At 31.2% G+C, this 55,311-nt stretch overlaps 2 protein-coding genes and 1 long non-coding RNA gene across 3 annotated transcripts; 2 read left to right on the top strand and 1 right to left on the bottom strand.

Annotated features, from left to right (window-relative positions):
- The first annotated feature begins 17,278 nt into the window (after window positions 1-17,278).
- On the top strand, window positions 17,279-29,028 carry LOC134237339 (cartilage intermediate layer protein 2-like). The gene is made up of 3 exons (XM_062719443.1): window positions 17,279-17,400; window positions 28,020-28,334; window positions 28,889-29,028. The coding sequence occupies exons 1-3, from the start codon at window positions 17,331-17,333 to the stop codon at window positions 29,026-29,028; spliced, it is 525 nt and encodes a 174-aa protein (XP_062575427.1). The 5' UTR covers window positions 17,279-17,330.
- LOC134237340 (uncharacterized) lies at window positions 18,832-20,546 on the bottom strand. The gene is made up of 3 exons (XR_009985813.1): window positions 20,460-20,546; window positions 19,826-19,892; window positions 18,832-19,295 (listed from the first exon to the last, which is right to left on the bottom strand). It is a non-coding gene; the product is annotated as an uncharacterized LOC134237340 (long non-coding RNA).
- A 1,509-nt stretch (window positions 29,029-30,537) lies between the features above and the next one.
- LOC134237338 (cartilage intermediate layer protein 2-like) lies at window positions 30,538-32,685 on the top strand. Its single transcript, XM_062719442.1, has 3 exons — window positions 30,538-31,908; window positions 32,076-32,323; window positions 32,414-32,685. The coding sequence occupies exons 1-3, from the start codon at window positions 30,538-30,540 to the stop codon at window positions 32,643-32,645; spliced, it is 1,851 nt and encodes a 616-aa protein (XP_062575426.1). The 3' UTR covers window positions 32,646-32,685.
- The last annotated feature ends 22,626 nt before the right edge of the window (window positions 32,686-55,311 follow it).

Here is a 55,311-nt window from a genome sequence, read left to right as displayed (position 1 = left end):
TGGACCAAATAATAATTATTTGCCGTTAGAAGTTATTTCTAGCCTTCTTTTTAAAAATCAGGACCAGACTATATTTTTTAAATATATTTTTTCATAATTTAAGCAAAAATTTCAGATAAAAAACTTTTATAGTCCTTTTATTGATAAATATTTTCTTTGAAATATTTTAAACAGCAATAACTCTTGTAGATGAACGGATCTGTATTTACCTGCACAAAGAATTCATATTTTGTTTTAAAAGCAACGTTTCGTTATATTTACAAATGTTAATTAGATATGTATGATAATAATTATTTTTTTCAAACCCCGTATTGCAAATTTTATGGTGAGAAACATGTAGCCAAAAATAATTCATCTTTAAATTCAACTATTCTATTTTTTTCAAACCCTGATTAGACGTAATATCATTTCTAAAAAAAGTAAAAAGGCTTTATATTTCAAATAATCTTCCATTTAAATTCAATGATATTGTTGTAGATAACAAGTTAATGTTTGAAATTTGAAGAAAAAAAAATAGTGAAATTTTAAGAATGTATATTTCTCTTTTAAAGTTTGTTCCATAACATTATTTTTAGAATTAATAGATTCTATTTCTGTAAACCTTGAAAAAATATTTTATTATTCTTATTCCGTTCCAAACTTATTCATGAAAAAAAAAAATAGTAAGATAATCACATTTCAAATCTTTTTTCTATATTGGTAAACCATGTTTTCCACCCACCAAATATGCTAGCGCTTTCCCAGTATAAAAATAAAACATTACCGTTTGGCCCAAAATTTAAAAAAAAAAAAGAGGAAAGCTAATACACCAACATAACTTTTTAAATCTAATATTACAGAATGCATATATTCAGATAAAAAATAAACTAATTTAGAGGTTTTTTTAACATATAAACAAAAATTCTAGATCTTATATACAAAGAATGAACAATTCATGTAATTGAATAGGTAAAATCAGCCAAAAAGTGAAATATTAATCATTTTTGAGTTTACGCCTGAACAATTTTTTAAATAAGAACAAATGAAAAGGAAATTAAAAGGAAATTACCCCCCTCACCCCCTAAAAAAGAAATACAGATCGAACAGGTAAATTTCATTTATTTTTAGAGAACATATAAAATAAATATATAAATATTAATGAGGTTGGTTTTTGGAAACAAACTGAATAGGATATGGAAATCATTTTCTGACCTAAATACGTAAAGTAACACAGAAATTCCATCACAATTTTACATATTGTTATATAACTTAAACCAAAAAAAATCAGGACAAGGAGTGGTAGTTTAAAGAATAGAAAAAAAGTGGTCTTTATTAAAATTTTTTTTTTTTTTTGTTTCTTTTCAACAAATGTAAGAATAACATAAATTTTATACCCAGAAGTTCAATTATTTCTGGTCTCTGATATTATTTCGAAATGTTCATGAAAACAGCTTTTAATTTCAATCACTTAACAGCCACTAAAGCATTTACAAGCACTTAACAAACAAGTTCAAACAATCTCGTTGATGTTCACTGTAGCGACATATGGAACAATAGCAGTCGCCGTTGATTTTTAAACTTCCTTTTTTTCTTGTCAATAAGAATAAACAGAAAATGTAGGGTACTTTCACATGTTTCATTTTTAATATTACACAGAGAAATGATTTACATTGTACCTTGAAAATCCTACATGTAATATTGAATTAAATTTTTGGATAATTGTTACAATATATCAAGTACTATGACTATGGCGCTTGTGATTATCTAAAAATTCTTCAAACAGAAACGATCAGTTATATGCATTACTTTTTCTTGCATTGATTTTTTTATTTGTAGTTTGAAAATCAAACTTTTGGAAATCCAACTGTATGATTTAAAACCATACTCAAATTTATTGATTTATTATTTTGTTGTGACGCTTAAAGTGGAAGTCAGGAAAGGCAGTTTTACAGAGAAGAGTCACTTGAAAAAAGTTCAATTGAATATCAACAGCATAAAAACAGCTTTTAATGACACGATATTGCACAATATTTATTACAATTACAAACATTGTATTTAACTTCTCAATTTATGTAAATATTAAAATTTGGTTCACTGACCACCTGGTGTACCAAGATTTTATTTAGATCATTTTCGATGAAATAATTGAGCGTACATGTAGGCCTATTATTCATATTACATCATTTTATTCAGCAGCTTGCAAAAATGATGAATTCACATTTTGCAACTTGAATAAATTGTAAAATTTATCGTAAGAATATTATAAATGAAATTGGAATGAAAAACAATCGTTATAAACAAATTTACAAAGAGTAACTTATCTTTTTTAATGTATCTTATTATAGCTATATATTAATTCAAATCTTTTGAAAATGTGTGTATGACAATTGATTTCATAAGAGAATTTTGAAATAGTTCAATTTGAACAGTTTGAAAGATTCTTGGTGATAATATTTTGAAGAGTTGTATTTTCTATGATTAAATAATCATTTTTATATTAACTAAAAATAATAATAATTCCAAATTCCAAAACATTTAAATTAAAAATAGATATATCTTTAATTTTGTAGACGCACTGTCTGGGTTTCTTTGACAGCTGAAACCCCGGGGGACAGCTCCGTAACATACAGTCAGCTAAATTTTGTCCAGGAGAGGGGGGGGTTGGGTTTATTATTTAACCATATATCGGCAGCTAATAAAAATAATTATATATTATAACCATGATGTTATATAAAAAATCTCAAATTTGAAGCCTCGTTAATTATTTAATTATTCACCATTTATTCTTCAAATTGAATAATTTCGTATTGTTATCAATTGTCTTTCAAGCATCCTTGTCAAGATGTATTTATGAAACATTTATATGTTTTAACCCAACTTACGAAAAACATCTTTTCAGGGCATGATGATTTACCTATTTCCAGACTCAGGAGAATGGTGTGATGTTCCATCTATGAACTGAGTGGTTTTGTAGAATTAAAAGAGATTATCACAATTTGAGTAGAAAATATAATTTACACAAGAAGTTAATCCTTACTAGATTCGCTGAAAAATCTGGATGATTTATTTCAACACCGTTATAACAATTCCAATAATTATTCCTCTTCCGGTAAAACCGCGACCATGATGTTAAGACACCTTGATCAGGAATTACATTAGCAGTGTTCATATTCTGTATTGTAGAAGAAATATAAAAGTGTTTAGCCAAAGGTTATTAATGTACATGTATCATCAATGATCCACGTATAATTTCATAAAATATCTACAATATATGTACCACATGTCTTTCCGATTCGGATATTAAAAGTAATGGTTGAGTTTCTTACAACTCGAATGTTGTACTGTTGTTGTGCAAAATGCATGATCTGGAGATATTAGAAATAAATAATAAAGTGATTAGGTAATTGTCTTCATAAATATACTCAGAGACTTTAAAAGCGCCTATATGAAAATGTCTTGTGATACAAATTCACAATTTTGATATTGTAATATTTTGCCTATGTATTTTGTTTTAATCATTTTGGCATGTATCCATATCATCATAAATACATTTTAAACGCTAATAGAGTTAACCAGCTTGATCTACCAATCTAATCCCATCGAAAACATGTGGGATGACTTAGAATACGGTGAACAAGACGTCAATGCCAACCCATAAGCGTGCCAGATTAAGCACAGGCTTACAGGACGAGTGGAATAACATTCCTTTTAGAAGAAATCGAGATGTATGCCAATCCATGGGGTTCTTTGAGAGTATGTAAAGTTGCAAAGGGGGGTCATAAACGACACAAATTTAAAAACGGCAAAAAAGGTTGACAGTGTAATTTAAACTGTTTGCCTTGAAAAAAGGTTTAAACAAATTCGTTGAATGTATTGAAAATGAAGACACTCAATGAGAAAAATATGATTTTTAATAAATTTCCTACAACATGTAGCATAATGTACCAATGACAATAAAACAATTTCAAAAGGCGTTTTTAAAGCCCCTGAGTATGATCATTTGAGCATAATATAACTTATCAGTGTCTTATTTACCCTGGATTCTCTCAGCATAAGAGAAATAGCGTGCGTACATGGTACATGTACGTTGGTTTTTCCATTCTTTCTTAAATACATAATATTTGGAAAGACCAAATGAAAAAAACCCGATAAAAATGTAAAGATGACGAAGGATTTTTCGTTAATTCCTGATCATGACAAGGAGCACACGGTGGGCATGACCGGTCGTCAGGGGATGCCTCCCTCCATTGCACCTGTTTCCACCTCTGATGTTTTGGAGGTCCGTGTTGGCTTTTGTTTTTTTTTATGGACTATGGATATTGAATGATTTACTTATCGCCATATCCTTCTATAAAGTTTTTGCAGAAGGGCCTTTTTTAAAATTTTTTTTATGGCCAATTCACACAGAGGTGCATGCTGTTTTAGCATAAGGTACATGTAAAATATGAAGAAGATTGATTGATTGTAATTTTTTTAACGCCCCTTTTGATATATTTCATTCATGAGGAGCCGTCGAAGGGCTTAAAATTAAGCCCTTTAACTCCCACTTAGGGCCATTGAACAGTGGGGTTTCGTTCCAGCCCCTACCGTGACACGGTGATTTACCCCTAATGCTAAGGGCTTGGCGAAGGATCAGTCGCAACCTATTTTACATCTTAAGTTTAGGCCCCCCAAACGAAATCAAACCCCGGGGCCTCCCGATCACGAAAAAGTTCTACCACTAGGCTACCGTGACCGGTAAATTAATGAAGAATGCATTATTACATTTCATTCAATCCTCACAAAAAAAAAAAAATGACAAAAAAAAACAGTGTGTTTGCATTTTGTTTGTATATTAAAAAATAGAATTAATTGGGAAATTTAAAAAATTAAAATTCAGAATTAGATGTATATTAAATTAAACAAAAAAGATATAATATTCTACAAGTCTTTCATGTTTATGAGGAAAAAAATATGTTTATTATTTTAATGTGAAAGTATATTTATAAGAAACTGTAAACAAAAATATATATATATATATATATATATATATATATATATATATATATATATATATATATATATATATATATATATATATATATATATATATATATATATATATATATATAAAATATATATATATATATATATATATATATATATATATATATATATATATATATATATATATATATATATATATATATATATATAAACATGTAAAAGAAACTATTGATGCATTTTGTTGACGATTTCTTAAAGTTAAAACATGCTCTTTTCATTTCATAAAAGAAGTACAAAAGAATAAAAAACCCTCAACAGGTGTAAGCCATGTTTATTTGCCAGTCTAACTGCATCATACCGTTCTCCCTTTTCAAAACCAATAAAGTGGTCTGTAGATTTCTGTTGTGAGAAAGAAACCTTTTTTTTTAAAAAATTAGCGTCATCAAAGAGAACCATACTGACACATTCATCATTTTTACATCTTTTTAATCAGGTACCCTTCAATGGTTTTGCTATTGTGCAATACAAGAAAACATGGCTGACGGAAGATTTATTGTTGAATAATAAAACTGTCAGTTTTTTTTTTAAAAAGTCCCTATGAACATATTGATTTGACACGTCTTATCAAATTGTCTGAACTTTAAGAAAAGAGTATTCTTTGAACTTGATTCGAAATATAAAATTTCATCCAATTTTCAGAAAAATATTATACATTTATTGCATGATAGTGGGGGAAATTAAGACTTTTTAGGAAAAAAATCATAATGATATTTCTTGGCTAAAAAGTTTTCATTTTCCCAACTTATCAATGAATTGTTTATTATACAGAAACAAGCAAAGCCTTTGAAATAAACATAAACTTTCAAATTCGGCACCGCTCTAAAATTACTTTCGGTTATATAAAACCCTTTGTTCAACACATTGTCATCAGTTTTGTGACGTCAACCAGGCTATTGTGAGCTACTCTCTGGGGAGTTTTAAGAACGAAAACATTTTCGGGAAAATTCTCTAGGTGTTCCGAAGAGGTGGAATATGATGAAAAGCGTGCCGACGTCCGGGAAATATGAGGTTTTACGGCCCACTCACGTGATAACCTAGAACCAATCAGATAGCGCGTTGTTTAGAATATTTATAATAAGGTTAAAAAAATTTTCGTTATCCAGGTTCAATCAAGGGTGTACGGGGATTTACCCCGGGTTGTATTACATACACCCGGGGGCTTAGGGCTCAGGGTGTTTGGAATACAACCCGGGGGAAATCCCCGTACACCCTTATTGGGCCCGGATAACGAATTTATTTCCTTTGTACCCATCGAAATGCTTTGTTATCATCAGAATTTTCCCAATTATCGATTAGATAACTACGTACTACAATGCATCGTGACGTCATGTTATTTGGTTTTTATCATAGAGAAGTATGCATTGTGACGTACGTTTTATTTACACCCGGCTCGTGGGTGCACGGATATTAACACCCACTTTGTAATCAAAGCTCGTGTTACAAGCTAGATAGGAAATAAATTTATTTATTCTAAAGTTGTTATGAAAACAGTTAATATATGATTTGTTGCTTGTGAAAAATTGTTTTGAACTGTAATATTCTTATATAATATAATTCTGTTTGAATTCTAGTCTCTCATTGGTTGATTTCCAAAAAAGGGAACGCAATTTATTTCTTCATAACTTGGTTTGGTATGGACCAACCACTTGACAACCAGCTGAATCATCTGTATCCATGCAAGCCCCTCTTTTGCCTTGGGATTCATAGAAAATTCCAGATTAAATATATTATTTAGTACCTCGATTAAACTCCTGTAAACAAACATCATGGCTGCTTGATGTGTGTATCAGTCATTACCTTCCCTTATTAACCATCACTTCCCAAAACCCATTATTAACCATCAGTTACTGGGGTTTTTATTAAGGGAAATTTAAAATCATAAAAAGCAGCTTTATTTTACTCCCACAGTTGTTTAATTATTTTAAAATTAAATTATAAGGAATGGCTCTTACTCTTGGCCAATAAACCAGTAACCCGGTTTGGGTCAGTTTTCGCTTTTTTTTAATAAAGCGTAAAATGTCCCAAACCAGGATATCGAATAATTTCAAAATAGAGTATTCCTTAAATATATTTATTAAAATCACTTAAAAAATTGGAGAAAAACAGAGTTAGAAGAAAGTGGTTTTAATTACAACCTTTATTTGAATATTGGAATTGTTCGAGATATCATATTGTATGTGTTTAAGAAAAATAATTAAAAATTTTAAAACCCGAGAGATTTCAATTTCAATTTTTTTTTCCCGAAATAGAAAAAAAAATTACAGCATATAAAAGTAATATTAGATAACTAATCATCTAACTTTGGTTTTTAATAAATTACTTAATTTATCTCTCTAAAGAACAATATATGAGCAATAAAAGTTGATACATTTAAAGGAACCAAAAAACTTCCCGTTTGAAGAGAGGTAACTCGATGATTAATGATATTTGACTTAAGATGACGTTTATCCGTTTACTGACGCAGTTAGATATTCTTTTTTAAACCCGCTAATTAAGGTCCTAATGCACAAGTTTCCAATACAGGTCCTAATTTTTCAGCTTTTCACCATGTTCACCAGCAGTAGTGGCTCAAAATGCAACAGAAAAAATTTTGAAGGGCAATACACAAGCAAACAAGCAAAACAAATGTTGATTTTATACGACCTTGTTTACATTTCTGTAGCATTACTTATCATTCAGTTGCTACTTGCTAACTGATAATACCCTGAACACACGCTCCATATCCAAAAATATGTTGAAATGTTTCACACTTTATGAAGGTGTAAGTCGGTTCTTTGTCATTCAATTAAATTGAGAGTTGGCTTTGATTTGTTTATAGTAAGAAAAACATTCTAATATAAAAAGATGAAATATACGGAGAAAATTACGTTATTCTAAAGAAATTCCTTTGCCGTAGCATATAATAATTTGTACACAGATTATTAAGACAAATGACTTTCTATAAATTTTAATGATTGAATGATGAAGGAAGGCAGATGGTTAAAATGACACTTTATGTTGCCCAATGAGAGCAAGTTTGAAAAGATACGTGTTATAAAATTAGCAATTGCTATCAGAGACATCAAATTTTCACTTTGAAAAATAGTTGAATATTTGAACAAATAATATGATTATTAAATACCTAAGACATCGATTACTTTAGATTCTAAACATTTTGATATATAAAAAAGGAACACCAATTCAAAATCCACCAAAACTTTCCCCCAGACAGAAGTTTTGTGTTTTAATGGTCGCCATGCTTATTTTTTGAAAGGATGTTCTTATCCCCCCATTATGTTGCCGAGATTTGACCATTTCTGACAAATGAACTGTTCTTGTTATAAAATTTAACTTACAGGGAAATAAATATAAAACTCAGAAAAATCTTAAATCTTTTGTGACAAAACGCTACCGGGGGGGGTCAGTGACCGCCAATATCACGTGATTCTGCAGCGCAAAGGTGGCTGATATGCATTAAAATCGGAGGGGACAATTTAAAATATAATCAACACTGAAACCAAATATTGTTTTTTTATGGATGTTGTTCAATTAGTTTGCGAACTTTTTGATCACCCCTGTTTGTAGGCAGAAAAAATGAATTTAATCAATCACTGCACTTTGCATTATACACTGCAACTAACTGCTTAATTTAAGTTTATATTGAAAAATCTTTTGCATTTTATGAATTTAATTTTTTAATTATACGGTGTATATTATTAATTGAAAAATTTGGAATACTTTTTGTAAAAATTTTGAATTGCTGCTTTTTAATGTTTGTCAAAATTTAATTTAGTTGTAAATCAAGACATTTTAAAATTTTTTTTTAATGAAACAAGACCCATGTCATGTTTAATTTACATTGGTTAAATATCTTAATATATGTTCGTCAATAACTCTTAGATGAAATAAGATTTTTAATATATTTTTTCGTGAAATGTTATTACAATATATACGTTGTGATATTATACCCAAACAAATTTACTTCAAATCTGTGTTTGCGCACCTTTAAAAGTTAAAAAAAATGTTACCACAAAAAAGTGATGACCTTTATTTGACAAGTATTTCATTATACTAAGATGCTTGAACATTATAAAACCTTTTCATAAGTTAAATGAATGCAAAATCAAAAAATATCCCCCTTCAAGGTAACAAAATATTTATTGAAATTACATAAATTAGATTTAAGGATTTAAATGTATAACAGGGCACTTCCGGTAAAAATGACGGCATTTGCCGATGAATGCCGATGTCGTAGCACTGTTTAAAGCCTTAACGAGGCCGATTTAATTTTTTCTGCCCTAGGGATTTTGATAATTTTTTGATAATTAATTTTTACTGTTATATTTATTGTTTTCAGATTAAAAAATCGAACGTTTACCACCCCGATTTCTTAAGGGGCCATCTCAAAAGTTGTCAAACTTTACATTGGACCCTATGGGAATTTGTTGGAAAAAGCAAAATAATGAAATTTTTTCCAATTTTTTGTACTTCTGCCCTAGGGATTTTTTTTTATTCAAGTAAATGAAAGTTAATGTAAAAAATTTCTGAATTGTGAAATTTCAAAAAGTTCACCATCTCGATTGGTCTAGTTAGTATTTACTAAGTTTATTTTTTCGAAACTAAATACCACTAAAACTACATATTACGGTGCAAATTCATATCTTTGCAGATGTTATTGGCACAAACAATTTATTCGGGAAAAATAACAATTTTTAGGAGCTATATGTTTTTTGGTAGTTATGTCATATTTTTAGATAATATTCATGAACGTCTTGAACATACAAGCGAGTCATGCGTCATTCTTTAGCGTCATGCATTGCTTACAAAATCCGATAATGGCGACGTTGTGACCATTTCAACGTTCTTTTTCCAATTACTGTCGTAAAATCACATTTCCAGATCAGCAGGAGTTACGAATAATGTTAATTTTGTATTAAAATTAAAATAATTTTCAAAGGTGTACTGTCACACAAATGACTGCATGGAATTAAAAGCTGCGCAATATGATGCGCACTCGAATTAATGGTGTTAAGAGTTATCGACCAATGTAAACAAGCATGGCTTTTTTTCAAACGGCTTGAAAAACGTGGATTATACATGTGAAAAGGAAAAAACTTAACAGAGGAAAGAACAAATGTTAAATTGATAGAAAACTTGATATAGTAGTTTTATTAGACAAATTGCTCAAAAACATTCTTTTCAAATAAAATACATATTTAGGGTTTTCCAAGTTCTAAAAAAGCACACAGCTTTCGATGTGTGAAGAATAATTTTTTGTCCCCAGCTTAAAAGGGGGGGATATTAATTTGGGTCTCCCGTCCGTCCGTCATTTGTCTGTCTGTAACGCTTTCGTTTCCACTCGAGAACCCTTTGAGCTTTCGCAATTAAATTTTATATCAACTTCCTATGGACTAGAGAACAACCCTATTGATTTTGAGATAAAAATAAAGGTCAAGGTCATAAATTCGCAAATTCTGTCTGATATAACACTGTCGTTTCCGCGCATATCGCGAAAACCCTTTTTAGTTTTTGCAATGAAATTTTACATAACAACTCCATGTCCCCAAGGAAACCCAATTTTTTTTTAGGTAAAATGGTCAAATTCAAGGTCGCAAATTTAGCTTCTCGGCGGACTTTATATTCTTACTACATTAGAACTGTTTAATAAAGGTTAAATTAGACACCATGCATTGTGTAAAATTTTGACAATAAAGTGAATATATAAATACATGTGTGTGACTTTATGTTTGCATATAAATTTCGCAAGTGTAAAGCAGTTCCGTGGTCTAGTGGATGTCTTGCTTTTCATGTGAGAGGTTCAACCCCAAACGATCCATTTTTTTCCCGTTTCCCTTTTTTTTTACTAAATGATATTATTCAGCATGTGAAATGAAAAAAATTATGAGGTCTGGCTTGTACGAACTATAAAATCACCATTACAGCGTGATAAATATTCCATTCTTCAACAATGCTTGTTATACATGTAATACCTTAAAACCTGATAAGTATTTTTGTGATTAATCCCTTTTTATCCTAAATAGGATGGGGTAATATTTCAATGAATGTAAATAATTAAGGAAATTTTTGAAAGTTTTGTGAATAGCTGTGGTATGAAAATTAAAGGACCTGCCAAATAATGCGGTTTTATGGAAGGTGCTGGCGCTTTTGAAAACAGTTCTTCATATACTTGCAAAGAATAAGTGTGAATTATGTATTGAACACTCATAAAACTAGGCCTTAATACCATAATATAACAAAATAAACTCAGGTTTGCATATATCGTTCGCCTTTATCTTCATATTTTATTACAATTTTCAAAGCCTCATTTAGTCGTTTAGAGTTTCCCTGATTATATTCTTATCTGTATGCATATACCTAAGGAATACCTGTCTATTGTTTGGTTTCATTATATGATCAATCAAGTGGCTTGCGTGATAATTTGTATAAATTTCAGGGCGTTTATGAATAAAATTATTACTCAAGCCAATTAATTTATCCATGTCACAAACCCAAAAATATCTGACAGTTATTTCTTATATTTTCATGCTCTTGATTCGGCAAATTCACGTGCACAGCCCTGCTTCTGTATCAATTTGTTTGTATTTTCTCCCCCTGTGATAACAAGTACCGGTAGATTTATTTTAATGGCGTGTTCGTTTCTTTAAAGTTCTAATGAAAGGACTAAAAATTGGGCACCTAGCTGAGACATGTAGCCCCGGCCTGAGAAAATTCGGACAGAAAAAGCTGCAGAGAGCTACAGTATAACCCAATCATTGTAAAAACCTTCGATTTACGAAAACGATTGTTTGTGTCATTTGGGTACTTTTTTTTTTTCTTAAAATTTCACCAGCTCTAAAAATGGTATTTAATAATTAATCGTACATTTAACTTCAACTCCTGATGATTTACTTACCTTTAACACTAAAATATTGCTTTTTGTGGTTACGGACGTCGAAAGGGAACTCTTTTAAACCGACATTACAAAACTATATACAGGGCTGTTTCCGACCGTTAAAAGGTACCGTAAATAAACTTTAATAAAGTATCACAAATAAGAGTTAAATATATGATTAATTATAGGATACAATTCTAAAAGCACGAGAAAGTTTCAACTACACGAAATAAATACCTAAAGTAGCAACAAAAAATCGTCGGCATAAATTGAAGGTTTTTACAACGCTTGGATCTGTAGTAGCTCTCTGCTTTATCTGTTTGAATTTTTCAAGACGAGAGCTACAGTTCTGCAGCATGTGCCCTTTTGTTAGCCACTAGCCAATTCTTGAAGCTCACTCATGTTTTTTTTGTTTTGTTGTTTAATATCCCTCTAGATAATAATTCACTCAATGGAGAAGCCACCATTTCCTGTGGAGGGCTGCAAAAATAAAAACCTATACTCAACACTCAGGGACATTGAGCAGTGAGGATTCTTTTGTGCCATTATCTACTGCGACATAGGACCTCCGATCAGTTTAAAATGTGTCATCCCAAAAGGATCCGTCTCCGTGTCCCGCAGTGGATTCTAATCGGCGAAGTAAGGATCAGCCCCTTACTCCGCGACTATAGAGCAGAGGCTCTAAAACCACTGCGCCTCGCGGGCACTCTTATCTTCAACCTCAGACTTCTCTCAGATCTCCATCAACCATCTTGAATGTTGTAAAAGGATTTTTGTGTGTATATTGAGGCTCTGCTTCATAACCGCTTTCCAATCAGAGGCACTAGGGTCTCTTGAACCCTCGATGAGAACAGCCGATGGAACACATTGAAATGTAATTTATAATTAAGTATCAATCTTGGAATAAAATTTATCAATAATTATCGGATACCATTCTAAGAGCGTAAAAAGCATTAACTACAAGAAATAATATCTGAAGTGAGCGACAAAAAATCGACGGGGTAAATCGAAGCTTTTTACAATGCTTGGTTATGTAGCTCTCTGCTTTATTTGTCCGAATGTTCTCAATCAGAGAGCTACAGTTCTGCAGCTATGCTCGTGTGTGTATGGTATTTCATAGGTAAATAATTTCAGTCTTTGTGAGATTTTTGTAAATTGTAGAGACTTTACGTTAAATATAATTTAATGTTAAAAGAAATATCAAAGAAAATTTTGACATAATTGAAAATCAATTTTTTTCTCTGCTCCCTTTCCTTTCAAAACGATACTACGTCACTTAGGTAACTTACTCAGCATATTAAATTAACTCCGTCAGTTTTGTATATGAAAATATCATTAATCAGAGTTATTGCTCCTCGAATACCTACTGAAGTTTTTTAATCCTGAATTCCTTTGAACAGTCCCGCCTTGAAGCATGCTCACATTTCCTTTGGCTCTTATATTTTAGCATTATTAAGTATCCATTTGCATTAAAAAAATTCTTTTAAAACCCGAATGATTATTTCTTGCTCAAAAGATACTTGTAAATTAATTAAACGCATAATTTCAAACTAAGGAAGATTTTAATGCAGTAAAGAAATTATATGCAACACATAACGTACATTTATTAGCAGAAATAACGAGTTGCAATTCTGGCATTTTTAAAAAAAAATCTAGGGTACATGTATTCATAGGAGTCCGCATTTATAGCTCTCTCCTACCAGAATGGAAGAGAATCGTACATTTTGGCTGTGGTTTATGACGATGCATCAGAGGTTACTGGACTTCTTTCTCTCTCACATTCTTTTTAAATTAAGTACTGAATCTTTTATGAATAGTTGCTAAATTTGCCTCTTCCTAAAATGTCATTAATTTAATTCATTAAAACACTTGGCTATTAACAAACCATCTTATATTTTACAATTTCACAAAAAAATATTAGAAGTATTTATAAGATGAAAGTTTTCCCATTTCTCAACAAGTATCTAAGATGTAGTAAGACCAAAAAAAATCTGATATTTCTATTTCTCTAACTTATTTTTTAGTTCTCTGCTGGCAGTATGTAAAATAATTCTGAGTTGGATAGGTAAATGGAGAAAGGAAAGGTTTCTGTCATTTAAAAGATGAAGAAAGAAAAAAAGTAGCATTTCCTGAATTTAACGACAACCTTTTATTACATGCTATTAATTTTTATGACTTACCCCCAAATAGATTGTCATATTGTGATTGCTTCTAATAAAATATTGAATGCTCATTACACAAGGCGTTATGTGAGAGTTACTCCTGCAAGTTAATAATTATTTAACATGAAATAACGATTTTACGAGGACAACACCTTGTAATGATCTTCTGAATAAAGAATTAAATTTTATGACATGTTTCATAAAAATTCCAATTTCCAATTTTTTAAAAAAATTTTCTAAAAAATAAAAAGATTACCTTCTCATGAACTACCATGGGATGAGCAAGAAAATTTGCATTTTTATAAGATTGAGGTAAAAATAAAATATTGAATCTTTTTTTTATAAAAAAAGATCGCATAATGAAAAAAAAATATGTGCCAAGTCATGATCTGCAGCAGAAAAATAATGTTCAAATAAGATACGAACTAAAACGCCATGTTACAAGGCACTTTGAAAAATTATGCAATTTGAATTTTCTCAAAATGCCTTAAATGGACAACGTTAATAACACTTTGATAAAAAATATATTTCTTTTCAAAGCGCAAAATGTACTGCATTTAATCGCAAAATTATTGCATTTAAACATAACAGATTGCGTTTAAATGCAAGGTCAACATTGATTATTATTGTGATTAAGAGCAGTGGATTGTGTTTAAACGCAATATATTGTAATTATTGCGATTAAACACAATAAGAATATTTCTTTCTCTAAACTGGCCTTAATTCCGTATTTAACGCCCTTGAAAATTTTCAAAGTGTGTTAATTTTGTCCCAATTTTAACGCACGTTGTATTTTTTTCCAAAGCGCATAATATTTAATGTACAACACTTCACACCTGTATATATATATATATATACGGATGGAAATTTATATAAAGCACTAAAAATGACCAACGACACGAACAATAAAAATTGACAATTTTTATTGTTCGTGTCGTTGGTCATTTTTAGTGCTTTATATATATATATATATATATATATATATATATATATATATATATATATATATATATATATTTTATATATATATAAATTTTTCATGGAGCCCTTACGCGCTTCATATAAAATATATCTGCGTAAAGCGTGTCATTTCATGTCGTCAAGAATTCTCAGAAATCATATTCATCTCTTAAAAATCCAGGATTTGTTTTGATCACGAGAGAATGTACATCGTTCCAGGAAATATAACTAATATGATTTATTTATCCTCTTTAAAAGAGCACTGGGTGTATGAGAACATAGGACAACATATTCATTTATCTCTTATATAAAGCAAATGCTTTACTGAAGCCTTGTATAAGTATATATATATACATAATTTACAACAGGATTATAGATCTAAAGCTGTCAATGCCACATCTAGCTATAAATTCAAACACCGTAAATTACAATGAATCAGCAATGAAATATTTAAACAATTCACAGTGATATATAAACCTTTGGAAATGAAAAATACTGGATAGAGAAATAAAATGAGTTCTAGCGTAAAATTCAATTCTTTTGACGATAGATATGTCCACACAACTGATGAGCAACCAACGATTATTGCTGTCTCATCTGGAATAGCAACCAAAAAGATTGCATTAATCTTTGGTGCTATTGTCGTTGTTGGAATCATTGCTACAGTTGGGGTTGTTCTTGGTGTCGTTATTCTGAAGAAAGGTAATAATATGAAATATGTAATACATACTTTTCATCATATACAACGTAAATATTTATCAACGCTCATTTCAATTTGGATGATTTTATGGAAATGTTACATCTAAAATAAATCAAAGTTTTCATGTATATACAAAAAATATTTAATATTTTAAATAAATAAATAGAAAAACAAATCATTCATAGTTGATAATACTCGAAAAATCATTTGCAAATTATGTGTTTATATTAATATAAAAATATGTATATATAATAATATCAACTTGTGCAGAGGACCGCTTAGCTAGGGTTTTATACTAAGGGTAATATGTTCCCAGATTTTCCTGGATTAACTATATATTTATCAAGGTCTCCTGGCGGATTTGATCGATTGACAGGGATCGATGCTTACTCCTCCTAAGGAACTCATTCCTCCTGTCATGTTTCCACTGGTCTGGGTGCTTGTCTTGTCTAAGATCCATATGATCTACAGGATTTCTGTGATTGGTTTCTGTCCATCTATTCTGTCCGTCTATTCGTTCTTCCGTCTTTATCTGTGTTTCTGTATGTCTGTAATACTTTAGTTTCCTGGCAATTTCCCGAAAAGCCTTTGAGCTTTTGCAATGACATAAAAAAATAAACTAACGCGCTATGACCTGTGGAAGACCTCTTTTGATTTTAAGGTCAAAAGTCAAAGTCTTAAATAAAAAAAAATATTTTACATTTTCGTTTCCAAGCGTTTTTTCGAGAAGCCTTTATCAGTGTCGTAAATTTATATATTCGTGTGTGTAGAAACTTTTTATATTCGGGCGATATCTCAAGAAGGCTTTGAGTTTTGGCAATTTAGATTTATACCATAACTTTTGATGACCCCACCCGCCTTTCTTTAAGTGCCTTCCCTCGAACCCTCCCTAGATCCGGGCATGCTCTTCTTTTCTCCTTAATCGGGGCCACAAATTCTCTGAATAAGTATCGTCAAAATCTTGTTTGAATACGTTCAACAAAGAAGATATGGACACTTTACTAAGATTTTCTTAAAATTTGCTATACCTACAATTAATCATTCATAAATTTTTAAGGCACTCATTCTTTAAAGCTGTATATATACAAGTTGTGTTTTCGTTTATGTGCACATCTATACTTTGTTGATGCATAAGTGAAACTCGAGTTACATTTTTCAAGAAAATATTTTACTCATGAGTACTTAAAGAAATTTCTTGTGTTCATATTACGAATAATATGTAATAATTACCGGTACGTGTGTATATCTAATTGTATATTATTTTCGTTCTGAAGACAATAAAGGAAATGACCAGCCACCCGCAGTTATAAACGGTAAATATACATTTACTACTAACTCTTCAATTGAATTCCTGTGTGAATTCACACAAAACAGTGTTTATTTTTTCCGTGTATAAAAAGTTGAGATACATGTATTAGATAATTTGCATATTCTGATTAAGAATAAAAAATACATGTAGATATTTGAAATATATTTAAACATAAGACATACAATTTTCTTTTAAGGACCAGTAGATGGGAAATGGACTTACTGGGATTCGTGGTCAGATTGCACTGTTACATGCAGCGGGGGAACACAAAGGCGCACCCGTAGCTGTACTTCTCCCCCACCTATGTTTGGAGGGAAGTCCTGTGTAGGAAATTCAGAAGAAATCAGACAATGCTCAACTTGGAATTGTCCAGGTAAGTATGGAGGGCCAAAACTTTTCAAAACTTTTCTAAACAAACTACTAAAAATAAGAATCACTGTTTTGATTTTTTTATACTGAAAGTCACATTCTTTAAAAGGCCTTGCGTCCTGCTCAGAGCAGGTGAAACATTCTTTTTTATTTTCAGGATGTTGGTTTTATTTTTCAAAATAGGATAGAAATCATGACTTTTGAGGTATTCAATAGATGTTTAATTTTGCTTATTTTTCATGAATATGAAATCCTTAATTTCTTTGTTTTGCGGAGATTCTATTTGAAAAAAAGATCTTATTTTGAAAAAAAGTTAAAAAAAAGAATAGAATCACAGATTTCAGTACCTCATCTTTTCCTATAACAGGAATAGGACTATTCATAGGAGTAACTAGTTATTATGAATTATTCAATCAACAATACATCCATTTAATGGTAATTAAACAGATGTTCGATAAAAAAGTTATATTGTTATTCTAAACATTTTTTTGTCCTGTTGCACGAAAGATACAGAGCTTAAAAAAAAAATATAAATTGCCATTACTTGCATGTTCTAGACTAGTCATTCAAATAATTATTTTACTTCTTTTTCTGAAGAAATTTACAGATTTTAAATTTACCAAAAACTCATCTTTAGCTGGTATTTTCCCTACTTTTTCTAAAGTATTTCTTTCTCTGAACTGGCTTAAATTGCAACGTGCTACCGTTACAGGCAACACAATTCACAGGAGTTCTGGTTGGTAAAAGGGCAAATAAAGCAGAATTCCCTTTCACTCAAAATAATTCAATTTTAAAACTCTATTCAATTTGTGAATATATAATTTTCAGATTATTTTAAGGTTCATAATCTATACAGGCAACTAAGCCACATATGATTCTCATATGAGAATCATATGATTCTCATATGATTGTTTCATATGAGAATCATAGAAAAAGGGCATCATATGTGAATCATATGAAGCAAATCATATGATTTACATATGATCCACATATGTGAATCATATGAAAATAACTACATATGATTTTCATATGAATGATTTAAGTGTGTTTCAAGCCATTTACATATGAGAATCATATGAAAATGGCATCATATGTAAATCATATGAAACACGTATGTGTGATTCAAGCCATTTACATATGAGAATCATATCAAAAGGGCATCATATGTATTCATATGAAACACTTATGTGTGTTCTCTTTCAATATTTTTCACATTCTTGTACACATTTAAAATTCTGATATTTATGCTTTAGATGAAAATTCATGACATTACAATAATCTATCTTCATTGGTTAAATATTTTTAAATATCTTATTATGCTTACACAACTTTATTGATAAAATTATTTTCATGAAGAGAAATAACTTATTTTTCACAGTGTACATTCTAAACAAGAAAAGATACAAACAAGTCAGTAGAATTTGTCGATACATGTATTTAACATACTTTAAAATGAGTACAAATTATATGATTCAGCAAAAGGATTAAGTAGTTAAACATGTATACATTTACAAATGAATATGATAATAAGGTCATGTACTTGTATAAAAATACCATATGACATGAAAGTGTCCACAGCAAAATTGAAATATCAGCAATAACATTTGTCATGTATTCTCTATTGTAAATTTATGAAAAATCAAGTTATTTGATATTCCAGCATACAAATAAGAATGGGAAATCTTTACAGGTCAAATTCAGACGAGATTGCATACATCCTCCCAATTTCATAATTATTCCATATATTTTCTTTCTTTTCCTTCTGTATCTTTCAATTTTTTCAGTTGTCCTCCCTCTGATCTACCATGACCATTTTGAACTCTCTTTGAACTGTACCAAAAATGCAAATCCACCAGTTCTCCCCTTCCTGAACAATTTCTTTGTGGCACAGAATGGTCTCTACAAAAATTTCAAAAATAAAAATAAAATAATTCTTAAATTATTACAAAATCAATTCTACAAGTTATATTACAGTAACTTATCATTAGCAAACAAATGTATTCCCAATTCACTGACACAGATATGATACGAGATCAAACTAATGTTAAATATTTTATACTAGGTGTTTTGTGAAATCCAATGATGTAATTTGCAAGACACTGTTGGAAGATATGCTTCATAATAAAATTATAAAAAGAATTTTTTTTTTTTTTTTTTTGACAATTGAATCGAATTTTGCAAGACAACTACACTATTGGAAGATATGCTTCATATTAAAATCATCAAAAGCAAATAGTATTATTCATGTATTAATTCAAATTGCCAAAAATTAAGAAGATTCTGACACAAATATATTACTTTTGGACAAAACAAGTACAGACAAGTAGATATAGGCAAAAAACAGACTTTGTGATTCCCGGGTATCCCAAACTTTGTTGGGAAGAGTATGTATAACACAGTCTATTAAACACTAAACAGTGTGTATTTACCTCAACTTTGAAGCAAGCCTTGGATCTTTGGATTTTTTCCCTATGAAAGGCTGACTGTATATTGAACCTGTAAAACAAATATTCGCACAGTAGATATTTTCTAAGCATTTATAACTAAAACTTAAACAACAAAAAAAGAGAGAGTACAAGTTTGTAGGTTAAATATCTTACATTTTGCCTGAAACTAAGTTCTCTATAGTGTTGGAATTTTTTTTTTATAAATGTCAGTCAATGAATACATAGACGTAAATATTTAATGGATTAGCTGTCTGATGTACTTTCAACACATACACATGTATTTGTACCTTGAAAGTTGCTACTGTTATATTATTAATTTTTTGCTAAAAAAATTCAATTTACCCCCTGAAGTTATTGTACAGTTTCATAGCTTTTAAAGCCAGCAAATTTTATTCATACTTACCATATTTTATAAGTGCATTGGATTAAAAAAAATTTCATATTATGTAGAATAAAACTTCTCTATCATTGAGTTGAAATTATTTAATTTTGATGAAGCCGTGCAAACAATGTAGAATTATAAAGGAACAAAAAGAAATTATCAAGAAATATTTTGTCATAAAGGAGTCATTACAGATACACACTTTGATTTTTTATTGCAAGTCTTTTTTTTTACCTTTAATATTGTGATGATGCAATCGTCTGTCAAAATCGGCTTTGGATCAATCGCCAGTCTTATCAGCTTTGGGCTTCTTGGACTTAAAGCTATCGTGCAAAGTCTTAAACCTATTATACGCAACGAGCAAAGCGGTGTCCGCCATATTTCTCTACTCTGCGATAGTTACATGAATTCCAAATATATGTGATCAATCGCGGTCACGGGCTATTTCACACGCTTACAGAAGGCCTAGTGTGTACACTAAACCCCCCCCCCCCCCATACACGTCAAACTTGTACTGTCTGCCGCTAATTTTTAGAAAATAAATACTTTATGATGAGAGGAAATAATTACAAAAAATATTTTTCACAAAATAAGTACGTAAATAAAAAATTAGAAAAAAGTAAAATGTTAGTCATATGAAAGTAAAAGATTTCCGCTAAAATCTATGCAAAAGCTTTTTACATTGCTTACCAGATGCCGACAGTACAAGCTTGATCAGTTGAACGAAAAGTCAAACAAAAATTATAAAAGTTTAGCAATATTTATCCAAAGATTTGCCTTTCGCATACTCCATTAGTGCACACACCCTGTCCCGGTAAACAAAACTGATATTTCAAACCGGACCGTCCAGTTTTCTATAAATAGGATCTACTCATACTTCGGTGTTTTCTAGGGACCTGTTATTATTTTATCCTGCGTTTTTGAATGTCATACAATCTACAATATATATCTGTAAACTGGTGGTCTTTTTCGACACAACCCAAACAATTGTACACACTTTAGACGCAAATCCACGTTAGGGTAACAAAAATGTTTTTTTTTAAACTAAAATACTATAAATAGAATAAAAAGCAAACATACCAAATGCTCAAGGAAAAAAGAAATCTGCATGCTTATGAAATTTTATATTCATTCTATGATTTGAAAAGCAAATCAATTATTTGCCTACACTGGTTATACAGTAAATCAAATTCTTCATCAGGAAGAGGAGGTGGAAATTTACTAAGGAAACATGTAATACATACAAATAAATATTTTGATATATACTATCAGTGATTTATATTCTGTAATTACCGAGTATTTTCCTGCGAATACCTTCCATTCTACTTCGGTACGGAAGATAACATTTTAAGACCTACATCAATGGAAACAAAAATGCTTTGGTTTCTCAAATTCTTGCATTAATAAATAAAACAAATATCAAAATGTAAAGAGACCCCCCCTCTTTTTTTCTCTCTCTCTCTCTCAGTTTCGCCCCTATTTATAAGAAGTTAGGTGGTCTAAAACAGTAATAGGGGAATACCAGGCCAAAGACCAACAGTGCTAAACGTTGAAAAACAATAAGTGGATATTTATTGTGCACAAAAAATGGTTTGCTTTTGTTTTGTTTTTGTTTTTTTTATTTTTGTTTTCTTACATAATCTAAATTTTACACCATTCACAACAGAACTGCATGTGCAAGTCATGCATCAACCTAATTATGACAGTATACAGGGGCGAATCCAGCCATTTTTGAAAGGGGGGTTCCAGGGTTGTGCCCCTCAACCCCCCTCCCCCCTTAAGGAAAGATTCACACACATTTGGAAGGATTTAATGTTGTGGTAATAATAATTTTATTTTAAGTCCATTTTTTCTTTGAAAAGGTACTGTACCCCAGTTCAAATAAAAAAAAACCAAACACATTTTAAAAACTACCGATGCCTTAAAATTGAATGGATTTGCAGCATTTCCGAAGAGTACAAAGAATTTATTTTCTTTTTAGAATTTTAAAAACTTTTTTGGGGTGGGGTAGAGGTGGGTTTAGCAAGGAGTTACAAGTTAGTCCCTTCAAAAGATATATAATCAAAAACGGTACATACATGCATATAGCCAACACAGCCACAGATCGCGGGAATCTAATTTCAAATTAAACCTCGCATGTTACATATCCAATATAATATATACAGATATATAAAAATAAGTAGAATATTTTCTACCATTCTCTCATAAAAAAGTAATGGTGAAGGTGAATGGAGGAAACTAAATTGTGAGAATCTATCTATTCAATACATACATGTAAAGTTAGACTACAAACATTTATTCTCGGAAAACGCTTTACCCCTTCTCTCTTTCTTTCTCCCTCTCTCCACTTGGCAAAAAAATAATGGGGGAGGGGGTTCCAACCCCCGGACCCCCTCTCTCTGGATCAGCCAATGAGTATAATTACATGTAAATGTTACCCAATTTTCGATGGACTCAATATATCAGGCCCAGAAGGGCTATAAACAACAGTTTGGGGAATTGTTCGTTGTGGGCGTAGTAAATGTGCTAGGAGAACACGGTTAGGAAATTGTTTAGGTGGTAGCATAGTTTATATAACGGAGAAATAAATGGAAAAAGTGCGTTTTTTGTGCACAGTAAGCTTCCTGGACGGACATTCTTATTTTTTCAGCTGCATTCCAGCGAGCTACAGATCGTAGCTAATATATATACCGGTTAAGATGTTTGAGACACAACTTGACATAACATTATGTTCGGAAAAAGCAAAGATTCTTTTTTTCTTTTTTATTCTAAGAGACAACATAAATCTAGATAGGAAATAAAATATTGCATTTTTATGTAAAAGGGGGGGGGGGGGTTGGGGAAACAGTGAATTGAAAAGTTTCCGTGAAAATGTACACAATGACTTATATAATTTTTTCAAAATTCTACACCTATTTTTCTTCTGACCGGCAAGAACGTGGATCAGTTCATTTGTACGCAAAATTGTACATAAATAGCTCATTTCCATTAATATTGTAATTTCATTTTCCTGGGTTCAGAATACATTGTATATTATTTCACGCTACAAAGTTTTTAAAACTGATGACTTAAATATTTGAACACCCTCTAATTTTTGGATGACAGTTTATGCATGACAATTTAAATCGTTTACTGATAATTTTTTTTCACAAAACCCTTCTCATTTAAGACTTGAAAGAAAATAAGTTTTTATATAAAAATTCTTGAAAATGTACACAAGAACATGCACATTTTAAAATATATTTAATTATATACAAATTTCTACAGCCTAGGGTTTCCGATTTCTGACCGGCAAGTTTCAAAGTGACATAGTTCAACCCAGGTTCAAACTTTAAAACTGTATATAAGTACTTCTCATTTCTATTAATATTATAATTTCATTTTCCTGGGTTCAGAATTACATTGTATAATTATTTACGCTACATTTGTTTTTAAAACTGATGACTTGCTATATATTTGATACACCCTCTATAAACCGCTTTTGATATTGATGCAGGTTATGCATTAGAAAAGTCCATGCCCATGGACAATTAAAATCGTTTACTGATACTTTTTACCAAATAACAAATAAGCCCGAGTTGCCACGAGCAGAAAACCCCTTCTTATTTAAGACTTGGAAGAAAATTAATATCTTATTTTATATAAAAATTCTTGAATAGGTAGATTTGATATACACAAGAACATGCACATTTTAAAATCACTTTTATTATATACACATGTCATCTCCGCTAGCCTAGGGTTTCCGATCCGAAAGCTACTCTACTTGCTTTCGGATTGGAAGCCCTTGGCTTAAGATGAAAATATTCACTCAAATCCCAGGTTCAAACTTTTACGGAAAATGATTTCTACCAACTGTATTGTTCTTATGTTATATTTAGCATTTAAACCCCCCCCCCCCTTTTCAGGAATAATATTGTTGGCGAGGAATTTATAAACAAATAAACATAACTGCAGATAAAATGGGTCATTCTAAACCCGAATTCTACGTTATCGAAAAAATTAAATTCTGCATCATTGTCTAAGGTTAAAATTTCGTTTATAGTTCTGATTTCCATATCCGATGTTTTATCATTGTATTCCCTTTTATGTCAAGGGAAAGTTTATTCCATATCTGCATAAGCCTTGGAATGGACAGGGGGACAAGGGGTTTTAGCCCCCCCCCCCCCCATTTTTGCAAATACAGGCATAATATAGGGATGGGATATTACTGAAGTTTACCTTTTTTTGTTTGTTTAACCACCCCCCCCCCATTTCAATTTGCTTAGGACCCCTGTGTCCTGTATTCATGCATGAATATTGTGTACGTTTGAGAGAGAGAGAGAGAGAAAGAAAGAGAAGAAGAAGAAAAAGAAAATATTTGGTTATAAAATATATTAACTTTTATAAAGAATATACAGTTCAAAATGTTTCATTCAATATATTTAGAGTATTTTTATCTGGGTAATATTTTCCCAGATAATAACTGATCCCCGAACGGTCAACGAGGTATGAAGAGATCGTTACTATTTTTAGAAAACTGGACTGGCCGGTTTCACAGATAACTGTTGTTTTCATGTCGCAGGGCGTATACAGGATGTGTTGATGTAGGCGCTGAAAGAAAACTTGGGAAAGAATTTCAATACTTTTACTTTTATAACTCTTGTTTTTACTTATCGCATGATCCATGATCAAGCTTGTACTGTCTTGCGTCTGGTAAGCATTGTAATACGTTGTTTTAGAAATGTATTTTTCATAAGCAAAAATTCACGTGCTTGTAAAATTGTAACATTGATTTTTTATGAATTTATTATTTATTATCATTATTATTTTTAATGCATTCAAAAATTTGTATTGTATTAGTTTCTGAAACTTAGCGGAAGACAGTACAAGTTTGACATATTTTGGGGGGTTTAGTGTACACACTAGGCCTTCTGTGAGCGTGTGCAATAGCCCGTGACCGCGATTGATCACATATATTTGGAATTGTAACTATCGCAGAGTAGAGAAATATGGCGGACACCGCTTTGCTCGTTGCGTATAATAGGTTTAAGACTTTGCACGATAGCTTTAATAAAAAAGCAGCACTTTGACACTGAACTCAAGTTGTTGAACATGTTGAATGCATCTATATGAAAGTAAGAAAGAATCGACTTGATACCGATCTCAACATGCAAGAACGACAAACTGCTATATAAGGTTTTCTACTTTCACTTTCAAATCAGTACGTAACAAAAAGTCAAAACAAAAAAGAAAACAAAGTAATGCCTTTAGGCTAACATGTAGGCCTACATTGTAATGTTTACATCCATTCAGAAACAAATTTATCCAAATTTACTTACAGATTACTAACGTTATGTAGGTTTACGAAATGCATTAATTTAACAATTACAAGTAATGAGAGTGCTATAGTAATAAGTTTATACAACCTGTACCGTAATGAAAGGATATTTAAATTTTTTCCAACACCCAGCACTTCTGCTGCAGCAGTGACGTCAAACACGACGTACAATTTCATCCGATAGAAGTCAAAACCGGTCTGGGAAAAATACGGTTTACTGAAGTAATAAACCAAACCCAAAAGATTTGAAATAAAAAGAAATTAATTTTTTATTGATCAATTTTGTCCCGGATATGCATTTTTACAGAAAAAGAAAATTGTGAAAGTTTTTTTTTATAAGGGAAAAAGGGGAGGGGGTGTTAAACAGAGTAGAACTTTAAGTGATATTGCTGACAAATTCTTTTGAATTGATCTACATTTAAATTACTATTGAGATATATTATTAAAATTGTAATTTTACTTAAGTATACCAAGGGCAAATTAGTGAACACTGTTTCATATGATTCTCATATGACCACTGTTTCATGTGATTCTCATATGATCTCTGTCAAAATAATCGTATGATTTTTACCTGAGTATAACAAGGACAAAGTAGTGAATATGGTTTCATATGATTCTCATATGATCAGTTTCATATGATTCTCATATGATCACTGCCAAAATGATTCTCTTATGTAGAACCTTTCATATGAGAATCATATGTATATTACTTCATATGATTAACATATGTATGATCATATGATTCTCATATGATTAGCCACATATTATTCTTATATGATTGTATATACGAGGGTTGATCCAAAAGCAATGTCACAGTGTCCATATCTTTTATATTTGGCGCCATATTATCTAATATTATATACCAGAAGATGCACAAATAGAAATCTAATTAAAATTGAAATTTTGATTCAATAATGTTTAACTGAATTTATTTTATAGGTATTTAAAACATAGAACATAGGGGGTGCCACCGCGTCACAACCGAAGGTCACAAATTAAAGTGTACTTTTTTAGAATAAAAAAGACAAACACATTAAAAAGCATATTTTAATTAGTTTAAGTTTAGTTTAGTTTAAGAAGTATTTTATTCATAATATACAAAGAGTACAATGTGAATATGGATTGAAGCATATTTTAAAAGCGACGAATCAAAAAATATTTTTAAAGACAAAACTTTACATCATTTTCTGGTTTTAAGTTGAATATTATGACTTAATTGCTATTTTTAAAAAAAAAAAAAAAAAAAAAACATCATTGTTTTACTCCGGTGCATTGAAAAAGGGAAATGTCGAAATGGACAAAAAAGCCAAAACAAATAGTAATGCATTTTGCTTCAAAATGGAGAAATCCCCAGTAGAGACGGTTACGTTGATTCACAAGACTCATATCACAGAGGAAAGAATATAAATACTTGTTTAGATGGTTTCAGCGATTTCGGGTAGGCAATGAGTCATTGAATGCTCAACAGATGACAAAAAAAACCGAAAGATGGGAGGACGGACGGAAACGTTCTTTGGTGTGTGACGTTGTCAAAAAAGACAGGTGGTTAGAGCAATATGTGAAATTTTAAGTTTGTCTTATACTACTGTTCAAATAATTTTGACAGAAGAATTAATTATGGAAAGAGTGAGTTTACGATGGGTACCAATTAAGGTTACTTTAAGAAAGTGAAATTTGTGAACGTGTTCGTGGATCGCAAATATGCTTTTAATGAAACGAAGGGAAGTGTCTAAATGTGCATGACGGCACGTATCCGTCATATAACGTTATTTAGGTGCGGCGACTACCATAATCGCACGTTGTATAAAATCCGATATTTTGAAAAGTATGAATCATGTTGAATTGAAATTTTTAGGTCTGATTTGAAATAAATGAAGATTTCATCATTAATAATTTTACTGTTTTACGTAGACGGGTAGGGATTTTATCGATGTTGTGACATTGCTTTTGGATTAACCCTCGTACATATGATTCTCATATGATCCACATATGATCTTCATATGAAAGGCATTGCATATGTGGATCATATGTGACTAAATTGCCTATGTATGGCTGTCCATTATTCCCGAGACACGTCAAAAATAAAATTTATGAAGTACTAGTATATGAACGCCACCATAAATTCATTTAAAAAAAATCTCACATAAAGTTATTTCGAACTCCTTTCTACACATGAGAAAAAAGAGCTCATTTTTGTCTGCAGGTTACTATTACCTTTTCACATAAAGGTATGATAATAAGAATTAATTTACATATCATTACAGACTTAATAATCATCATTTTATTACCATAGTTAAAAAAAGACTTTAAAGTAAGTCACTGCACCATGCTAAAATAATGGAAGGCATGTGCCGGAAAAAGTTCACAGAACATTTTCTTCAAGAACTCTGTGAAGCTTATTGAGGAGAAAAAAAGAAATATTTTATTGAATTTTGATAAGAAAGAAAAATAAGTATAATTTTACAGAATAATTTCAGATTGTGCCAGGACGTGTCCTAATGGCGGAAGCCTCAGTCATAACTGTGAAATATGTGAATGCCCTTCATCAACGATCATTGGCAGGGTGACGGACCGCACCAACTTTACACTTGAAGGGGTTGAAATATTCTTGTCCTACCGTCCATGGAGTCCTATTGCTACAACAAATGTTCGTGGTGTATACACTGTATCAAATATATGTTTCAACTCTACTTCCATCTTTGCAAAGAAAGGTGGTTTTTCAATAGTATATGTTACTCCAAGGAGACTGAATGCGACTCACTGGGAAGCAAATTTTGAAATAAGAAAATTAGGTTTGTATTTTTATGTATTATACTTGTGCATGCAAAGGAGATAACCTTATCTAATGAGAATCAAGTTGGAAAAGTGAAGAAAAAATTAAAAGGATGCCATCTTAAAATTCTCAAAAAATGCTCGAAAATTCAGAAAAGAGGAACAAATTTTCTCCGTGTTCTCTTATTTTTAAATGTTGGAAATAATGAGAAAAAGACGTGACAAGTTTGAAAATATTCATTTCCGGAATACAACTGTGAAATCTCCATTTTCAAGTTCCTCTAATGATACTTAAAACATTTTCCCTTATTTATCTGTAGGTCAAGGCATTTTCATCAAAGTAAGATTATCCTGTGATATGCAAATTTATTGATTTTAACTTTTTACGTATGAATGTGAAAATTGGTCACATTTTAAGTAATTATATGTATTGTATTTTAAAAGAGTCGAACTTTATTTTTAAATAAACTTGGATCTCTGTAAAGATTTAATTGTGTACCGGAATGCCGTTATGAAGGCATTGCATTGAATATTTTGTTGCTCACTTTTGTAAGCATAAACATTTCATCTTCAGAAAAACCTTGGATTTCCCGAAAGCCTGTTCCCAAAATCCGATTTGTTGGACAATCAGCCACGTTTTGCTGTCAGGCAAACGGTTTCCCCTTACCCCAAGACTTTTTATGGTGCACTTTTTTGATGAGATTTTGTCTGTAAAGAAACTTTTTGAATTAATTCTAAGAATTATTGAAAGTGCAGAAATTTTGGAAAAATCTTTATCTAAATTTAGGTTCAAAGATGATAACTTATTGCCAGGAATGGGAACAAATGGAAATTTGGTTGTTAGTTCCATTCAGAAATCAGACGCTGGGGCATACTATTGTAAGGCTACCACGGAAGCAGGATCAGTAACATCTGAACGCGTAACCTTAGATGTAAGAGGTATGAACTTGTATGATTTACACGTTTTCAACAAATTTTGATTTAATAAAAATAATTTGATAATTGATTTTCTCAGCGCAGTATTTGCAGAAAAGAAGTTTTTACCAATTGCGAACTAAAATTTCTCTTCGCCTAACACGTGAATTGGAATTTGGATTAAGTATTCATAATAATTATTAAAAAGAAAAAACAATATGCTTTTATTGGTTTCTAGAAGTGAAAACAATATTGGTGACGGAAAAGACAAGAGAGAAATTGCATTTTAAACAAGGAAAAAAATGTAATTTTCCTTAAACAAATAACAAAGAACTCTTTCAATAGAATTTGTCCCTGTATTTTTTTTTTGTCTAAAATTTAGAAGTGATGTAAAAAATTAAAATTCATCCTCTCTCAATTCTTGAAATTACATGTGGTTAAACATGCAAACGTTTCTCCAATATGACTTCCTAAACTTTAATTGTGACGTCATGAACGTGTGCATATTCCAGTACATGTACTTTCTTTTAAAGTTACAGAAGACATCAATTTCAGTTGAATTTTCTTTCAAGAAACATACTGCGAATGCATCCCTACAAAGACTTTGAGATATGTGATTTTTCAGAGCATTTTAGACAATATATCCAAAAGTTTAAGTAGGCGAGGGCTGCGGACACTGTTTTCTTAAAGAAAATGACAACATGAGTCAATTTCTGCTAAAAACTTAGAAATGATCAAATTATGGATGTCATTTTTCCAGAATGACCATCTTTCATGCTAAATGTTTTAACGATTTATCATATTCATCTACTTAACTCATGTTTTAGCCAATTTCATAACTTTTTAAGAACATTGATTTTAGGGCACAAGAAAGACCAAATCACACCTTCGTCAATAAAATTTATTTTGTCCTAAGTGTAAGAACAGCATTAAAACATCTTTTTAGATACCTCTGATGATACCTGCAATCCAGTACCTACAGTGAACGAAGAAACTCTACCAACTGGTTGCTATTTTAATGATAACGGCAACAGAAAATCTGTAGTTAACGTCGGAAAATGTCCAAATAGTAAATGCATTACAAATACGCTTGCTGACAACGGTACATGCGAAGATTGGTGGCCTTCTCACTGCTGTGATGTATCCCAAACAGAGACAATTGAAATAGAATGCTCTGGAGGGTTTACCTATCCGATCACGAAAGTTATTTCTTGCAAATGTCGCGAAAACGTGATAAACACTCTTTTAAATGGAATAGCGTATGGTGTACAAAACGGTACTAGAATTCCTTTTGTCCGAGGAGAAGTCATGATAGACGGCCAAGTGAAATCTGTAACTTCAGCGACAGGATACTTTTCTGTTAATATAGTAGGAGAGGTTTCTCGTGTTGTATTGAACTTGCGTAATGATAGATCTGGCCAACTCTTAGATACAACAAGAGTGATAGATATTTCATATGGTACAACGACCTCCATTGATATTCACGTTCCACTAAAACCGGCACCAAAACCTTTCAACACACGTATCGGTTTTGATATACCCCTCGGAACGAAGAATGGAAACTCAGCAACTACGACGTTATCCATTGCAGAAGATAGTGTTGTTGATGGAAATGGCAATGCTTTTGAAGGGACAGCTAATGCACGAGTTCATTACGTTGATCCACGGAATTTGGAAGATCTTGATGAGATGTACGGAGAGCTAAGATTTACAGACGAAGAGGGAGAGTCTATTGACTTAGAAACATTTGGTATGCTTCAGTTATCCGTAGAAGACAATTCTGGAACACCTTTATATGTCAATGGAAAAATCAAAATTTCGCTTGATCCAGCACCTTTTAATTTGTCAAACGAAGGTGCAAATCTGCATTTGTATAGCTTAGACGTAAACACAGGAAAGTGGGTTGATCAAGGTCTAATGGCGTACAATTCTTCCAGTGGTTCAAATCGTAAACGAAGGTCAACTGGAGGAAATCTAGAGGGTATTGTCATAGATGCTATTCCAGTTATAAAACAAACAGAGGAAGTTGATAAAATTATTCAAGTAAGCAATACCAGATTAGTATCTTCTATCAATATAAACAAAGATAGACCTCGAATATATCGTATTATAACTGAATATGGGACTGTTGTTACTCGTGAGGATGTCACATTACAAGATGCTTGCTTTGTAAGAGTGAAGGCGTACACTGACTTTACATTTCGCAATGTAGCTAGTGGTGTTCGAATTACAGCAGCGACAAGAACTAAAAATGGTGGGCCGTTTAGGGGACAAATGTCAATGTTTACGAACATTAATGATAATAATGGGACTTTATGCATGCCAATATTTTGTAGCTCTGATATATACCTCATGGCAGAAAAAAATGGCAAATATTACGCTTCAGACAATCATATTTTACCCCCCGTAGCTGAGTCAGTCAACATTGCAAACGGAACACAAGTCAAACTAAATTCAGATCATGTCAACGAAGAAGGACCAGTTTTCCTTTATCAAAGACGACGACAATGCGAAGATGACACATTTTCTAGCTTTGTGTTTCAGTTTGCCCCTCTCTTGAAGGAAGGTGAACGTAAGTCATTGTCTAAAGATAACGTACATAATCAAATAAATTCCTGGTATACCGAACCTCCAACTAGTGCCTTCAGACGAACATGTTTCATGAAAGTGAAGGTAGTGGTAAGTATTTTTTCTTATTGTTTATTGTATGCAATAACAATTTACTCAGGAAAATAAAAATAATCCTCTTAAACCGTTTCAACTAAAAAAATAATGTGTATTTATAGTAATAATTTAAAGATTTTCTATTTCTATAAAATATTTAAACAGAATCATATCTCTTTTAGTCCAATGAACATACTCTCCAGGCAATAGGAGTCAGTAAGATGGAATATGTTAGCAATATACCCTTTTTTGGAACTTTTCAAGCACCAATTATATGGGATGAAACTACAAATAATAGGAGAGAAAAAGCTGCTTGCATAGAATTTCGATGTCCTGGAAGACTCATTGATGGCACCAACGTAATCAATAACATAGCCACACTTCTGAGGGTACAGATTCTGAGTCAAGAAGGTCACGTTTGCAATATTACGTAAGATTTTACTTTATTTCAATTATACATGTTATATCAACATTGTGATTAGAAATCTTATAATAAATCCTATAAACTTATTTTTTTCAGAAACGTGGCAAGTGGACTTAATATTACTCGTATTCCAAGCGTACTTGGTGAAGGTTTTGAGTTTCGGGCAGACCCAAACGACAATTACGGCGCAGGAATGGGTGTATTCATCCGAACGTTTCCATTTGAAACTGCAAGAGCTACATGTCGCACTGGCTTAGACTCGCCTAATATTAGCCCAATTATGAAGCCCAATTCAAATCCAGCAGTCGAATTTGAATGCTTTATCTAACAAAGATTTACAATCATTGCTTTTATGATTTTCTTTCATAATGTATTTTTAATCACTTTTCATGAATAGGGTTTCTAATTTGATCTTTTGATTTGTAATTATTTTAGCAATTTTTGTGACCAAATCAAAAGACTCAATATAACACATAGACAAAATTATATATATATATATATATATATATATATATATATATATATATATATATATATATATATATATATATATATATATATATATATATATGTCTTAAAGATCGTTCAATATGCTGCTACTTTTATGTACATGTTTTTTATGTTTGTAAACTAGTAAAATGTGTATTGAAAATAATCAAGTAAAATTTCCACCAACAATACCTTATTAATTTAATGATACTCTGAAAATAATTTAATTTAAGAAATTTTAATTGAGAAATAAATCAAAAGAAGATGTTATGCCTTCTCTTTCCCATTAAGTTTTTCAAAAAAAAAAAAAAAAAAAAAAAAAAAACTTATGAGTGTTTTAATTCCCTCCTCAGGTACATTTGTATGTTATTGCAATTCCAACTTCCGGGTTCATTACATAATTGCTTTCCAGTGCATTCTTCCCTGTGTAGCAACTGTACTGAGCATTCATTTTCTTATCCCGATACACTCCGACATTTGGTCCATAATTACTGTCAGGGATAAAAGTTCCATTGAATGAAGAGTCTGTGGCATTTATGTTAGATTTTGTCTTTAATTCACCTGAAAGCGATCTAGAAAAAAACCCACACATTGTCTATCTCAAACACACTGAATAACATAAAAAAGTAAGGTACATGTATATGACATAGAAAATTGGAAGGTATTGTCATAATAAAATACTTGCATTAAGCTGCATGTTGAACCTGGCACTTTAGATATATCTGCAGTTAAAATGGTGGATATTTTATTGTTAGATGAGTCATACACGGGACATCTAAACTCAACGCAAGCTGCTCGTCTGCCTTGCCTGTTTCCTTTTAGTGGTGCGATGAATGTTCCAAACCAAAAACCCGTTTCCTCGCTATAACTTTTACCGATAATTCCCGTGGACACAAGATTTGTCTAAAACAAAGATAAATGTTTTCAGTAAACAACTTTGATTGAAAACACAAAACATTAATAATTTCCCGTTTTGCTAGATTTATTAGAAGAATTAAAGAAAAACATCTTCATATCAATAACTGGTATATAATTAGTATTTTTGTCCATAAAAAGTATACGAGGGGTGATCAAAAAGTTTGCGAACAAACTGATTTACTTCAATAAAACAAGTAAAAATCAGGTTTCAGTGTTCATAATTTTTTAAAGTAGCCCTCTTCGACTTTAATGCATATGTGCCGCCGTTCTGCCCATGCGAATCACGTGGTCAAGGCAGTCACATGACGTGCTCTGAAGCACTCTGTCCATAGACGCTGAAATATTTTCCCTAGTCTTATATTTCTTACCATGGAAGTATTTCTTTTTTACAACAAGAACAGTCCATTTGTCAGAAGTGACCAAATCTTTGAAATAGGATGGTTGGATAAGAATATTATTTCCCAAAGAGATTCGAGTATAATGACAATCACAACCTGATTCCTCTGTCTTAGGAACGCCGTTTATCCGATATGGATAATATTTTGTAGTATAAAGGCCTTCTTTTCATCATATTTAATGTTTCAAGTCTAAAATAAACGATGTTTATGGATTTAAAATTAATGTCATTATAAAGGTATTCAACTATTTTTCTAGCTGTAACGGTGCAATCTTTCATTGTCCAATTGTCCAACAAAGGTTACATTTCTTCTCCAGCTTGCCTTCTCTGGCTTCAAAACAAACGTCATTTTTATCCATCTCCCTCCCTTCACTTTAACAGTAAATCCAAGTTATAATTAAACGTGTGGAAAGTCTATTGTCTTCATAAACACTGTACAAATTATTACAAGATACTTCAAAGGAATTCCCAAGTTATATTTTAAACTTTAGAGTCGTATGTTGTTCGAGTAAGACTGTGACAACCATTTTTCGTCACGAGTCTCCTACATATTGACGTCATTTTCACACTGTGACGTCACATTGATGGAGAAAATCATTACTTTCATATGCTATATATAGAACGTGCATGTGTATAGGTGTTCCAAACTTCATTCCGATCTGAATTATAATTTTGTAAATATAGAGATAGTTGACGAACTTTTTTATTACCCATCGTACCCTTGTGAATCGGAATAAGAGGTACTGTGAGCAATGATACATTCTTCAATATGGTTACAGTGGCAAAGTCTTTGTTTTGCTCTGGAAGACCCGAAATCAGTGTATAATCAAAAAGTAAAATTGGAGGTACACGTACCCTTTAAGTATATTGAAAGAATGGCAGTGTCCATGTTTCTTTTGGAAACTCAAACATATTTGTCCGATCAAAAAGTAAAATAGAGGTGTGCAATGTCACTTTGTGAAGAAAAGGTCTCATAAGGTCTCATAAAATTTCATTCAGTGGTATACGATTTACGGATAAAAGATTGGTACCCCAAAGCGAAACAATCGGGTGTATGGACATACAGATAAACGGATGGACGCACGTACAGAGGGACGGACATCCCGATTTCTATACCCCCTCTTGCTTTTCAATCGGGGGGAGGGGACAAAAAGAAGCTAGACCCCACTCTTAGAGCAAACCTTTAGTAAAGCTTTGCTAAGACTCCCCAAACCGTTAAAAGATTTTAAAATATAATGATTTAATATGTACGTAATTTATCTAAATCATATACAGGGGCGTCCAGACTAAATATATGAAACATTTTTTGTGATATAACATTATTTCGTTAATAACATGTCGGCCAATCATATTTTTAGATGTTGCACATAACACTTTTTGTACATTAAATGAAGAATATATACAATCATGGAATTTGTGTATATTTCAATTTGTGTTTATAAGGACCAGTGACAAGTGATACTGGTCAAAGTCGTTATCATTGCTCTCATGATTTGGCCAATATCACCTGACACTAATTCTTTTAAAAAACTATAAATAAATGTCTTAAACGTTCATAGAAGTCCGTAGTAGTATTTTACGTATATAACAATTACATTGAATACTCAGACACATGCAATCCTAAATGAACTCGACTGTCATTACATAACAATTGTAAAACATGGGTATGATATATACTAAATCTAGTACAGCCTAACGGTGATTCGTGAAACATCATTTGGCGATTCTTTCGCGTCAATATCACAAAAGGATGAATATATCGTGACTTGCTTTCAACTTATGATAACTAGGTAAACAATCTTTTTATATGATTTATAAAGTCATTGTTTCCTTTTTTATGCATGCCAACTGATCGTCAAGTTGTGAACACAAATGTTCTATGAAAAAATCAAAGCATTACGTGTATTTGAAACATTTTATTTAAAATCTTCATTTACTGTTATAACTCTATTCAGTATCGTAATCTAAACAAGTCTATAATACATTTAAATGTTTTGGATTTTTACGATTAATTTGAAGCAACGTAATAAATCAAGTGGTTTACACACCTATAATCTAGCACTAATTAATCCCAAGACATTTAACAAAATACATTTATATATATTTCTCGTAAACACTGTAATTACGTTATTATTTCAATCGAAAATAATTAAGAGAATAATTTAAGCTCAGCTGAACAGAAGGTTCTTCAGGACTTGGGGAAGGATAAAACCACTTATATTTTTTTATTTATTTATTTATTGGTTTCTCGGTTTCTCTGACGAAAGTGCTCAGATGCTTGATCTGGCCAATGGACCTCTTGCAATTATAAATTCGGACTCGTTACAGCACTCAAATAAGAAGAAAACAATTATGAAATAATGAATTTCGAAATATTTAACAATGTGTAAATTATAGGACACTCCCCTTCAGGACAGGTCGTTTGCATTAACTCGGCGTCTTATTCCAAAATGACGTCATGAATTGCTACTTGTTGTTCCGAGAAGAGGAAGCACAAAGTCATTCTTAACTAACCTACGAAGGATTTAATACATAAACCGTTCGCAAATCACATATTCGCGTTGTGAAAATAAAAAAAAACCAAATTGTGACAATTATCTGAATTAAAAGAATATCTGTTTCAATCTTAAGTTTTACCTGTATTTGAATTTTCACAAAGCAAGCTTCTTGAATGAACGTTGGATACCAAGAAGTAAGAAAATCGTATTCTTCTGCACTAGGATTTGTTGTTAGTTTTCCCGAAAGTCCTTGAAAATTAAAAGAAAAATATTGTCGTTTTACATTCTGTTCGTCACAATTTTCATCATTTCTAAACATTGGACCATTTGTGTTGAGGAGTGCGATTTTAATTTGTTCAGAATCTAGGATGATTTCCTCTCGGTATTCTGTTACAGTATATATAAATTGTGGTGAAATATTCTGTTTTTCTTTTGGGGCAGCAAGTGCTTTTTCATCTTCAGTTTCTGCTATGATCTTTATTTTTCCATCACATGGAGCTCGGATGCAAACACTGCCTTTTTCGTCGGATTTATACATACTGTATACCACGTTTTCCCCATTTTCCGACGAAATTATGTAGACAGGTACAGAAGGAGTTGTTGCTGTAAAATGGGGGTCATTGTATACCTTGACTCCAGCAAAACAAGATGCTGAAGTATTGGAAAAATATTTTATAAGGAAATAAAATCATAAGATATAGATATAATCAAATCGTTAATGTGCATTCAAAGGAATAAAACAATCAAACCTTAAATTAAATGTACCTTGTAATCCAAAATCACAACTGAAAATAATTGTTATTATAAAAAGCATCAGCATTTTTAATATCTCTGTAGGTTTCCGGCACATCAAATATATGTGCAAAGCATACTAGTAATCTATTATAAATGTACAAAAATACTTTATTCAAGCTGTTGAATAAAAGGTAAACAGAAAACCCAACTCTCAAATCAGAAAAATCTAATATACGATGGAAACAATGTATTTGTACAACAAACTGATCATTCTCTAAATTTATTTTAGAGATAAGATTTAAACCGGTTTAATTTGAAAATAAGATGAAAAAGTTTGTACAAGTGTATTCATATGTTTGTCCAAAACTGTCATACAATTCGCTCTTAATAGCGAATGCTTATGTCTAGTGTCCGCCCAGGCCTTGGTGTCGACCCCAAGCAGAAGAATGCAGTCACAAAATATAAAAAAAATACCATCGCAGTAAAATTTTCCTATTTTTAAGTTAAAAAAATTCAATAATTTTTAGCATTTTTTTTTACATATGTTCAAGTATGTTTAAGTTAAGATCTTTGTAAAAGAGAAATAGAATAATGCAGTAACCATCCATTGATTGTCGCTTTTTCATGCACTAACATTATAGTCTATGTTTTTTCTTCATTTTTGCCTTGTGCTTTTCATGGAATAAGAGGGTAGATTTTTTTAATAAAATGTGAACACTAAACAGCCGTGGAAAAAATTGACCGAAATTACCAGGGGTAGTATAAAATACATCCAAATATTATAAAAATTCATGAAGCTTTAAAAACTATCAAAATAGTAAAATTGTTAAAAGTTGGGTTAGGTGCCAAAAATAAGCCTTCAACTTTAACCGATTACAAACTACATATAAATATATTTTGTGCGAAGCAACGCCATGACTGAATAGGCAAGGAAAATATATCAAAAATATAGCAAATGTATTTTTGAAAAAATAGATAAAGGACCCCATTTACAAAAGATAAATGAACCAATTTACAATAGTATTAAATTTGATTATAATTATTCAAACTTAAAGTAAGTAAAGCCCTTTGACAAACTGTCACAGACGCAACATTTGAATGAAATTAAGTTTTACATAATAAACATTCTTTTAATGTATTATTAAAATATCTATCATGTTATTTTATTCATTTTTGTAGATATACGAGGGTTATCCCAAAAAGTCGTAGACAGGTAAAACATTTTTGTTTCCCTTTGCTTTATTAAATTTCTTTCCTTGTCATAGCAAAGAGTAACATTTTATGATCATGCACGTCAAGTTTCATGATGATATCACTTCTTATCAGAAAATTATGAAAAAGTAAAGAAAGAATATAACTGTACACCGGCGCACGAAAGCAAACGTAAATTACGTCTCTTATAACGTCATGATCTCTTTGTCCGCTTCACTATCGGGTATTAACATTCAATATTTTTTTCAAGTGAAAGACCACTCTTGATTAACGGACATATTTAAATTCACTACTGTCCGTTTGTTTTTTACTAGTTTTTTTTTTAAAGCAGATTCAAATTTAAGTCGAAATTTAGTCGAAAGACCGCCTTACAATTTAGGCAGCAGAGAATACAAATTGTTAGACGTCGTTCGCGGTCCAGATTTTTCCAATTTGTCTGTGTTTATCAAACAGTACTCTACTTCTTACATGCCGTAATAAACTATTTTCGGTACAGAAGAAAAGCTCTCATTGAATATCGTGCAATTTAAAAATAACTTCTTTATTATAATCTGGTGTGTCATGTCATTTCTGTACTCTTTTTCCCGTCTCCGATGTATATTAACCATATCCAACACAATTTATTCTATCTCCGTGTGCCGACTACGCGTTTGACGACGTCATTTTCATCAAACTCAGTTTCAGCGATACTATGAAAATCATCATTCCAATCGTCTGTGTCTAGTGATATTTATATGAAATTTTGATTTAATATTAAGATTTGTATTCTGGTTTCAGTGATTTAAATTTGAATTTAATGCACTAAAGAAATAAAAGCAAATGTAATGATTATATGCGTTAATTATTCTGAATTTTGTCCGTGCGCCGATAGGCCTTATCGGCCTTCATATAAATCGTCCTAATATTATTAACATGAAAGCTATATATTTAAAAATTCCCAATTTTAAAGCACATTGACTACATTTTGTCTTTGCAAAATTTGGTAAGTATTGGTTGCATGATTAAAAAATTATAAACATTGTCTACGACTTTTTGGGACAACCCTCGTACATGACTTTTATTGTTCTATTTGTTACTTTCTTCAGATGATATATCCCTTTTTATGAGAGATAACGTTCCAAAAAAATCTATCCAAGGAATCCAATGACTTATCTATCAAAGTATATTGATGATACGAAAAAAATTATTCAACTTATTCAAATCTGAACTTACATATATTGATGTCTATTTTCTGCATTTTCTATTGCCAATCGTTTTGTTACTTAGAAAGAATTAATTGAAAATTATTTCCCCTTTTGTGAAATGTTTCTATTTCTTAACGTATTTTTTTTTTAAATGTATGATGCAAAAGTTTCAGATAAAAAAAAATCACAATCCTTTGATTGACAAATATTTTCTTTAAAATAATTTGAAGAGCTTTAACTTCTGTAGATGGACACATATGTATATAACGAGCACAAAAAGTGTCAAGTCTTATATCTTTTTAATGTTGATTAGATATGTATGATAAAAAGTACTATTTTCATATATACCTCATATTTAAAATGTTTTGTTGAGATTCATGTAGCCAAGTATGAAACATTTTTCTATCCAACATAATAATTTTCTTTTTCAATTCCTTATAAGACATACATTCATTTCTGACAAAGTACACTACGCTTTATATCTAATATTATGAAGCGTAATTTAATGATATTGTTGTTAATAAACCAAAGTTGGGAATTTAAAGAAAATAATACTTAATTTTGAGCAGATATATATTTTTCCTTAAAATTTTGTTACATAATATTAATCTCTAAAATAAATAGATTTTATTTCTGTATACCTTGCATATTATTTTATAATTCTTAATCCCGTTTCAAATTAAGTCATGTGACGAAAATAGTAAGATAATCACATTTTTAATCTTTTTTGTACATTGGTTAGCCCTGCTTTTCAGCGGCCAAATCGACTAGCGTTTTCCTAGAAAAATTTCTATCATTTTAACAATCGATATAAAATAAACATATGGATATTAAAAAGGTTGGTGTTTTGAAATAAGCTGAGAATTACACAGAAATTCATTTTATGACTTAAAGACCTTCGATCGTGTTCTTTTGAGACAGTCAATTTTGTTCTGGACCTTTATTTCTAAATTTCAGCATCATTTTTAAGTTTTACAATTCAAATTAAATATATCCATTGCAAAAAGAGCAATTTAATTCCATTCAAGTATAATTAAGCCTGGAAATTTTATTTGTGGCGGAAGGTTTTTTAAAAGAAAATTATCAATTTTTTCCCTTTTTAACTATATACAGTACTGTTAAATTTAGATTCCTATTTTTCAATGCTGCTTGCAAACAAAGCTGTTATAAAAGTATAATATGTTATGCTTGTTCTGAAATATCTAATCAATCATTTCCCATGAATTCTTTCGACGAATTATGACAAATATAGTTAATTTTTCTGAAAGGCCAAGAAAAAATTGAGCAAATTTAACAATAAATTGACACATTCTTACAAATATCTTCAAATGTACAGTATATACCCCACTTTTGATGTTCCTTTCTAAATAATTAAGATTACTTTAACCTATCCGCTTTATATCTGCAAAAAAATTTGGATTATAAAATAAATTTCTTGTTCATGAAATTTTCAATGCCAGAAAAATCACATTTTGTAAGTGCAGTGAAATAATTCATAATGTGAAGCAATTTGAAACTCTTTGTAATTCAAAATGTTAAGGACCCTTTTTGAAATAGACTTATAGTTTATTTTGTTTCATAATTTATTTAAATAAAAATATTGGAGGGAAAACGTTGTAATTCCTTTTTTTTTATTGAGACACAGATTTCAATGCAAAACGGTCATATTTGAGTTAATGTAGCGCCAAAAGAAGCATATCGACCTTCATATATTAATTTGATTTTTAATTAAGCTAAGTTTGTCGGAAGTAAAAAAAAATATACATGACACAAAATACCATAAATATCAGGAGATAATCTTTGTAATAACATAAAGTAACCCAGACATTTCCATCATAAGTTTATACACTGTTATCATAATTTAATCCTCAAAACATCAGAACAAGGAGTGATAGTTTAAAGAATAGAACGAAATGGTCTCGATATTCCTTTATTTTACTTGTTTTTTCTTTCAACACATGTATTCAGATAAAATTTAATTTACAACCTAGTACCAGGAAGTTCAACAGTTTCTGGTATCTGGCGTTCTTTCAAAATATTCATTATTTACAGCTTTTAATTTACAATCACTTAACAGGCACTTAAACATTTACAAGCACTTAACAAACACGAAATCTAAATAATCATTTGACGTGCAATGTAGGAACATCTTAAATAGTGAGCAGTCGCTGTTGGTATTTAAACTTCCTTTTTCTAATCAATAGAAATAAATAGAAAATGTATGGTACTTTCACATTGTAACATTTTATAAAGAAAAGGGTTTTATTCTAGGTCTGAAAATCCCACATATAATCACCATTAACTTTCCAAGGAAGATATTCTTCTTTACTTTTTATACTCAGTCGATCTTTCCTACCCTTCCTGACTCTTAAACAACAAAGCTGGATCCTGGAAATGCTCTACTAATTCCTTAAATTTATTTATTAGGAAAAAAACTTACTACTGGAAAGGAAATATTTCCGAAGTTCTTTAAATTTACTACTGTTCATTCTGGAAAGCACTTTTTTAAAAACATAAAATTTATATTTTTTTTCCAAAGTCTATTATGCTAAAACTTATGACTTTTGTACTCTTTATACGACAATTTCTGAAGGTAAAGTATATACTTTTGAGATGGTGTATCATAGAAAACTGCCGAATTAGAATTTTTTTACATCTTGTAATTGGCCACTGAAAATAAAGGAAGGCTGCAGTTACTTTCATACAACATTATTATCTTTGGATTTATAGTTGTTATATAAAGACATAGTTTACTAGTATAACCTATTCGAAGTTCATATTTTGGCTGACTATTCTACCAATTGTTAGACCTTTCTTTATACTGAAATGATCATGGATAGGCTCGTCAATAAAGATCGAAAGAGCTCACGATGCGCGTGACTTGTCAACTGAGGTTGCTAGCACCTACTACTACTACTATAGGGACATGACTAAAATATGCAAATTATGATTGAAAACTCTAGTAGACAATTTGATTTTGTAAGATGGATTATTAATTAAATTTGGGACATAAAACAATAATTTCGGAAAGACTAGATGTGGGATTAACCACCTTGATCATGTTTTAAAGGAATAAGCATCCCATGTCAGCAGTTAACATCTGCCCATAGCCCTACGTGTACCGATTGTTAAGCATAATAAAAAAGGAAATGACTGGTGTATTAACCATTGACTGTTCTTGTAGTATTATTTACTTTTATAGTTCGGAAATCCAACTGTTCGATTTAAAACTATACTTATTATAAATTTATTGATTTTTAACTATTTGTAGTAACGTTTAAAGTGGAAGCCAGAAGTGGCAGCTTTACTGCAGAGAAGAGTCACTTGAAAAAACTTTAAGTGGATATCAACAACATGAAAAACAGCTTTTTGCGACATGAAATTGGACAATATTTATTACAGTTGCAAGTGTTGTATTTAACTTCACATTCGCATGTAAACAGTAAAAGATGTTTCAATAACTCTGTGGTGTACCAAAACCCATATTCAGATCACATCGGATGAAATTATTGGGCTTATAATCTCTACAAAGTGCATTGTATTTATCACAAAATATGTCTATCTGCATAGTATGAGTAAGTTGTATGCAGTATAGCAAGCATGCAGTAAGAAAAATGATGAATCTGCTCTGTGCGTTTTTTATTTATTGCAAAAATGCTGTTAAACCTTTGAAAAAAATTAATGAAATTGTGATGTCAAACAGTAGTTGTTGATTATATTATAATTACAATGACCAAAATCTACTTTTATTCGTGTTTGATATTATACAATTATTGCAGTTTTCGAGTTGAAAACGATGATATTTTAGCATTTGTTGAAGTCCACACTAACTGTAAAGCGTCGCAAAACGTCGGCGCAAGGGCATATCATATCTAATTTAAAATAAACAATGTATAATATTTAGGAAAATAGTCCTAAAAATATCAAAATTGCTGCGCAAATTCTATGTACTTGCTCAATCGATAAAATTTTTGAAAAACCTACACTGGACTGTGATATTTTTACCCTGTTAAAACTTAAAACTGCACGAACAGTAACTAAGCAATTGCATTGCCGACATTTGTGCAGCAATATCTTAAATCCTTGGAATATCCTGCGTCTTTTTATACCTTCTTTCTGCAAAACAAAATAAGGTATGCTCTTGCGCCGAAGCGATTTGATTGATGTTTATTATAAACTTGTGTAGTAGAGGTCGATGACGTCATAATTTGACGTCATAATCTGTACTGGCTATTGCATGTCGTGGGTACCAAGAATGTGTTAGAAAACAAGTCTTAACCTTTTTCTGTGTGGTAGGTAGATCAATTATGGAAATTAATTAATATTTTGCATAGAAACCTCCATATGTAGCCTTAACCCACTTGCGAATTAGATAATTTAATACAAGAGAAAAAAAATCCTTAAATGCAACAAAGGTACTACAAATCAACACAAGTGTCAGTTTATATAGTGAAAACATTCTGCCATGAAACAGGACGGGGTATTTTGGAATTATACTCAACATACATGTGTACATATTGTTCAGTAAATATGTTCAATGATTGATTAGGGTTCAATGATTAAAAATATTACACACCATATATAACTTGGCCTAACTCTCGGGCAGCAATACCAAAATATTTATCCCTTGGTGACAGGAAAGCCATGGAGTGTTATGTCACCTTGTCATTTACACACAGAATTGTGGCCGGTCGGCAGGGATACTCACCCTTCTATGGCACCTGATCCCAACTTTGATATTATATTTTCATTTCATGCGGAAACAATTCTTATCTATATGAAAAATATACTTGAAGGAATAAAAAATATATCTAAATATCTAAATATATCTAAAATTCATAAACAAATACTTTGATTACTAAAGTGAAAACTAAACGTAAGATTTTGTGTACATTCTTCTTCATATGAATGTAAAAGATTTTGTACAGATGCTGATCTATTCAAAGAGTACTTACTGTCTTTATTACTTATTTAGTTCGAAGTACTTAAAAAGTTTGAATATTTGTATCATCACCAATAATAAGTGCTCTAAAAACTACCCCATCTTTCTTCTGGTGACCGAACCTATCATAATTTCCCATGTGTTCAACTAAAATTATCCGCATGCTTTTTTCTAAACAACATTCTGATGACTATTAAATCAACGCAAATGAAAGCATCCAATTCATATTTATTGTAAAAACATGCTTCACTTAATTATTGACAGGTAAAACCCAAAGCTACTCCAACTTCTGGCTCCATTTCATACACGCTTTCAAAGGCGTTTCGTCCGGTATAACAACTGAAACGCGCAATATCTTGAGGCTCTTTGACGTTTTTATATATTCCAACATTGGGACCATAGTTGCTGTTGGACGTCAGATTTCCCCAAAAGGAAGTGCCCGTCGTATCCAAGATCCCTTTCTGAGCAAGATCGTTTGATGTGAATCTTTAACCAAAATAATTATAATAATTGGTTAATTAATATATAGAATAAAACAATAAAAGGAAACAAGTGTGGAAATTAAGTCTTGTTTCATTGACAGTTTGTCATTTTTTTTCATTAAATACAAAAAGATGTTTCACAATCACTCGCTGTTGAGGGTTTTGACGTTCTTCAACGTCACTGCTACTCGATATCCGATCCCTCTGCCTCAATGCATAATATAGATTGGGTTAAGGTACAGCAATTATGTGTTGTTTGACCAATGACCCCAACTATTTGACTGTGGAAAGTTTTGATTGATCAGGATATTATTAGAATTTAGAATCTTGTTATTGTAGATTATATATGAAAATTCAACTTGAAAGGCTTATAATTTTCTCTGAAAATAACCGAAAAAAAATTATTTGAAGCTTGCACGGTTGTGGTCGTTGTGGTTCTGGTAGTTTGATAACAGCAATATAAGATTTCAAATATACAAGCCTAGGAAAGAAAACAGTGATTCACAAAATGTTTTAAATAATTTTAAGACAATAATTGATCGAAATGTTTTTAGAAGAAAGAAAAACATTTTTAACTACGATTATAAAAAAAATGTCTTACGTTAGATTGCAAGTTGATCCTACTGGCAAAGAAATGGATGCGTTGAGCATTGTTGGTATGTCAGCATTAAAATCATCAACAGCTGGACATCTGAATTCCACACACGCAGCTTTGGTTATTTGCGAATTCATACCTTCTTTTGGTGATGCTTTTACAGTTCCATACCAGAATCCAGTTCTTGCATTTATGCTCTCAGCAATAATACTTGCTGTGAAAATGTTGGTCTAAAGTAACAAAAAATGTCATAAAATTGTTTGAGGTTCAACTCTGACGTAATGATCGAAATGATTTACTAGTATAAAGCACGCGCATTACCTTCATTTGAATTTTAATAAAACAAGCTTCTTTGTTTATAAATGGTGGATAGGGATACCAAGAGGTATTAGGATCAAACTCCTCAGCTGATGGGTTTTCTTCCAACTCGTCTGGCTCCCCGAAGAAATGATACTTTAAATGAAAATAGCTAGGCGAGGAGTTTTCACATATTTCTTTCATAGAAACGGGATATACAGGCCCCGGTTCTCCGAAGGCAGTACCATAGTTTTGAATATTGAATATTTTAATACCGCGGTTTTTATACAAAATGTCATAAGCCATCAAAAAATGAAGAGGCTGTTTGTCACGAGAGGCAGCAAGTGCGTTTTCTCTTCCTGTTTCAGTAAGAAGTAAGGCATTTTCATAGCAAAGAGTTCTTACGCATGCATTTCCATTTTCATCGGTTCTTGCTTCACTGTAGCCAATGTAGCTGCCCTTTCGTTCTGTAAGGGCATAAACAGGAATATCTGTAGCTGGTCTGTTCATGGATGGGTTGGAATAAACACGAACATTCAAGAGGCATTGATACCGCGTTTCTCCCGACAACATTATCACTCGATAGCTCCAGAAGAGAAATTTGTGTGTTATCATCCAATGTGAAATTTTTGCGGCCCAGGACTACAAAAAGAAAAAAAATCGTTTGTTCTAATATTTTAGTTATATACAAAGTCTATGGGGCAAACTTTAAATCCTAATTTGTAATTACTCTGAACTGCAGAACAATACCTCTGTTACTGAAAAAAAATATCCGGAAGATAAAGCAAACAAATCCAATCACTATTAAAACCTTCGATTTACGCAACTGTTTCATGGTTGCTCATTTCGAGTGTAATTTCTTGTACTTTTAGCTTCCTCTCGCCTTAAAAATGATATTCGATAATTAAATATGTATTTCACAACTATTCTAGACACTTTATTTACCATTCAAATGTTCCAAATAGCCCTTTATGTCTTTGGAATGCTGACTTACAAAATGTCCGGTCCAACATTTATGTTAGAAATGATGAAAATTATGATAAAGATATCTTTCAAAGAACATACGCTTGCCATAAATGAGAGGAAAATGTATAGTAAATTATCGGAAATCATTTCTAAAGCCGGGAAATGCATAAAGTAAACGAAAGAATATCCCACCAAAGACGGCGGCGTAAATCAAAGGTTTTTACAACGCTTGGATCTGTTGCTCTCGATCTGCTTTATCTGTCCGAATTTTCTCTCAAGTAGAGAGCTACAATTCTGCAGCGTTGTCTCCCTGTAAAATACGCGTAAGCTGAATGATGAATATTACAATAATAATAATAATAATTACCTTCAAATACACCGTATAAAAGGATTATGTATAGTATTGTCAAATGCATGGTTTTCCTCAGGATCTTGTGAATTTGAAATCATGTTTTCATATTTATAGTATCGTCAGAAACTTTATTGCATAGAAAACATTACGTAGAAACGTGAAATTCAACATCTGCACCTACCATATATCTGTCGATTGGGATAAAAACATGTTTAATACTAGTACTTTAATTTTGTATTCTTTTTTTTAGAGATTGTATTGTTTTGAACATAATATATGACATCAATAATTTCAAATTTTCCCACGTTTTCGAGTAAAAAATCCCAACTGGAATACCCTCTACCCAAAGGGGTCAGTTAACCACGATTAAAAAAAGTTCGTTTAAACGAATCAACCTGGTCATTCAAATTTTACATCTGTTTTTCATAGACAGTATCATGACAAAAATTGCAGTAAATATAAAAATGAAACAGATTTCACGAGTTTGCACTTTTAGTTTGACAAAGATAACGAAGTAGAACTCTACAGATAAAAGGAATTAAAGAGGCTGATCAATAGGAATTAAACTTTTAAACCGGACGGACCCACGAAATAAATCATGGGAATGCAGCTGCTACTTACTTGTTTATGAAAAGATGCATTTGGTTAGAGTGAAGAAGGAACCAAAAGTATTGAAGTGACCACAGGTCATATATTTGGATAAATTAGATACAACAAATAATATTTTTAAAGATTATGCAAAGATTGGAAATTATTTTAAAAGTGCATTAAAAGTTCAAAACGTACTCAAGGTCGGAAGTAATAGTAAATAAATTCAATTAAAATTCAAAATAATTATTGCAAATTTCGAAGGAGTTACAAATATGGAGATGTAAATCTACAAAGGTACACCTAGTATAAAATGAGCGGCTGGGATAGACATGATTTCAATGGAAAGCTGAATCTTGACTATCTTGGTTGCATTTCATACAGGTGAGATAATTTTCCAGACTTGCGCGGTTTTTGTCAAATTAAAATTTTCACATGGCTTAATTTAGTTACAGATTACAATGTTTTATATCATAACTAGTAATATTTAATATAATTTATTGTATATTCTAAGAAATTATTTCCCGTAATCATAACGATTACGAATAGATTGTTTAATTTAACAAAGAGTGGAAAGCTGAATCTTGACTGTTTTGGTTGCATTTAATACAGGTTGGGTAACATCTCCACTCCCCAACCTTGTCAGACACTCAGGTCCATCAGATTTACAAGGAATTGGAAATAAAGTACCAAGGAGTTATGAAATAAAGCGAATAGCGGAAATAAGTCATCCCGGTACATCCACAAGCTCCCGTGAATGAAATCCATCTAAGAATGAAACAATTATATTTTTCAAGAATATGACAGCTATCTGATTATGAAAGAAATAATTATTTTTTAAATGAAAATAGCATCACAATGACTGCCATAAAATTGATTCATTATTTTTTTTTTTAATCTTTACTTTTAATTTTAAAAAATGTAGGCAAAAGAGCGTGTATATTTAACATTTTTTAAGTAAACACAAATTTACCTATTGCGTATTACATGTAACTAAATTCTCATGACTGTTGTAAACTATGGTAATAGAATAATAAAAAGTAGATTTTTCATTTCATTACTTTAAGATTCAATGTATGGAGAAACCAGTGATTAACTGCTTCCAAATAGATTTGATGTGGGCAATCTCACCTTTGATGGCACAGATGTGATTTGCATATCACATCTTGTGGCCTATTTTGTTATGATGTGCCACCTTTTTGCTAACCTTTTTATATGATGTTTTGATTGTCTTACCTTACATATACTTTTTTTCTAGTCATTTTTTTGTGGATCAGACATTATCGTATATATTTTACGTAACTGATAATCAAAGGTTGTGAAGCTGATTCCCTTCTTATTTGTTAAATTGTTCACATTTATACCGTCATTATAATTAATGACATTATTCATCTCAATGAAAGTGTTTTATTTGCCTTTTACAAAATTAGCAAAATAAATGTGGTTATTTTGCCTATAAGCATTAGAAGATATAAAATTACCTATTTCGTACTAGCAATATTGATGGTTAAATTAGCATTCACAACGTGCAATTTACAATGTACAACTCATATGAGGATCAATATATCACTAATGATGCAAGCATTAATTTTAGCTTTTTCGACTACTGCCCATAAAATTCAAAAGGACAATGAATATATTCTGCAATATACAAAAATTATACAAGGGGTGTTGGAAAAGTTCGTAGACGATGTCAATCTTCCTAATACTACTTTCAAGAAATTTAAAATAAGCTTACCATCATGTGTAAAAATACTTGCTATATATTTGATGTATGAATTTTCATTTCATTCGAGATGATTGAAATCAATTTACTCCATTTTAAAATACATTCAATATATTTTGTACCCGCGGAGCATACTTAACGGCAATGTTAAGTCAAAAACATAGCGTCAAGAATTTCTATAAAATACTATCCCTATACATTTCAACAGTTTAGTTCATTTATCAAATTATTATTTTATTATTATTTATTATTATGTTCAATTATTAACTTATTAAAAGCCTTTTTTCTAGCACTTAAAATTCATTTTTCTAACAATTATTTTTCTCGTTGTATAATTTCCTTTGTCACTGTTTAAATTTCTTTACCTACTTATCTGTGCTTTCACAAGATCGGTAATTTTTAAAAGTATTTGATCTGATTTTATCAGATAAACCATTTGTGCACAGTTTTTCCTCGTTTGATACAGAGTATCTGTCACTCAAATACCGCCTGCACCATTTAAAGACACATTCACTACTTCATAGGGAAATGTTTTGATTCTTTTAACATTTTTGAGTTTTTTTTCAGGAATTTTCCCCTGGTATAACACAAATTTCAATCTATATCTGCTTTTCCATGACTTTCAACAACATCATCATTTTTCTCGCTCGTAGTGAAAACTACCCACCTCCCCAAATTTATTTCTTTTCAACAAATCAAAATATTAAGCCACAATTTGGAATATAAACCAACATAACAGTTCTGAATTTAAAAGTCTAGGACTCTTCCGTTTTTTGCTACATTTTAGAGAGAATATGACTACAGACATTGTCATATTTTTTCCATGTGTTGTTTGTGAATTACTGATTTTTTTGATCGCTCTGCGGTCCAATTTTAAATTTTGGATAGGTTTGACATAAATCATAGTTATTATTTTTTTTATACAAATCATTTGGATGTTTTGATAAAATATGTCTTCCAAATTTGGCGAACATACTCGTATGACGTTAAAAAAAATATGCAGGAATCCATGAACCTTTCGAACAACCCTCGTATACTCCATCAGTTACTTGACCACTCGAAACCTGATAACAGACGCCACATAAGCATCAGGCAGCGTCACAATATTATACAATTATTGACTGGGTATGAGGGCAACATATGATTTGTTGGACCTGAAGGTGAAAATGTTGCCCGAGGCCGCAGTATGGTCCATTTAACCGTTTTTGAAATTGAGAGGCATTGTATGACGAAACAATTACCTAAGTAAAATGCACTGTTGCAATGATGAATTTATTCTGTATTTTTAAAAATATTTTTTCTTATAAGGCTACAGTGTATTATATTTTGGTATTATGCAGAATGTGGTTATATAATTATTGATTGCCTCTGATTTACTGTTGTCTTCGTCAGGCACATTCGGGAAATAACAGATGCTGACCCTAAATTTGTGATTTTCCCGCATAAAAGGTTGAAAGTAGTTTTCTTATCCAGGGGATACCATAGGTCATATAAAATATGTAAATAAAATTGAGACAAACATCCTGGGTTTCACCACCCGGTACTGAAATGTCTCATTCTGAGACATGTCAAACATTGTAAATTTCATTTCGTTGATTGTAAGTATTGATTGATTAATTGTATATTGTTTAATGTCCCTCTCGAGAATTTTTCACTCATATGGAGACGTCACAGTATGCCGTTGAAGGGCTTCAAATTTTGACCTTTACTCGGTACTCAGGGCCATTGAGCAGTGAGGGATCTTTATCGTGACAACGCCTGCCGCTGACACGGGGCCTCAGTGTTTAAGGTCTCATCCGATGGACCCGCAACTCACACTTCAAGTGCCGAGCGCATGGCGAAGAAACAGTTGCTACCCATTTTATCGACCAGGTCGGTCGAGGCCGAGATACGAACTCACGACCCCCGAGCGCTCTACCGACTGAGCTACCGTAAACGGTTTAACTGTAAGTTAATAACAAAGCAGTTTTAATCTGTGAATTTCAAACATGTAATCTAATAGGTATTTTAATAAGACACAAAATCCTTATTCTATTTTAAGTTTCAAAAGTGTACCAACAGCAACGCTATTAATGAAATAAAAAAAAAATATGGCAATGTATTTTTGTATTCTGCTCAATCGTTAGTTTATTAGAAAACATGTTTTTTAAAAAAGAAGCAAAACAAAACTTATATATTCTTTAAAAGAAAGCAGAGAACGTAAAGGAATGTTCCAACAAATAGGATTGATCGTGAATAAAATACTTTTATAAATGCAAAAGTCAAATAAACATTGTAAGAGCGGAAGAAAATAAATACTAGTCATTGCAAGTTTATGACAATTTTGAAGGATATCATGCCATTTCAAGTGATATTCCTTTTTGGTACAAAACCTTTCAGAACAATTCATCCAACATGGAAAGGTCAATTATTGGACAGCTCATCGATATTACATCTTGAAAAAAAGAACAAGATTTTATCATGTTTGTAACACCCACGCTGAGTTCTAGATGCATTGTAGCTTTCGTAGATATTATGACAGAAGTTTCCTTTAATGTGAATTATGCTTTTCCCTTCTGTTCACGCAATGATTTTTATTCCAGTTACAAAAATTCTTTTTAAGCACCCACTTACCACTGATACGGGTAGGCCTATATGTCAACATTATGTTTTGTATATCGTGTTACTGAAAATTTCTTTTAGATATGAATAACTATAAATTCTCAAATAATACTTTTCTAGAAAAAATATACATGCTCTTAAAGAGAAAAATAACATGTGTTCTTTAAATCAATGGCCTAACACTGAAAAGTTGCACATCTCTTAGAAATTAATATTGGCATTCAAAGATTTTAATACTTGTTTCACATTTTTTAATAGAAAAATATTTTTTCTGATAACAATATTACCCAGAGCGTTTAAATGTCGGTTTTGAAAATGCAGAGAAAAGGGTGATATAAAAAATGTCGGTTTTGAAAATGCAGAGAAAAGGGTGATATAAAAAGTCCAAAGTGTGGCAGTGTTTACAATGTAAATAACTTTGAAAAATATGTTGATCTAGTTTCCAAAACGGTACATGCTTTCGATGAAATGTCAAGATAAAGCACATCGATAATGAAATACGGAAAGTTTATGAGGAAAAGCAACGCTGGCGCCCTGCCGAATTCTAGTCAACTCGGCACCTGGTATATTCGGCATCTGGTGAACTCGGCACCACGTAAAGTGAATTCGGCACCAGGTATATTCGGCACCTAGTAAACTCGGCATCTGGTATATTCAGCATCTAGTTAATTCGGCACCTTGTCAATTTATTCAATTTTCTAATGTAAGGGGTGAATTAATTGAGGATTTGCGATTATTACACACTAGTTAGACTCTCTAAATATTAAATGTCAAAAGATTAAAATATTAGAGCAGCGAAACGTTTTCCATAAAAGAAAACATGCAAGTAACAAAATACCAGAAACAGATCTTTAAAAATATGATAATAAGGAAATATATTTATAATATCATCGCTCTTCATAACTGCTTTCTATATAAAAAAAAATATTTGCGTTACCAGTGAGTTTTGTGTTTTAAACTATAATACTCGTATAAGGCGTTTTTGAGCTAAAAAAAAAATACGATATTGGGTGTAGATACATTGTATACATGAACTACTATGTGTGTAACATACGTTCAAATGAAAAATTTGAAAAACTGCATATAGTGTGGATATACATATACATTGTAGTATCAACAGAGAATTTGTATTCAATGCAAAGAAAAACACCAAGAGGACAATTAAGAAGGACAGACAGTCTCAAATATTTTTTTAAATAAATGTTCAAAGTTTTTTTAAAAAGATTTATTATTTGAATTAACCATGTGTTCATAAAACATTACATCATTTGGTCATCTTCAATAACTACCAGTACGTGTACTATGCAAAAAAAAATTCCTGGTAAGGTACTTTTATTTTTTATCTATTTATTTATTATTATTATTGTTTTTTGATAAACAAAATCTTGGCAAATTATATTCTGATATTGAGGAACATACAATGTATCGTCTATGCTTTAGCCCATATACATGAATTAGGATTATTCTCCAAGTTTTCCGGGCTTTGAAAAAATATTTGACAGATCATCATGCTCCACATATTGATCAATAAATCGTTATGAAAAGAAATTGACATCATGATTATAATTTCACTTCAATAAAAATTCTTCTCAAAGCAGCAGACTTGGAATCTACATGATCATGAGGTCGTGTAATTTCGGTTGTAAACGACATGTTAAATGACCAGATGTATTTTATTACCGAGTGTAAAACATTATTATTACAGATGATGAATTATCTTACACTAAAATGTTAAAATATAATGATAACAAAAATATGTATAATACATTTATAATACATTTAAAGTTTTTTTTCCTTATTGGGGAGTGGTCGCTACGGAAGTAAATAAATGTTGAATAGGGGCTCGTTAAATAGTTTAACAAATTATAGTTAATTAGTGTTAAGACGCAGCGAGAGAAAAAAAACAAATAGAAAGATCTTCTTAATCTTTGTTATAGTCTGTACTTATTAAAAATACGCTATTATTTGATTAAAACAATTAAATGATGTACCTGTACGTTTAATTCAAAATCAAAATTCAGAATTCTTAATTGAAAAAAGGACTTTATACAAAACGAATTCATAAAGTTTTAAGGACCGCAACTTCCTCGTACGAAGGACCGTAATTTCCTTTGAAAAGTATTTATTAGAGAGCGAAACTCTCTCTCTCTCTCTCTCTCTTCTCGTAAATAGCGATTTTAGACTGTTTAGTTCAAAATTGTGTTAGAATAAAATTATACACATGTATTTTTAATATTGTGAAATGTTTTCCAACATACCTTACATTGCTGGTTTTCTTTAGGTGATGCAGAACAAGTGACATATTGGCACCTGCATGGAATCTTTCACTATATACCCTCTTCATTTTCTGACAACTCACACTATCTGCTTGTGATTTTTATCCAGTTTTATTTCATAACATTTTTATTTTTAACGCATCATCCCATTAAAATGACATCCCGTTAAGGGCATCATCCCGTTTAAAGAAAAGAAATTAATCATTTTTTTTAATCAGTAAATGAAAAGTCACCAAAAAAAACGCATTAACAAGAAATTTATCAATCAAAATATAAAAAATATTTATAGAATTATTGAAATTTCTGAAAGGTGTCTGTAATTCAGAGAGGTCAAATACATGTATTTCTGTTAAATAAATTTTTAAAGGCAAATTTATTAAGGTTATAGTATCTATATAACACAGTGCCTAACCTCTGATCTCCTTACTAATAGTGAGCGACTCAAAGTAAACGACAAACATCCAGTCTCTGCATTCGCAGATCTCTAACAAGCGGGGGTGGGGGGGGGGGGGGGAAGATTTTGCCCCTACCACCCCCTTTTCATTTCGCTCGGAATTTTCACCAATCCTTTAACATAATGGAATAATCATTTGTTAATAAATTATTTAATGTCTCTTTTGTCTTCCTTATGAAGTCATGCTTAAATAGGCGACATCATCACTTTAACACTCTTTGCCGGAAATCCCTGATTTTTTTTATTTATCTTACAAAGAAGATGTACATCCTGTATTACAAA

Source organism: Saccostrea cucullata, unplaced genomic scaffold (genome assembly GCF_032062105.1).
Source record: "Saccostrea cucullata isolate Sc308-1 unplaced genomic scaffold, CSIRO_AGI_Scuc_v1 ctg3332, whole genome shotgun sequence".
NCBI lineage: Eukaryota > Metazoa > Mollusca > Bivalvia > Ostreida > Ostreidae > Saccostrea > Saccostrea cuccullata.
The sequence above is the reverse complement of the archived record's forward strand: the minus strand, read 5'-3'. Positions and strand labels throughout refer to the sequence as shown.

What these genes read in the sequence shown, in the direction of transcription:
- LOC134237338 (XM_062719442.1), top strand. Translation starts at nt 30,538, where the DNA reads ATGATAGACGGCCAAGTGAAATCTGTAACTTCAGCGACAGGATACTTT. An exon ending in TCATGAAAGTGAAGGTAGTG is followed by an intron (nt 31,909 to 32,075) that starts GTAAGTATTTTT and finishes TATCTCTTTTAG; the next exon opens with TCCAATGAACATACTCTCCA. An exon ending in GGTCACGTTTGCAATATTAC is followed by an intron (nt 32,324 to 32,413) that starts GTAAGATTTTAC and finishes TATTTTTTTCAG; the next exon opens with AAACGTGGCAAGTGGACTTA.
- LOC134237339 (XM_062719443.1), top strand. Translation starts at nt 17,331, where the DNA reads ATGTTTGGAGGGAAGTCCTGTGTAGGAAATTCAGAAGAAATCAGACAA. An exon ending in CTCAACTTGGAATTGTCCAG is followed by an intron (nt 17,401 to 28,019) that starts GTAAGTATGGAG and finishes GAATAATTTCAG; the next exon opens with ATTGTGCCAGGACGTGTCCT. An exon ending in TTTTGAAATAAGAAAATTAG is followed by an intron (nt 28,335 to 28,888) that starts GTTTGTATTTTT and finishes TTTCATCTTCAG; the next exon opens with AAAAACCTTGGATTTCCCGA.